The sequence below is a fragment of the Microtus ochrogaster genome, unplaced genomic scaffold (assembly GCF_000317375.1).
Source record: "Microtus ochrogaster isolate Prairie Vole_2 unplaced genomic scaffold, MicOch1.0 UNK5, whole genome shotgun sequence".
Classification (NCBI taxonomy): Eukaryota; Metazoa; Chordata; class Mammalia; order Rodentia; family Cricetidae; genus Microtus; species Microtus ochrogaster.
Window position 1 is genome coordinate 5,466,704 of NW_004949103.1, and position 65,207 is coordinate 5,531,910.

General features: G+C 41.9%; 1 protein-coding gene across 2 annotated transcripts; it reads right to left on the bottom strand.

The window, feature by feature from the left end:
• Window positions 1-30,445: 30,445 nt before the first annotated feature.
• On the bottom strand, window positions 30,446-60,020 carry Hs3st1 (heparan sulfate-glucosamine 3-sulfotransferase 1). Of its 2 annotated transcripts, none has more exons than XM_005365970.2 (2): window positions 59,819-60,020; window positions 30,446-31,819 (listed from the first exon to the last, which is right to left on the bottom strand). In XM_005365970.2, the coding sequence occupies exon 2, from the start codon at window positions 31,711-31,713 to the stop codon at window positions 30,778-30,780; it is 936 nt and encodes a 311-aa protein (XP_005366027.1). In that variant the 5' UTR covers window positions 31,714-31,819; window positions 59,819-60,020; the 3' UTR covers window positions 30,446-30,777. The 2 variants fall into 2 exon arrangements, with proteins under 2 accessions (XP_005366027.1, XP_026644484.1); XM_026788683.1 differs by lacking the exon at window positions 59,819-60,020 and adding an exon at window positions 59,274-59,519.
• Between the last annotated feature and the right edge of the window lie 5,187 nt (window positions 60,021-65,207).

The following is a 65,207-nucleotide window of genomic DNA, read 5'->3' on the forward strand; positions in this document are numbered from 1 at the left end:
AAAGAAAACAGATAAGCCTGATTAAAAATGGGGTACAGATCTAAAGAAAATTCTCAAAGGAGGAAACTCGCCCATCTGAGAAAATAAGAAATGTTCAACATTCTTAGTCATCAGGGAAATGCAAATCAAAACAACTTTAAGATTTCATCTTCTACCCGTTGGAATATCTAAGATCAACAAAACAAGTGACAGGCATGTTGGCAAGGATGTGAAGCAATTTGAACACTCATCCATTACTGATGGAAGTGTAAACTAGTACAACCACTACTGAAAACAGTGTGGTGGTTTCTCAGGAATATGGGCAATGTTCTACTTCCCCATCTAGCTATACCACTCTTGGGCATATACCCAAAGGAGACTTCATCCTATCACAGAGACAATGGCTCACCCATGTTCATTGCTGCTGTATTCATAATAGTCAGTAATTCAAAACAACCTAGATGTCCATCAACAGAAGGTAAGGAAAATATGGTATATATGTATAATTGAATATTATTTAGCTATTAAAAATGAAATCATGAAAATTGTATGTAAATAGATGGAATAGAAAAAGTCATCCTAAGTGAAGACAAATATGTTATGTATTTGCTTATATGTGAATATTAATTTCTGTTAAGTCAATGATAACCAAGCTACAATGAGTAGGTCCATAAAGGTTAGGTGTAGATTAGGAAAGTGGGTGAAGTAAGAGGTGCAAAGAGATCTCCCTAAGAAACAGAAATAGACAGATGGGAGGCAATCACAGCAGGAGCATCAGTTGAAGAGGGAGGGAGCAAGGAGACAAGGGGGGGAAAATGAGGAGAGAAAGCTAGAATTAAGGGCCATTTCATTGGGAACCTAATACAGCAGAAGCTTCCTTGAATATACACATAGTATAAAGAAGATCTAAATAAAATCATCAAATGCTCGGAAGAAAAGAACCCCAACTGGCCATCTCTTAGCACCAATTGAAGCTTCCAATACCAAGAATAGGTTACATCTAATTGAGTTTTGGGCCAAAGAAGTCTATGAGGACTTTCAAACAACCCAGGCTGTTGCCAAGACTATAGGTTACACTTCACAAACAGAAAGACCATGTTTCTTAAGATAATTCATGTATAACTTATTTAACATGGAAAGCTGAGCTGGTATCTACTAGAGCCTTCACCCCTACATTATAGTGACTTTGCAAGGTACTCTGAATGTTACCAAAGGAGAAGAATAAACACCAACCCATTCATAAACTCTTTTGATTGATCTATAATGATGTCCTACCTACAAGATATGTTAGGACAAAGTTTGTCCTACCATCCAACCAATATCTGATTTGTAGTAGATTTGGCCCACTCCATGAGATGGAACCCATACACTACATGCTTGGGTAACCAAGAGTCTGAGATTAGATAACCCAGTGACCTATGGTAAAACCAAATACCACTGTATTCTACTTTAGTATTCTAAAAGACCATAGAATTAAAATGACTTCTTGACATTCTACTATTCTCAGAGATATCAGTTCTTTTCTCGGCCATCATGAGAGAAGTTTTATCCTACAGCAAAGGGTAACAAATACGGAGAACCACACCAGACCTTATGCAGAGAGTGAGAGACTTTTGAATACCAAGTCCTAAATAGGATGTCTTTATCAAATCTCTCCCCTTTCAGTTCAGTGAACCTAATGGAAGAGGAGTCAGAAAGAGAGTAAAAGCTGGATAGGATGGAGGACACCAAAAAACTCAGACCCTCTAAATCAACATAATTGATTCATTCACATGTGAACTCACAGAGACTGAGGCAGCATGCATAAGGCTATACCAGTTGGGGTTGTAGAGCTGAAAGGGGTAAGTAACCACATTCTGCCTACCCCTAACCTATAAGTAATCTCCAACAGATAACCACTTGTAGATGAAAATTCAGTTTTCCTCAAGTTAGTCTCACTGGGGATACAAACTACTGCTGGATGCATGTCCCACAGTAGATGGCCAATAGTAGATGAACTTAAAGTCATCTTTTGAGGTTGCCTCATAATTTTGTGTTGGATCTCCTCCCCTTTAAATTTTATATTATTAGTTCTTACTTTATTTAAATATTTTTCTCTACTTCTAACTTATAGGTTCTTTGTGTATATATTATGGCTTCTAGCTTAGTGTTTTTATGGGATTCCTGAGTGAGTGTGTTAATAAATGTGTCTTGGTTTCTTCTGCCTTCTCATGGCTTCTTTCCTTCTGTTTTTTTTTCAACTATGGTGTTTTAGTTTTTGTTTTATATTATCATATGTATTATTATGTTATATTTATTGTAAATATCCCACAAAAGCTGGCTTGCTTTCTAATGCCAGACAGAAGGCGAGATGCTATAGCAAAAGGGGACACAGGGAGGATCTGGGAGGAACAGAGTAAGGGGAAAGTGAATTCAGGATATATTATGTGAGGAAAAAAATTTGTTTTCCATAAAAGAGGAAAATGCTATCAGCTGTATTCTTTCCACAGTCAGGGTTGCCACATTAATAGTATTCAGTGAGAAAAGATCAGTCTAATAGGCCATGCAGCCAAGAATTCATTTCCAAGGGAGCGAGAGATGATTAATTCGTTAATGGTTGAGTGTGTTCACTGGTTAATGAATTTTATGACTCAGTTATATTCTGTACCTGTCCAATAAGGTTTTGTCTCATGCATATTCACTTAATACAGATTTCCATTTAGTAAATTGCAGTTGATGAATATTTACTTAGCAGGGCTTCACTTTTCCACCTGAAATATATTTAGTGTCCTTAAATGAATTTTTACTTTCAGTAGAAAGCAGCAAGAACTGAATTTGCAGTGTGCCATAAGCCTCTTTAAAGAGCTACTGCTCCTTTCAAAAAAAAGAAGGGCTAGAGAGAAGACTATGCAGTTAAGATAACTGCTTTTTCCCCCAGAGTTCAAAACCAGCACCCAAAAGGGGCCTATCACAACTGCCTATAACTTTAGCTTCAAGGGACCAGAGACTCTCTTCTGGCCTCCAAGAATATCACATACACATACTGATGAACAGTTGTAATTGGGATGTCTCCATCAAGTCCATCCCCTCAAAGCTCAGGGAACCTAGTGGGACAGAAGGCAAAAAGATTGTAAAAGCCCAAGGGGATGGAGGACACCAAGAAAATGAGACCTAAAATCAGCAGGACTGAAACACATATGAACTCACAGAGACTGTGGTGGCAGTAGAAGTGGGGAGGTCTGTGCCAAAAGGGGTCCCAGCACTGAAGGAAGCAACACGTGTCCCCATCCCTAACCCAGAAGCTGTGTCTAATTGATAACCACATGCAAATTAAAAATTAACGCTCCCCAACATAATCTCACAAGTGTGAAATACAAATCACACTTAAGGGCAGGCCCCAAGCCCAGCAGCAGATAACCAATACAAAACCAACTCACTGGCATCTCTGGACATTTTTTTTTTATTTTATAATGTTTTGTCAGGTCAGTTTCGTTGGTGTTATTGTTTTGTTTTGTTTTTGACATTACTTACTTATTTGATATTATTGCTTGTATTGTCATTTCTGGCGTTGTGTTTTTATGAGATTCCTGCGTGTATGAACTTTTGTTTGTCTCTTTGGTTATACGTGTTTCTCATGCTTTGCTTTTCCTTTGATTCTTCTTTTCTCTGTTTATTTTTGCTTCATCCTATTATCTTTTGTTTGTTTTATTATCAGTCTTTTTATGACTGTTTGCTTTCTAATGAAAGAAAGAAAAGTTGTGGATTTGGATGAGAGGGGAGGGAGGGTAAGGTCTTGGCGAAGCTGGGGAACAAGAAACTGTAATCAGAATATATTGCATGAAAAATCTATTTTTCAATAAAGGAAAATAGAAAAAATTAAGATATTTTAATTATGTTTAAAAGGGGAAAGGCTCAGCTTCTGAAAGCAACGGCCTGTAAAAGGTAAAACTAAAACCAAAAGCAGTGCTAATGAATGAATTAGACAGCTTGGGGCTGTTTGAGAATTCATATCAGTTTTTCGAGGCACTGATAGGGGACCATTACATGAGCAGGCCCAACACCCTGCTGTTTTAGAACCTTTAGACATATTTGCCAAGCTTTTCATGTACTTTGAAAAGTTTGGACTTTGTATTATACTTAGTAGTAGTTAGTTTGTGTCATTCTTTTTTTTAATTTATTTATTTATTAAAGATTTCTGTCTCTTCCCCGCCACCGCCTCCCATTTCCCTCCCCCTCCCGCAATTAAGTCCCCTCCCCTCAGCCCGAAAGCAATCAGGGTTCCCTGTCCTGTGGGAAGTCCAAGGAACCCCCACCTCCATCCAGGTCTAGCCAGTTGAGCATCCAAACTGCCTAGGCTCCCACAAAGCCAATGTGTGCAGTAGGATCAGAGACAGAGACTCACATTGAGCACCGGACAGAAATCCTAAGGTCCAAATCAGGAGCAGAAGGAGAGAGAGCACGAGCAAGGAACTCAGGACCTCGAGGGGTACACCCACACACTGAGACAGTGGGGATGTTCTACTGGGAACTCACCAAGGCCAGCTGGCCTGGGTCTGGAAAAGCCTGGGATAAAACTGGACTCTCTGAACATAGCGGACAATGAGGACTATTGTGTCATTCTTGAAACAGCCCTGGAGGTGGATTTCCCTCAAGTTGACCCAGGAACTCGGTGTAAAAACTGGAGCAATTGTGAGGAACCCTGATTGCTCTTTGGGCTGACAAGGGAGGGGGACTTGATCGGGGGAGGGGGAGGGAAATGGGAGGTGGTGGCGGGGAGGAAGCAGAAATCTTTAATAAATAAAAAAAAAGTGAAAAAAAAGATGCTGAGAAGTAAAAATAAAGTTTTTTTGAAAACAAAAAGAAGAAGTGGGTTTACCGTCAGGAGTCAAAATGGTGATCAGTAGAGTTAGTAAAGCTGTTGTATGCCAAGCACTTTAAACATGCTGCCTCTCCATGAGCAGCTACACCTTGACGAGGAAGCTGAAGTGGACAAGGTAGTTTTATATATCTGGGCTTCTAAAGTAACATTTTATACCAAAGACTAAATGCATAGAACAACAATAAAAACCTTATGTGCAGTTCTGGAAGACGAGAAGTTCAAGTCATCAGCATATTTCCTGTCTTTTTATTTTTCTAATTTACATAGCCATCATCTTCTTAGTGTGTCCTCCCACATCCCAAAGGATAAGGCACTGTGTGGAAGCCTTTCTTCTACGAACACTAATATGTGATAATTACTTTCTAATGGGAGCCCTTTCAGTCCCGTCACATTGAAGATTAGATTGTAATGCGAGTTTGTGGAAAGCATGGCTTATACCAGAGTCAAGTAAAAATGACTGACTTCTAATGCCTACCACGTGATTGAATCAGTATCTATTACTGCTGCACAAGCCATCCTTTATGGTCAGGCTGAGACTTCTGGCCTGTTCCCTGTCCTGAACAGAAACAGCCACAGCTCTGATGCAAGATGCAAGAACCTGTCTCATTCTAAAAGGGATGTTCTTAGGTCAAATCTGGAGTCAAAATGTCAGAAAGACAAGAGAGAGCTTTTCCCCTGTGTCTTGGTTTTTATTTGTTTGTTTTGTTTTTTTGCTTTTGAGGTGGGAAAGAGGTATGTCGTAAAAAGAAACTGAAGTGTCATACTATGTCATGCAGGCAAGCTACTACCTTAAGGAATCCCATCATTGGTAATAACAACACATCACTCCATCACAGCCTGGCTACCACCTCACCATGTGACATAATTATCTAGTCCAGGGACTCCGAAGCCCCATAAAGCTTAATATTGACATGAAATAATGGCATGGTCTTATTTTAGGGGAAAGAAGTGAAAATATTAATCTATATCTGACAAGGCCATGTCAACAGAACAAAGCAACATCCTGCCAAAGCACAGTTAGGTGAACCAAACCAGTGAATGTATTTGTTTTACTTACAGAAGCATGGGTAAAGGCATTGCTTGTAGAAGCATCTAGACTCTGGCAAATGTGCCATCCTATAACTCATTCCTCTATGAGTAATGACTCATCAAAGCTGTATCCGTCAATTTTCCTGTAGAACATGAAAGCGTCATCAAAACTTCTTGAATCCTGTCTCCCACAAACTGCTTGTTTATACCACCTTCATAAAGGTCATGGTGAATCTTGTATGTTTCGTGAGCTATCTGAGTCTTGCAGCACCCTAAGAAGGAAAATAATTCTATTTAGAGGGAATAACTGCACAGAGGTGTCTTATATCCCTCCACTCATCACCATCAAGACCTGTTATGTCTAGAGATACATTAAGAAATAATCTAGAGAATGAAAACAAGGCATGGAGACTTTTAGAAATATCTAAGGATTTAAAAAGATCACTTTCATGAAAATAATTCAATGAAATGTATTGTTCTTAATAAAATGGAATAATTCTCCAGAACCGAACAGCAACAAGAAGGGTACCCAGTGAATGCATTTTTAATTGCTAACAATTGCAAGGGACAATTAATTGGATTTTCCATTTGTTTAATGTTGTTCAAAGGATCTGTTCATATACCAGATTGATATAAAAATAAATACATCCTAAGGAGTATTATTTGTGGACTAAAATTTGATTTGTATATGAAACCTACATTTATGGTAAGAAATAAAAACCCTTCAGCTAAATGAAGGCCAAAGACAAAAAACAAAATACACTTGCCATACTATCTTCAAACCACACAGGTTCATCATGTGCAGGGCTGCCAAGTTTCCACAGGCCATACTACACTTTCTTGGAAGTGAATAGTGAAAATTACTATGAGGAGATACTTAAAACACGTAAGAGCTTTTAAGATCTATAATTTGGAACAAAGAAAAGGTGTGGGTAGTAAGACAGTGAAGACGGCAGCCCGACATACACAATATCAATAGCTATGGTTTTGATATTAGTGGGTGCCAGCAAGATAAAACTCCATGATTTCATTTAATCCTCTCAAAAAATTCCAAAAATGAGTCAACTGTAATTATCTAATTGTAGAGATCTAACTTAGATCTCTTTCTTGAGAAAGTCAGACATACACAACATGGCACAGCTCTTCAGATTCAGAGACAGGCAGCCAAGCACTTATCTATCTTACTCTAAATGTCAGTACACATAGGGAATGTGTATAACACTTGTGTATAGTCTTCATTTTAAGAAAGATTAACATAGCCAAATACAGCTACATTTTTCTTCTAGCTTTCCAAGTAAGAATAAAAGCACTGGAAATACTTTAACATAGTTCATATGGCACATAGACCAAATTGTACCGAGCAAGGATGAACACGAAGGCCTGGAGAGATTAACTAAATAGTTAAGAGAACTGGCTGCTCTTTCAGAGAACCAAGGTCAGGTTCCCAACAGCCGCATGACAGCTAACAGACATTTGTAACTCCAGTTCCAGGGAATCCAATGTCCTCTTCTGATCTCGATAAGCACTGTATGTAAATGTTGTAGACATGCATGCAAGCAAAATACTCAGATACATAAAATACAATAAACAAATGTTTAAAAACTAAGACTTTGTTTAAGAGTTGTCTTAACTATTTTATTCTTCTTTTTGAGAAGGAGCTTCTGGCAAAAACTACCACAACAGATTTTGCTATCAGGGACCCAAGGGTCAAGTTCAAGAGCAATTCTGAGAGTGAGATCAAAGAAGTTGACAAAACAATTTTTTTCTTGGTCCACAGGAACATATGAAGAAATACTAACTTAAGTCAAAGTTTCTGGATGGAGTTCCAAAATCTGCCCATTGGATATCTTAGACAGGGTAAAAAGGTCATCATCATGAGGATATCGTGTTCACTTCTGGATGACAACTTAATGGGCAGGAGGGTGAAATGACTCAAAGGATTCTTCCAAACACTGGTGGTATGCATTGCTACAGAGCTCATGTACTGGCTGTTCTCCTCAGGCTGGCAATATTAACTCTATGCTCTGACTCACGAGTCAAAATTGGTCTTTCTTACTTCTTACTTTGACTCCATTTGATGACGGCTTGTGGCAGGTGATCTGAATAATCACAGTTGGCCAGTGCTGGAACCCATTTGCACTCCCATCTGACCAACCTGCCTGTCCAGGAGAGTAACAGAAAGAAAACACCTAGCATTGAGGCACTGAGCCCTTAGGAAGAATTTAAAAAAAAAAAATGGATCAGAGTATTTTCTTTTGATAGGAAGGTTTCACACCCAACAGTGCAGGAACCTCAAGTCAGTCAAAATGTAAATGTATCAAGTTTTGTTTTTAGTAGGATAGAAATTGTTAGGTATTTCAAAGACTGCTTCTAGGCAGACTAAGCTGCTCTATGACTCAAAAGCCATGCGTCCCACTGAGCCTGCACTCAACTATTTGGTGTATACCTCCACCTGATCACTCTCCAGGGCTGTGATCTCAGGCAGACACATGGAACTTCTGATGGCACAGCACGTGCAAGAGCCTAGGCGTCCACTGAGAGTCAGTGGCAAAGTGGAGTAAGACATTTATCGAGAGGGTGATAGTACATGAAGGCTGCCTTAATAAAACACCATGACAGAGTGGTTTGGAAATCTCTGTCTCTGTCTCTCTGTCTCTCTGTTTCTCTCTCTCTCTCTCTCTCTCTCTCTCCCTCTCCCCCCCCCCATGGACATATTAGTATAGAATTAGTATCCTATCTTTATGGTCGACTTTAAACTTAATTACCTCCTTGTTTTACTGTATTTTTGTTGCTATAACAAAACTGGTGAGATCTGTAACTTAACAAAGAACGGAATGGTGAATCAGCTTGTGCTTCTGAAGAATACCACCATGGTAAGAAAGTCAGTAGTCGGCTTATGACTTCATGTGTGTCCCCATCTTATTCTAACCACACCAAATTCTAGTACACTTAGCATATAAACTTAGGAATTAAGTCCCAGCTACAAACCTTGGTAGACATTTGTACTCTAGCACCGTACTACAGAGTAGCAGTTAGGAGTACCAACATGAGGTAATGGGATGTAATTTAATACATAACATAGAGGGAAGAGAAACTAAAGTGAGATGGAGAGGCAGGGAGGATTTGAGCAGGAAGGATCTTTGGGGTACGGATGGGTACTGTTGAACGGGTCATCCATTCAGAGGACTCTCACTTCCCTGGGATGGGAGTGGAGTGCCCTGCCGGACTCAGCCATCAAGCTTAAGCAGGAAGCAAAGTTTCAGTAAACATGATAATAGATTCTGGGGTTCAGTGGCTAGGGTCAGAAGCAAGTCGCTAGTCTGCAGCGGAGATCCATCAGAAGAAAATCAGTTTACAGCAGAGATTCGAGTAGCGTATGTCTCTGGCTGTTCTGTATTGAAAAGGACATGAAAACCAAAGGGCATAGTTCAAAGTGCTCTAGGCAAGTGCCTGTGAGTTAAATTACATTATAGGCTCAGTGCCCGACACACCTGGAGCACTTCATATATTAGCACTTATTAAATGTGCTCCCCATACATTCTGATCTTTGGTGACATGGGAGCAGAACTCTCATTCCATATTCACCCCAGGTTTTGTCATTCATTGTCAACACTCATACTTCAATTAAATATACCATTGGTTTTACTGCTTCATAAAAGTCTTCCAAAGATAATCAGTGTGAGTGCTAGGAAAGGTTATTGCTCCATAAAAGGGATAAAAAGCTCAATTCTCCTCACTTGAAGTTGCTGACCATCATGTGAAACTATAGTTTTCAAGTTATTTATTTGTGTCTAACAGAGGAGATGGGCCTCAGATGAACAAAGACTCCGAGCCAGACTGAGAGGTTTAAGACCTCAGTTCCAATGCCATGCTCTGCTTATCGTCACCAGTGCCCCTCAGCCAGTCCCTGTCTTATGAGGTTGGTCCTAGAGAGGGTTGCTGTGCTCTAGTTCCATGTTTTTACCACTCTGGCATGTGGTTGACACACTGGGGCTCTCTTCTTGGTTCTTATTCTTTGTAGCTAGTGGGTTTCCCCATCAGTGAGTGTGCTTAGACATGAGGAGGGAAAGTCCTGAGGCTGCTTATTTTCCTCCGCACCACCCAGGGTCATGATCAACAGCACCACACCCACTAAGCCAGAGGCTGCTGAAACAGCACCTGCACCACTGCTTTAATTAACCCCAATTTTCACATTATCTTCTGTAGCTCTGCTGTAGCCCACCCATATCTTCGGAGTTCACTTCACTGATAAGCTCACTTTAAATGATCCTAATTGGAGTTTGCTGTTTTTCTTCTCGCCGTTCGCACTAGCACAGTGTTTTAAGTTAATAGAAGGAGAGGTGTTGATCGATCCCTGTGAGTCACACATGAAGAATCTCTGTCCTCTTTCCAAATGATAGCCCTTCAAGCTTGACCTCAGAGTTGAATATCTCAATTTCATCACCATCAGTGTGGAGCTTCTGTAACAAAGATTTTGAAAGTTATATTACGAATGCATTCCAAAAAGAATTCCCTCTGAAAAGGGTTTACTCCCAATATCCTACCCAAATTTTATATATACCTTCCATTCTGACTTTTTCGGTCTTCTAACAATCTTAAATGGCTTTCTGAGTATCTTTTAGGAAAGCACCCACCCTCTGCACATTCTTTTGGCATGACTGGGGTTCCCTAGGAGTTTCCTGAATAACACACCAACGAAGCATTGATAGCCTTTAGCTTGTTCTCGGTTAACCCTGCTTGTCTCATGTGGCGATGTAATGATATCCTTAATATTATTTTAGTTTCATCTTAAATGGCTTTTTAAAAGTAAGAAAACAAAAGAAAAAGATGGTGTTAATAGTTGGGAGAGAGAAAAGAAGGCAAAAGGAGAAAGGAGAGGAAGAGATGTGTTGGCTGAGGCTGTTTGTTCCTTTCCCGGCCAGCTAGACCGAAAATAATAACATAGAAACTGTATTATGACAACACCACTTGGCCTATTAGCTCACACTTCTTATTGGCTATCTCTTATATCTTAACCAATTTCTATTAATCTGTGTATCGCCACGTGGTTGTGGCCCACCACTATTCCAACAGGCATTTGGCGTCTGTCTCCTGTGTCGGTTACTTGACTTCTCTCTGACTCTGCCTACTATCTACATGTATCAGATTTCCCACCTGGCTATATTGTGTCCTGCTATAAATCCAAAGCAGCTTCTTTATTAGTCAATGGTAATAAAACATATTCCCAGCATAGAGAGGGGAATCCTACATCAGAGATGCTGTGGAATAATCCTTCTATACACTGTGAAGATGTGGAAGATGTGTTGCTTTCATTGTTAATAAAAAACTGACTGGCCAATGGGTAGGCAGGATTTTAGGGGAAGAGAGAATTCTGGGGAGAAGGACAGAGGGAGATGAGACAGAGCAAGCAGGATGAGAAGTTCGTATATGGGATAAATGAGCCTTAGGACAGCAATAGATGAATAGAAACGGGTTAATTTAGGTTATAAGAGCAAGCTAAAAGCAAACCTAAGCTATCAACCAAGCATTTATAATTAATAATAAATCTCTTTGTGGTTATTTGGGAGCAGCTGCTAGGACACAGCGAAACTCTACCTACAGATAAACAAAGAGAGAGCAAGTGAGCTAGTAAGATCAAGAAAGAACAGGCAAGCAGGGCTTGGTAATACGGGCCTCTAAGCACTCTTCGACCTACTTGGGAGGTTGAAGCATGAGAATTACAGATTCAAGCCAACTTGGGAAGCTAAGTGACACCCAGACTCTCTATTTATGTATTATCTATATAACTATGTATGTATATGTATGTGTGTATGTATGTATGTATGTATGTATGTATGTATCTATCTATCTATCTATCTATCTATCTATCTATCTATCTATCATCTATCTGTGTGCTTGTGTAAATCAAGGACAAAATGCTTGATTAGCATGTATGAAGCATGAGTCCCTGGGTTCCACCCTTACTGCCTCCAAAATAAATGAATAAATAAATTAATCAATAATAAAATAGACAAGGAATCTAGAGCCGCCACACCAATCCACTTAAACATGCCCAGTTAATCATTTTCTGAATATTTTGTCTTTTTCATGTGTAGAATATTTTCACATAATATATTCCTATGTTCATATTTATCATTTATTTTCAACTACTGTTATAAACACGTTCTTCCTGTTGCGTTTGAAGCAATAGGCCCTAAAGTCCACAGAACATACCATATTGTTTCTGTGGTACAAGCTGCTTAACCTCTTCTGATCATTTGACATATGTTGTTATTTGATTATTGCTTTAATTATTAAACCTGAACTATTACGCATGTTGGAATGGACATCTTTGAAGCAAGAGTTTCTGTTGTTCTTTGTTTGTATTTTCTCCCTTACCTTTCACTCTCTGAATTACCTCGGCAGACTAAAGCAACAAAGTTATCATCATTCTCCCCTGCCAAGCAATGCATAAGAATTTCTATGTAACCACATTTTGGCCAGCAAGATATAGTCATTAGTGCAGACTTCATTAATGTCATGCTTCTAGTACTGCTGGCATTGTTTGACTGACGCCATATCAGTTACACCAAAGATCTTTGAGATTTTAACACAGAAACACAAAATACTAGCTGTTATGGTGTAGTTTCTTCTACAGACAAGATTTGCTCTTGATGTTATGCCAAGGGAACATGGTGCTTGTAAATTTTTCACCTTGTGTGTGCGTGTGAGGACATACATATGTTTTTAAAAAATATTTATTTGTTTTATGCTTATGAGTGTTTAGCCTGGGTGTATAGAAGCATCCCACATGCACGAAGGGTACACAGATGTGGCAGGAAGTCATTTTCCCTGGAACTGCAGTTATAGATGATTGTAAGCTGCTGTGTGAGTGCTGAGAATCAAGCCCTGGTCCTCCGCAAGAACAGCAAGTTCTCTTAACTCCTGAGCCATCTCCCCGGGTCAACATACATTTTCAATACATATTTCAGTAGCTTTCCATATCACTTTTATATTATCACTGCAGCAGTAACTTGTACAATCTTCACTCCAAAGTCTTTGCTGAGTTATGAGTTCCTTATCAGAGTTTTTCTGGAAATGGAGTTTGTTTTAACAGAAAAATGTTCCTATCCTTGGGGATCTTGATCATGATTCTCAGTGGTTTCCTGGAGTATTTTTGACATTTAAATTTAAGATTGCTATAGGAGGATAGCCCAATTAACAGATTCTTGCCAGTGTTAAATATTTCGTATTTTTAAATTTCCTGTGTATTTGACAAGTTGATGGGTAGAAGTCATTTAATTTTGTTATGATTACCTTTGAAATATTTCTGGAGCAACTGAACAGTTATCTCTATTTTTGCTCACCTTGCACAGAGTGTCTACATGTTTCCCTCCTTCCTATAGCTCAGAGTCTCCCCCATTGTCTTCATGGATCTCCTACAGTGTCTCCACAGCTCTTCACTTTTCCACTCTTCAAATCCAAGTAGAGAGACAATACAGGAAGAAATGGCAGGGGCAGGTAGTGTTCAAAGTGTGTTACATCCAATGTCTCAACATTGCCTTGTTTAGAAACATGACTAGTGACTTGGAGGCTTGCAATGGCTGAGAAGTGTAATCCATATGTTGGTTACCTTTAGGGCACTTAAAAGATACCAGTCAAATCTACCATGAATCTATGAAAGTCCCCAAAAGTGCTTTGTAGAAATTGACCTGTATATTTTGAAAAACATACATCTTGAGACAATATAAGTCACATAGTAGAGAGAACTTTTCTCTAGAACATCTCTATAAAAACGTAATCAAGCTTTTAAACTTCATTTTCTTGTCACTAACATATAGGCCTATAGAGAAAGGGCATAATCTATAAGAAAAAGTTTTATATTGTTCGGCATATGCTTGCTATTCAAGAAAGCTTTGTACGTGTTTTTAATCTCATACATGACCACTGGATAGCTGTGTGACACCAAATTCAGCAGCCTCTCTAATAATTAGTTGTCTAACCTATTAAGTTAGTACTGGAAATGAAATGAACCATTCTCTAGTCAGATTTTTGCTATTACAATGAAATACTTACTATAAACTCACATAATAATAATGAAAAAGTAAAGAAAATAACTAATGGAAAATGAGATGGGTTTCTTTAGCTCATAATTTATGATATTGAAAGGATTAGTGAGACTATAAGCTTAGGACTGATGATGACCTTCTTCCTGGCAGAGTTCAATGATGTTATCTACTATCATTTGGCAAGTCTGGAGTGTGTGTGTGTGTGTGTGTGTGTGTGTACACATGTGTGCACTGGTGTCTTGGTGTAGGAAGTCCTTCTCTCTATGTGTTGCTTTTATTGGTTAATGAATAAAGAAACTGGCTTGGCCTATAACAAGGTAAAACTTAGTTAGCTGAGGAAAACTATATTGAATGCTGGGAGAAGGAAGGTAGAAAAAAAGAGATGCTGGAACTTTAGCCTGTAAGTCACAGCCACGTGGCGATACACAAATTAATAGAAATGGGTTAAATTATTATGTAAGAGTTAGCCAATAAGAAGCCAGAACTAATGGGCCAAGCAGTGATTTAATTAATACAGTTCAGTGTGGTTATTTTGGTTCTGGGTAGATGGGACAAACAAGCAGCCTCCTACAACAGTGTCTGTCTTTTGTCTAAAGTCACCAGGACTTAATCATGGGTGCTCTTACCCAAGCATACCTAATTTTATTTGTTTTCCAAAGGCCACACCACTCACAGATTTATTTCCTACGCTCTGAAAGCCATTAGCTATGGTTTTGGTTTTAATCCCCATGATTTCAGAAAACTTGCAACACTCATGCTACTTATGATAATTATGACCAAAAGAACCATCTTCAGTCTGAGTGAAACCCAGTCAGTGAACACAGGGAGTTCCCTCTCTTGCACCTACTCTCTACATAGAGGTTCTTATATCTTTATAACTGCTGTGTTTCTGAACCTCAGATATTCACTGATGCTTGTTAATGACTATTTATAGCATAGCTTAAATGTGACATTTAAACAAATAAAGTTTTTGAAATAGAGGTTCATCAGCCATGGAAACACGACCCCTTCCACATCAAAACTCTTGTCATCCTATCTGTTCCTACACTCCCACATCCGCAGAGAAATAACTCACAGGTTAAGGTGCAAATAGTCTTCATAGGCAGAGCAATCAATTTCAGAGTATTTTAATCAGTCATTGCTGCTGTTTCAGCTATGATTGTGTCAATGTCTTCCATATGAAAAGCCTATTGTTTCCATTGTAGTAAAAACTCATAGCTTGACATGATTACATGTGCATTAAATTGATGCAAGCCCAGGGAGTAGAGCACATAGAAAAGAGAATCAGTGTTGTAGACTGGGTGAACATTGACTTTTGTTCAAGACAGTCGAGCCTATGCCACTGTCTGGTTCCCTTCCTTCTAAGGAAACACTGTTCAAATTTAAGAAGATGCAGCACTTAAAGATGTAAGCTCTGTTCCCAGGAAAATTCACGCCCATAGTCCACTCCAAGTCCTTGTGCTGTTGAGTGCTCTGTGCTCAGGTTCAGAATCTCAGTTCCCTGTCCATGTCTTTGTATACTTTCCCCCCACATCAATGGAAACTTTTGTGCTCAGTATTGGTCAAGGCATTATCTCTGTTTTGTGGGTTCTTCAGTCTGGATATGGTATAAATGCTTTATGAGAGAAGCATCTCCAGATATCACAGGCTTTATGCACAAAAGTGCTTTGAGCTACTGCCATTGGATCCACCCACAGTTCAGGTGGCATTAGTGCTAGTGACCCTTATATGCACTAGTCATCATTTCTACATGGCTGGGGAACACAGGGCTTCTATTGCTGTGAATAGATACCATGACCACAGCAAGTCTTACAAAGAAAACCATTGAACTGGGTGGATTACAGTTCAGAGGTTTCATTCATTATCATCGTGGTGGGAAATGGCAGCATGTAGGCAGACATGGTGCTGGGACATAGCTGAGAGTTTTCCATCTTCCTCGGGCAATAGGAAGTGAACTGAACTGAGAAACTGGCCTGTATCTGAGACTAAGCATAAGAGACCTCAAAGTCCACCCCCACAGTTGACACACTTCTTCCTAAAAAGGCCATATCCATTTCAACAAGACCCCACTTCCTAATAGTGCCACTCCCTTTGGGTGCCATTTTCTTTCAAACCACCACAATTTGTGTATGTGTATGTGTGTTGTCTGTGTGTGTGTAGGGATGATATATGTACATGCGTGTAGACTCTCAGGGAGACCTGTGGCATCAGATCCCCTTAGGCAGGAGTTCCACGTAGATGTAGGTGCTGGGAATCAAACTCATTTCCTCTTCAAGAGCGTCATGCTCCCTTAGGCACTAAGCCTTTCCTTTAACCTCTTTCCTCTTCTTATCACCTAGGAAAGTCTGTAACATATTTGAAATTGCACAGACCTTGCAAATCATTCACTCTTATGACAGCTTTTTTAGAAGATTTGAGGCTTAGGGAGATTCTTTCCCCAAAAATCCAAGAGCCAGTACATAAACTGAGACCAGATATACCATTCCCATGTTCTGCTGTCTAGATACATAGATAAAACAAGAGATCAAAGAGAAGAAGGCTACTCTTTGTGATTCTCTTTTCTATGCCTGTCTAAGGGACACAGTCTGATACTGTGTGTACAAAGGTGATTCTCCCCATACTGAGAGTGCATTCACTGCTCTTTGAGTCCCTGACTGTTTTCAGTGAAGGGCAGCCTGAGACTTAGCTGAGCTAGTCTGAGGTTAGTGAAAGGAGGCCCCAGCAAGGAGGGCCCTCTGGACTTTCCTTTGGCAAGTGCAAAGGATACCTTCCCAAGAAACTAAGGAGAAATACCTTTAGGAAGGTAAACAACTTCAAGTGCATAACCTCTGGCCAAGGATGAACTATTAATATGAAGATTTGAATAAAAAAACCAATGAAATGCTCTATTAGGTCATACCCTTATTCTCTTCTGTGACTCCCTGTCCTGATCCCCTCCATTCTTTTTTCTTCATTCCCTACACAAAATGGGGATTTCTATTTTTAGATATCTCAAACATGGATGTTTGAAAACCTGCAGCATTTGTTTGAGACAGTGTGTTGTGGTAATATATAATACGTAAGGATGGCCTCATGTTGCTTTGGTCTTTGTTGACAGTTTACAGTTTTGTCTAAGGTTTAAGGAGGGCCTCATGCTACTGTGGTTTTTGTGGACAGTTTATAGATCCATCTAAGGTGTAAGGATGGCCTCATGTTACTATCGTCGTAGGGAACCCTTTACAGCTCCATGTCCCTAACCAACTGCTCTGTGCTGTTCATATGCAGCGAGTAGCAGCAGAAGATGATAAAATAGGCCTGGCTTAGAATTCCAGTGCAGTTCCTGTCTATGTGTTTTTGATGTTCAAGTCTCACTTTTCATATTGAGAGAAGGCATAAACCACACAGACCCATGAGAGGTCCTCACAAAGCTCTCCCTCTGTAGATCTTCAACATGTTCTTTATTTCCTAGAGACAATTAGTGAGGCAGCTGAAAAGACCATTTATTCACTCACTCACTACATTCATTCATTCATTCATTCATTCACTTGCAACTGTTCAACTTTATAGGCTTCAGGCTCTTCTAGGAAATACAAAATCTCTATTCTTACAAAAACAAGCTCCTGTCAGGAAAGTCAAAATAGCATCCAATCTTAAGAAATACACAGTTAATACCTTTAGAATTGAGTGCTATTTATAAAAGAAATACAAGAAAGAATAAATATACCATATATATGCTATATAGAATGTATATATAGTTAGCTCTATATACATACTATATACAGTACATATATATATATTTAAAATCTGAACTTCATTTTCTATAATTAGAATTGATGTGTGTATGTATTACAAATGTGTGTTACACACACACATACACACACACACACACACACACACACACACACATATGTACTTTTATTACAAGGAGAGGTTGCATTTCCCAGACCTTTGCTGAGTAGGTGTTATCTGAGGAGCACACAGGTGCACACAGATGCATTAGCAATCTCAAGGACTTGTCACTGATTATGGAAGCAGTTTCTTGAATTTTTCAGTATGTTAAGTCTACTTAGCTCTGACATAACTAACTTCATGATGTTGCATCATTAGAATATGTCTGTTGCAATCATCAGAGCCATTAGGATAGACAGGTCCTAAAGACACTTGTAAGTTACTTACAAATCCACTCCATTTCCTTTACTCTCTCACCCATGCCTATGGCCTCAACCTTCTGATCAGTTGGTAGAATGGAAAACTTGGGCCTAGGTAACAGACAGTCATGCACAGTATGTGTCTAAATACTGAAACCCACTTCTAGAGCATTTCTCAAATACAGTAAAACCGGACTATGCCCCTTGGGAGCAGGCAGTCCATTTTCCACTTTGAGGGGAGTTGTCCAGATCATGGTTATAACCAATATATCAGCAACAGCAAAGGCTTTACTGGGTGGTCAGAAGAGAGCACAGTCTCTGTTTACATCTCTGCCCCCTTCACTGGGCCACAGGCACCTCCAGAATAGAGGGAGCATCTGAGACACTAGCCCTTAACTTGGATTTTGGAATGCAGACAGAAAGGCGCCAAATGTGATTTGAGATCAGAAGAACCAGAGACAAGACAAGCCTCCTATATTGACTCTACTTCTCAGTATGAACCTGGCCTAGAATCAGAAATCAGCCTTGGGCTATGGGAGTTAGCTAAAACTATCAACCCAAATCTCCCCTCTATTTCTTAAATAAATAGTTGTGCTCTCTTGGAGAACTGGGCTCCTTAGATGAGCAGAGGGTCTTCCGTGTAGGAAGTCTGCTCTTCTTCCTCTTGTCTTGTATCTCCAACCTGAGGCTGCTCACCTTGAGTCTATATCTTTAGGCAGATCCGAACTCTGTCCTGGAGATTGCCAAGAGGCAGGATGAATACCTTGGAGATATCCATGACCTAAGCCATGACATTCTGTGAATAAGCTACTTTATATGGGAAGGGAATTTGTGCCTGGGGTTTAGAATTTTGAGGTGAGAGCCTGTTCTGAGTTGTCTGCAGAGCTCTATGAAAGCAGATCAAGAGGCAGACTCTAGGTGAAGGTAATCTGACATAGGTTAGACAGCTTTCTTTATATAACTGGGTTAATATGGATATTTGTCTGTAGCTGTCCATGTATATACTATATAAATATACATATATACACTGCATTTTCTTTGTTCATTCCTTTGTTGTTGAACACTAAATTGGGGTTGTAGTTTAGCTATTGTAAATAGGTAAGATGAAAATATATCTGTGATACACTGACTTGGGATTCCAAGGAAAGAAAGTTCCCCAGGAGCCACCAGGAAAAGTAGGTACCTGATAACAGTGTGATTCTAGTGCATAGATATTTGATTAAATGTCACAGTAATAATAAGTATCACATGGCTACATTGTATTTTATCTATCCAGTACTGAGAACACTTGGTGTTATAATTTGAAAGAGATGTCCCTCATAAGAATACAGAATTGGAATACTTTGTCCCCAGTTGGTGACTGACTGGGGAAGTGTAGGAGGTGTGGTCTTGTTGGAAGATGTATGTCACTGGGGGTGGGATTTCGAAGTATGAAAAGGCTTCCAACATTTTGAGTGCGCTGTCTCTGCTTCGTATTTGTGGTTGGAGTTGTGAGCTCTCAAATGTTCCCTCTACTCCACTATAATGGACTCTAACACTGTGTAACTGTAAGCCCCCAATGAACCCTTCCTTCTATGAGTTGCCTTGGCCGTGGTGTTTTAACACAGCAATAGAAAAGTAACTGATCCAATTGTCTATTTCTGCCTTTCAACTGTAAATAAAATTACCCTTGAATCTATGTGGACATGGTGAGGCTACAACACCTGCGACACTTAAAACTCCTGCCAGGCTGCTTTCCACATTGTCACCCTCTCTCCCAAGGGAAGGAAAAGAAAATTAAATTGGTCGCTGCACATTTATAGAGGCGAAAAGCTTTATTTTCAAGGAATAACTGTGGCAAGATTAAAAAATAAACTGCTAAAATAAAAAAGAAGCCACTTTATGTTTGTGAAATAGTTAAAAACCTCTACTTCCCAAAGGGATAAAGATTAATTTCCACATGGCTTACTTCAAGCACTTTTTAAAAATGATGTCCTTATCTGCATCACTTAGAGAAGAAACAGGGAGCATCCTGCCTTTACTTTTTCACTATTTGAATATTACATGGAAACAAAATGACCTTTACTTTTCAGATAGTTGGCTCAAAAAATTGCATTTGTTGATAGCACAATAAATACAAATGTCTTTGTCTATATTTTGAATCACTCACCCACTGTTCTGTTTCTGTTAGTCATTAAATATATTAAGTGGTTTTTTTTTTTCTTTCCTCACAACAAACACTTTTCCAGTTCTTGACAGACAGCACCCCAGAGTCCTGGTATTTATTTTAATTCTGACAATATTCTGAGATACCCTCTGATTTCATAGGTAAAAGTCTGAGCTCCATAAATTTTAGGTGACAATGAACATCCATATAACCTATAGCATTCCTGATTCATTTGCTACAAATGTAATGTTCCTAAATCCTTTCTTCGGGTTCTATCATTTTCTAGAATGCCTAATGGAATTTAATAGCTGTGGTGATATCGTGTTTGTACTCTAACAAATAAAGCTTTCCTGAAAACCAGAGGGAAGAGCTAGCCATAGCTAACCATAGATATTTGGAAATCTGTAGAGACAGACAGGAAGTGATAAAGCTGGGTGAAGAGAGGAATATCACGTAGGAGGAGACAGTAGCTCAGCCCTCTTTCAGTTGAGGAGTTAGCATGGCAAGAGTTGGCTGTGGCTTGCTCCTTTCTCTCTCTGATCATTTGGCATTTGCCCCAGTATCTGGCTCTGGGTTTTTATTATTAAGAACAATTAGAACTCGTGCAACACATAGTGTCCTCATTTGATTAACAGTTTATTACCAATGATACAGTTTGGGAACAGGCAAAGAAAGAAATGGCATAGGGTCAAGAAGCTTCCATGTAGTTGTTGCAAGTCCCATCCAAGGCTTTCATATCTCCATGAGCTCAGGGCCTCTCGAGATTCTATCTGCTTGGGTCAATTTTTTTTATGACTGTTGCAGAAGTTTTGCTCAGGAGAGTCCAGTTAATTAAATTGTTGAACATATAATTCAACCTTTATTGCCTGCTGTCTGTAACCTAGAAGGCCAAAGTAGTGGTAGTGGGGGGAAACTCAAAATTTCTAGTGACATGGCTGGCCCCTCTGGTAACTATATTCCATCCTAGCATTGTCCAATGCAAAGACTTTTCATTGACACACACTAAAGAATGAACCTTTTATGATTAACCAAAAGTTTTTCATTTATTTTTCTTAATACTTAAGAAATCCAAAAGTTTGGAAACTCCTAGTCAAGAAAGAGATGAGACCAAAATATAGTACGCATTTTCTGACTATATCACAACTGCCCAGAACCTTAATTCAATCTTTGTGACTATTCATATTAAAAATAAAATTCATTTTATTTTTATTTTAAAAATAAAATTTAGATGTATTGTTGTTGGTGTTCATTTTAAAAATAAAATTTAGATGTATTGTTGTTGGTGTTTAGGGTGTTTCAGTTATGGCTGAAGGAATGCTATATTGCCAGTTGTAAATTGCTACTTAAGGACCATTTAGATAGAAAGTATGTTAAAATACTGTTAAATATATAAATGCTGGATGTACCTGTGTTCCTGGATATGCTTGTAGGCTTTAAGAGCTAGAGCCATTTCTAATTTTTGTTCAATATGCCGGCAAACTGACCCTCTGAGATGCTTAGTCCGTATTTTCTAGTACCACTCAGTTTCTAAGTTCTTTTGCCAACATTTAAAACCTGGAATTTTCTTTTTTGTGCGTGTGTGTGGCTGTTTGTTTCTGAGGGGATTAACAGATAAATAAAAAATGTAAATTACAGATGAATTGTATACTTGAAGAGCAAATCAGAATTAGGTAGTCTTTAATTGTGTGGAAAATGTAAATTGCTGCTAAAGATAGAACTTCCAAATTGGGAAGCTGGAAATAGAACCTGCCATGCATTTGCGGTTGAATGCCATACATAGCTTTTAATATCCAGTGTTAAAAGTCTCAGCAATACTTTTTAGTGTTTGACAAATTGTCTAAGAAGTGTGGTAGGTCTGCCAGGCTGTGTTCTTCCATATAGCACAGTTTCCCGAGGAGCTTTCAACCTGCAATTTGTTTTAAATGTGTCTGTTCTTTAAATGGCTCTATGGAATCACACAGCAAAATTGCAGAAGAAGCAACATAGCAACAAGCCTGCATTCTATCCGTGTTGTGGATGGATTGATGTAAAATCACTTAATCACCATCAATATCATTAAAGGATTGGGTTGAAAAGAATCAAATGACTGAGGTCAAAATAGCTGAAATTACATAGGAGGCACAAGGACTTATAATAACATGCATTAGTGTAATGGACTTTGATATCATGAAAGCTTAAACCTATATTAATCCCCCCTTAATGTATGACCAATGATCCATTAAGCAGGTGTGCTGTCCATTTTATTGTTAAAGAATGTGTAGTAGGTAAATAAGCAGGTAGCCTCTCTAAATGGACCCCCATGAACAACACCTCCTATTATTTAGCCCCTTGTATGGTCCTTTCCCTTACGGAATCCCAGCTGATAGTTTTGGAACAGCAGAATGTCATGACATGTTTGCTTTATTATCTGATAACTTTCTCTTTTGGAGCTCTGTAGAACAAGCCAACAAGCCTTTTATCCTAGTTCTGTCATGCTATGGACACACCCAAGTTGGCAAAATGGAAAGAGGAGGAAAGGGAGGGAGAGAGAGCTGGGGGAGAGGAGGGTGCTACATTCATCCCTGCTTAGGATTCAGACATGGGATTGCATACATAACACTGGATATTTGTCCAGTTCTGACCTCCGGTGTTTTCTTTCATTGCCAACATCTGATTACATGAGAGGCTCTGTGAGGTCAGATTTGCCCAGTTGCTCTCCTCTAACTTCCCGGGTCTATGAGATTGGGCATTTGCCACTGAGTCGGTGTGTCTTGCTACAGAGAGGTGAATAGAAAGTAAACCAGGTCAGTCTGATACTACCTTCACTTCCAAAACACTACTAATAAAGAAGCACAGCTTTAACTGGAAACTTCTATCTGGACTTCTGATTTAACTGGAAACTTCTATCTGGACTTCTGCTTTAACTGGAAACTTCTATCTGGACTTCTGCTCTATATCAAGACATGGATGAGATACTAGCTTCTATAGGCAGTGTATGGAGCCACATGCCCGTATTAGGCAGGGAGTGATAAGATCAAGGATATAAAAATACAGCGCAAGGTGGTGTGGGTCTCAGGTTGAAAAAAATCAGAAGGATATAAGCATGAATGCTGTCAATAATTTGTGTTAGTACTCATAAATGAAGACTTTGGTTATTATATGATGTACATATATTTATTTGGTAACAACAGCAAAAACATGGATTTTGTTTGTTTTCAAGGATGATATAGAGAGCATAAGCCATTTGAATGGACTAGAAAAATTGACTTAAGGCTCTGTATTGACATAAAAGCAAGAATGTTACTAGATACTAGCAGGTTAAAACAAGACACATCTATTAGCTCAGTGTGACTCAGGAATCCAAGCCTACCCTGGGGTGGTCTCCCCAGAAGCAAACAAGGTTATAGCCAGAACATTTTCTAATAAATGTCTTTTTCCCTGCCATTGTTGGAAAAATGAGAGTTTTGCAAACACCCCTGCTGGATGTTTCTAGAAATATTCTTAGAGACTACTATTTACAACAGTCCTTTATTATATCATTTCTCAGAGTCTAGTTATGCATTGAAGGCAAAGCCAGTGATATTGATTTCTCTGTCCTTTATCTCCTACTCCCTCTCTTTCTGAACTGGTCTACTTAATCACATCCCATTACTTTTGCCACATAGAGTTAAGATAATAAATTGCACATCTTTTCAAATGTTACTGAGATGTGAGGGGAGGTTGCTAAACAAGAAATATACACCAAAGGGGTGGGTGTCTTGGGGCCATTCTAAAATTCTTTCTAAAAGAGACTTTCGAGTGGTATTGGTCTTGAGCTCTTCAAGCTCTTTGACTTCTTTGCACTTACTTTTGTCACTGGCAAAGGATCTCTCTTCTTCTTCTTTGGAGTGAAGCCTGGAGATCAAGCGTGTGCTAGAGACCACCTAGGGGAGAGTTCTGGAGATCAAGTGTGCTAGGGACCACCCAGGGGAGAGTTCGGAAGATCAAGTGTACTAGAGACCACCAGGGGAGAGTTCTGGAAGTCAAGTGTGCTATAGACGACCCAGGGGAGAGTTCTGAAGATCAAGTATCCTAGAGACCACGCAGGGGAGAGTTCTGGAGATTAAGTGTCCTAGAGACTATCCAAGGGAAAGTTCTGGAGGCCAAGAGACTACCTAGGCGTGAGCTATAGTTCTTTCTTACTAGACAGGAGTCTAGTCAAATGCCATCACTGTCCTCTGGTTTCCTCATGCATAAACAAGGTTAATGGCAACAAAGGCCTGTCAGTTGATACAAAGACTGAAATATGATTTACCTAATGCTTATGGAATTATGACTTCAAAAGTGTTCAATTATCCATTATTCATGTATTACTCAGAGACATTGTGGGAAAGGCATTTTTTTCTCCTACTGGAAATTCAGAGAAATAAAGGAATTTGTCCAAATTCATTTAACAATAAACAAGTCTACTATAAAGCTCTAAATTTTGACTGATGAAATGGCTTAATGTTTAAGGATGCTTGCCCCCAAGTATGAAGATTAGAGTTCATTCCCCAGAAACCACATGGTAGAAAGAGAGAGCTGACTCCCACAAATTGTCTTCTGACCTCCAAATAGGAACTGTGACATTGCATACTCACCCACACAGTAAATGGATAAGAAAATGAACAAATAAATAAATATTAAAACTTCTAAACCCAGCTATTTGGGATTTAAGAAATATTCATTAGTGGATCTATAGGCAAAAGCTAGAGAATACAAGTTTAGAAAGTATGAATGTCCATTGTCGGTTTGAAAACATAATGGGTTGCCTAGGAGAATACTGAATTATCAGTTAGTTCAATATTTAAGAGGCAGAAGGGTATAGTAGGGTAGAAGGAGGCTGGGCAGCAGGAGGATTTGTTTAGTTTTTAAACATTTGCAACTCCAACATCAAGTATTGTACTATTTGCTGGCGATATGTTAATAAGCAAACACATAGGACTCAGCTTGGTTATTTCCCCTGGGGTTTTCGAGGACTGAATAAAACACCATATTGTTAAATGCCTAGCAGTTCCTGGACCAAATAAAGGACTCCCAGGGGGAGGCCACACTGTGAGACTGGGATGTGATGGAGAGAATTTTCACATTAGATTGACAACTAGACCAGATTTATCATCCAAGCTGCAAACCAATACTTCCTGTCTACCTCCTACCTTGGCAAGCACAATGCAAAGTACCACAAGGTTGGACTTAAGAGGAAGACTCACCCCTGTACTGACCCTGAAATGAACATTGCAAATGAATAGAAGTACTGTACAGTGGGGCAGAAATAAATCAGAGCAATGCAATTTTCTTTATAGGACCCGGAAATATTTTGTGAACTGGAACCCGAAGTTTTACAATGATGTAATGATGCTTTATTTCTTTCCTGAGATGGGGTCTCCCTATGTAGCTCCTGCTGGCTTTGAACTAGTGATCCCCTTGCCTCAAACTGACACATGCTGGGATTGTAGGCATGTTCCAACATTCCAAACTGCACTGATGGGGTTTTGATGGTAGTCTAAAAATCAAAAAAAAAAAGAGTTACTTGATAATAATTTCATCTGTTATAATAATTAATCCTTCTATATGATAACCAATAAGATAGACTTGTTTTCTACTCTGTATTTCTGTATTTAACTAGAAAAATGATGTCTATAGGCTGGTCATACTAAATATTATATACATAGAATAAGACATGAATGCACATCTAACCATCTGAGTGTCCTAGAAGCAAAAGTTGAGCTGGGATTCATTTACTGATGATGTGGTGGCAAAAGCAATGACCACAATGACAGGAGGAGAAAAGTATGAGGAGAAACATACAGGCACTTTTTTTAGGAGTTTGGATCTAGGCTAATTTCAGGAGGAGTCATGATCAGACATTGTGCTGTGAAGTCACCTATGCAGAGGCAAGGAAACTGAGCCATTCCCCATCACCCCCCAGCTCACTCTTCTCCACAACACACCAGTCAAACATTAGTGACTTGCTCCCAGCAAGAGGGGGTATAGCCATCTCTAGGTAACATGACTTTGGCTAAAACTTCAAGAACACATTCCTGTATAGTTGTTAATAGTCAGCCTTTGTGGGAGATGGAAGATGGAGACGGATTGGAAAACAGGAATTGCCTGGGCCACTAACAGCAATGCCTATAGTCATGTAGTTAGGAGGTGGATGAATGAACAAAGATAGTGAGGTTCTGCTGACGGCTTTAAATCAGTGCCTGTCTGTCTCTTAAACCCCTTAGCCTTGTTCCCCTTTAAGCCATATGTGTGCACCAGCTTGATGGGCTTGGCAATTCATCTCATTGATTTTTCTCCCAAACTGAATGAAGCATCAGCCCATTTTCACCAAAAAAGAAATTAAGGCTCTGAGAATTTGAGCTGAAGGTCACATGGCCCAAAATGAATCTACATCCAGGTCTCCTGACTATAATTGCTTCCTCTTTCTTTTTACCTAACTGTAGAATTTGAGGAAAATGGAGCTCTTTTGGCCCCAGTGTGACCTGAAGATTCAAGGCTACTTCTGCCCTTTATCTCATGCTCAGTGATTTATTTTTTCCTTTTACTTTCTGTTGGTTGCAACACACCTTAAGACATCCTTCACGTGAGGTTCTATGCAAGGTGACTTTCCAGTGTCCTCCTGTGTCCAACCTCATACCCTATAACTTCTGTGTCAGATGTCGTCATCTTGACATGTGTCTGTGTATTACTTCTTCCCTTTACTCACCACGAGTTGGATGGAAATTGATTAGATTTAGGACACTATAAAAAACATGCAAATGAAATAAAACTTTCTCTTTCATCACAGGAAAGCCCTTTAATCTCTGATCTTGAATTTCTTCTTTATGAAACTAGGGCACTATTTCCTATCTCTCAGAGTTTGCATGTAGGTTAGAAGCAATTTATTTAAGATACCAAGCACATAGTAGGTATGATGGTTATTCTTATGTAATCAATAAACCTATACAGGAGTCAAAGGTATATGGGGGGGGCTGTGAGGTGTTCAGCACCTCCATCTTGGAAACTAGCTTCAGTGGCTATAAGTGGCTGATATGTCTTGGTTGTTTAATGTGTTTAATCCAAGCTACCCACTTGTTAGACAGGACTTTTCCTGTGCTTTTCCCACCTCCTTTCCCTTCCCCATCACTACTTTCTGATTCAAGAGATGTCCTTATGTGGGATTTTTCCCTTTGGTAACATCAATGGCTTTCATTTTCTGGCTCCAGGGCAATTCCTCCACAAAGCCTTCCTACAAAAGGGCAGGGTCTTTGTGATCCTTGAATTAAGTGGTTTTGCCACAGCTCTAATGCAAACTTTAGGTAATATTTTTTCTTCCTTCTAAAAAAGAATAAAGGAAAGGATTGAAAATCTCATATCTCATTCCTCATTCATTCTTTTCATGTGGGCTAGCAGATTACTTCTACGGATGTGGCTGAGTTGATGCCAAACTTATGGTCCTGTCCCATCTGTACACAACTCAAGACCCTTTCTCTTGCCTTCTTAACACTTTGGTTCTTATTAAAACCCCATACAGTCAATGACTATTATTTCCTCTGGATTTTCTTTTTATACTTTTAAAGAATTAACACCACACTTGCTATATAATAGAACTAAGAAAAAGGTCATTCTAATAAATATAATGACCTTTGTCCTCACATCTCTAAGCAACAGACAGGATGGACACTGGCCTCTTCTACCCTCCATGCCTCTTCTGAGAAGAGAAAGAACAAGGGAACCTGAGCTCAGAGGCCTATCATAGTTTTTCCCAAACTAACCAATTTCCAGGCTACTAACTGAAAGTCACATATCAACAGGATTTTAACACTGCGTGATTCCTGAAGGAAGGAATATGGATGCTATTCTTACTCTGGAATAACAAGGAAGGTGTGAATCCAACCCCATAGGTAATGCTTGACTCCACAGATCTCAGCTGCCTCTCTGGAACTCTCAGGTGACTGTGACCTGGCTGGAGCAGGAACCTACAACTCCCATCAGGATACTGTCTTTGTTAATAGGATAGGCATGCAATACAGTTAAGAGGAACCAAATACCATTTGACTCCTGCCTCACTGCATTTCGCGCTGACAGGAATGGCCATGGGTCCATTGCATCATCCTCTGAAGGCTTGAATGAGCAAAGTAGGAAGTGATGTTCCCTTGCTCCTTAGAATGTACTGATAACCCACTGGGGCCCTGTTATCTTCCCTGGTGGTATGCAGGAATATGATTCCCAAAGTCAATATTTTGTGCCCCAGCAAAACAATTAAAATAATTTACATTTACTAATATTTACAGTGTGTTACCCCACGTCATCAGCTATGCTAGTTCTAACAGCTGAAACTTAGCCCTGGTACCAGTTCTAACTTTCTGCATTCCTAACCAGCACCCCTGTGTGTAGCAGACCAGGCTCCAATCATAGCATCTCCACCCAGGCATCTTCTTGGGCACTAGGGATTCCCACTGGAGTCTCCTTTCATTCACAACATTGCCGGGCAGCTTTGGAAACTTAATTTAACCCTTGTGGGTGCTCTCATTCTTCAGGTTAAATGGCATAAAATCCCAAGGATACGCTGCAGAGGGAAGCACCCTGTATATCACAAAGTCTACAGAGATCGGCTATAAATACTCTTTCTGAGGAGGCAATGGTTGAATGACAACCCTAATGGGTCCCGAAGAGGAGAGCATCCTCTGTGCTGATAGAGCCTAGTCAGGAATGGGGTGTGGGCCAGATAACGGTCGGGTCAGGTTGGGACCACTAGCACACCCAACGTGACTCATTTCCCTCAGAAGACTGCTGAGAAATATTTTGTTTCCCCCTTTCTCTTCCTCTAGCTCAAACACTGCTCTTAGGGCGGAAGACTTTTGGCACCAGGAAAGACATGTCAGGTCAAGTCAGAAAAACATTTCCTCTGAGTTTGAGCTATGTCTTTAGAGTTCAGAAAGAGCCGGGTAAAAGTAAATAAATGAGAACCAGGTTGCTCCTGCATTGGCTACAACTGGGCTCAGAACCTGACAGTGTGACCTTCAGCAAGTCCCCCGGGCTTGTGGGCTTATTCTCAAGTCTTTGAACTTGCCAGAATAACCCCTTCATCTTGAGTTTGCTTGGAGGAAGTTTCAGAGAGCATTAGATAGAAAATACAATCAATAGTGCCTATTTGTGTTTCGTTCCTTCCAAACAGACTGTCAGGAAATGGTTTCATAATGCTGGTGAGTATGCCCTCCTACTGTAATGACCACATGCTACTTTCTTATGGAAAGGGTCTAATTTGTTTAATTTAAAGGCTGATTGACAGGTATGCACAAGAAATGCACGGCAATCCAGAGGCTTAGATCCGGTTGTTGTGAGCAGCTTCTGCTAAAAGGCTGTTCTGGGGAGAAGTGCAACTCTTACTGAAGTGTGCAGGTGCACCTGCTTTCTGCTGTGACTTTTCCATGTCTTAACTTTAGCCCTTGGGAGTTTCAATTTTCTTTCCTACCCAGGACTTTAAAGTTGGAACTGAATTTGAAGCATAAATGTTTATAATGTCTTTAAGTATAAAATAGAAGATCATAGGTGCATATTGATCTTCCAGGAAACAAATGCCAGGCAGAGTGAGCAGAGGCTACCCCTTACTCTGCTTCTCCTGCAAGCTACAGAATGGACAGATGCACACCAAGAGACTTTGCCTGTTTCCTTCTCTCTATTAAGTAGATTTTCAGAAACCAATGGCTCCAAAAGGCAAAGTTTATAGCCCCAAGATCATCCTGAAATCCAAGATGTTATCTTGCTTATTAGGGGTTTTACCCATTGCTGAGATCAGAGGTATACATAGATATTTTCCGAGACGAAATTGGATTTTAGGGAATTTCTTTGCAGTTATCAACTGTGTTTCTGTCCTCAGTACCATCTTATGCACTTGAAACTCATATGAGCTAAATCTACATGCAAGCTGCAGAGGTTAGATCCATATAAAGGCTGCAGGGGTTAGACCCATATGCAGGCTACAGAGGCTAGGCCCACACGCAGGCTACAGGGGTTAGACCAACATGAGGGGCGCAGGTGTTAGACCCATATGCAGACTGACCTGAGAATGGATATAACTGTCACTTCCAAAAATAAGAGACTCTCTGTGAAGAGGAAATTTAAAATGCAGGTAGAAACTTGATCTGATGACCACAGTGAGACATTAAAAATTAAAAGAACAAATTCAGAACGCAGAGAAATCTATACTACAAATAAAAAAATTTAAACAGAAAAAGAATATAGATTTGACAAGAAGGGTGCAAACAGACAGCTATTTGGATTGGAGGCAAGTTAATTATATTTAAAAAAAAAAAAGACGTCTCCAGAAATGTTTTTCAGTGCAATAGTTAAGTTCCTTCATATTATAGAGACATATACACAATGTTAACAACCATGTAAAACAATACAAAACGCCCTCCATTTAACAAGTAGAAAAATATAACTACTATATATGGCAACTGTGAATCTAATACTGTACAGAAGTCCTTTGTGGGTTTTACAAATAAATTATAGCTTAAACGCCTTTTTAAAATTCTTTCCCCACCCCGCCCTCAGATGTACACCAGAAGTTACAACAGGGAAAGTCCGAGCCTAACTGATGGCAAATCAATGCCAGTCGAATGTCCTTCCCACGAGCTCGAAGAATTTCTTATTTGGCTCATGAAAATATTCGTGCAGTTTATCGAGCAATTTGGGATCCACTTGGGGGTGCGCCCGACCTTTGGACTCGTGTAAGCAGCGGTCCTTGCCGCTGTCCCTCAGGCAGTAGAAGCCCTTGGTTTTGTTAAAGTAGAAGTTCGAGGCGTTGATCTGCGGCGACAGCTTCAGGAACCTTTCGACCTTCTGGATCTCAGGGAAAGGGTCTCTGATGAGGCGGTCGCCATCCACAATGTGGATGTGGCCCAGTGGGAAGAATCGCAGCCAGTTCAGCATGTGTGCATGGTACAGGCTGCGGTTGAGAGCCTTGTAGTCCAAGTTGAGCCGGCCGTCCCTCACCAGGAGGTCTTCGATGGGCGGGTAGGGCTTGCGCTTCTGAAGGTGGTTGTACAACACCTGGGTGTAGTCAGACAGCACGCGCTCCGAAGGGTCCCTCAGGATGAGCAGCAGGCGGATGGCGGGGTTCATGCTATGGATTCTCTCAGGCACTTTGGGCGAAGTGAAGTAGGCGGGTGTCTTCTCCACGGTGAGCTGGTTCGGAGAGGAGAAGGGCATCTGGGTTAGGTACCAGCCCAGGCCTTGACTGTAATGCTCCTCCCAGTCAAAGAAATGGACCTCATTCTCAGCCGCCGCCACATCTGGATGCAGGCTGAGCATCTCCAACAGTGCTCGGGTGCCACCCTTGCGCACCCCAATGATGATGGTCTGTGGTAGCTGCTGTGTGGAACCATTGGTCGCTGCACCTTCTTGGATGTCCTCCTGGAGGGTACCCACCTTCCGCAGAAGCTCCTGCTGTCTGGGCCCAGGACCGGGAACTGCCGGATGGGAAGGCACAAGCTGGGGCTGGGCCACCAGCAGCACCGCGCCCAGGAGCAGCAAGGTCATGCTGTACACCTTGGGAACTTCACTGAGCCACAGACCCCTGGATCATGAAGTGGCGATAGGGATGCTTCCTGATTACTGAAACATGAGTGTCTCCAGGTGCCAGTTACTAGGGAGGAAAGGAAGAAGCTATTAACTCCAAGCAAACATGGAAATAATCCAACGAACATCTATAGTCGTGAGCCCTGCCCTCATCTCTCCCAAACTCTGCCTTTATTCTATAAAGTAGGAGTGGCAGACATCTTCTGTAAAGGGCTAGAGAGTAAATATTTTAAGATTTGTGGGACACACGGTTTCCATGGCAACTCCAATTCCAACTGCTTTTATATATCTGAAGAAGCCAGAGACAATAGACAGAGCGGGGGTGTGGCTGTGTTTCAATAAAACTTTGTTTATGGACACAAAAGTTTGAGTGCCAAATAATTCTCAAGTGGTATTAAATAATACTGTTCAATTTAAAATTTATATCAGTTTTAAGCATGCGTGTTTGTGTGTTTACAGGCCTTTGCACATGAGTGTAGGTGGCAGCAGAGGCAAAAGGCCTACAATTCCCTCCAGGTTGGAGTTATAGGCAATTGTGAGCAGTTGTGTCAGGAAGTGAACTTGGGTCCTTTGCAAGAGCTTTTATGTGCTCTCAGCCGCAGGGCTGTCTTTCTAAATCTCTTCAATATTAATTGTTATTCTTGAAAATAATCCTTATGTTTAGCGGGACAGTTGTACAAAAAGGGGATTTCCCTATTAGCCACAGTTTATAAATTCCTGGTACAAAGAAAAGGACTAGGAGCATCCTTTAGACTCTAGAAAGTATCTAAGAAATGTCTTCTTCGTGTCAGCCTCTGGCAGAGATGCAGGTGCTAGAGACACAGGTGGGCTTCTGCACCCCATGTCTCCCACCAGGGGTTTCTATTTCAGTGGGGTAGATATGTCTTTGTGAAGGAGGAAATGAATATTCTAATGCTTTACCCAGCATCAGATTTTGGCTGCTACCTCATCCTGGGTACTATGCTACAAGAGCTTTGGGTTTAACCAAAGGTGTCCAGACAGATATGACAATATGCTGAGCCCATATCTGAAGCTACATCCTTGCAATAAGAACAGGTATGGTCAACTACAGGTCTGAGTGGGAGGAAGAACATCCTCCTTGGTTCACGAGCAAGAACCAATGGCTATGGTTCGGTCCAGGGGTTTGGGGTGGTTCATTGAATTTGGCCGAGGTGGTTGTGTGTACACTAATTGCAGGCAGTAGGCAGTCAGGTGACTGGAACAGGTTGAGTGATATGTTAGCACCAAATTATATGGAGAGAATTTTACTCATTTGCTAGACAACTGGAAAGTCTCCATAACAGAAGACACTGAGGTGTGCCTAATGGGATTAAAAAGGTGACATCACTACAAGAGAACACAGATTTCTTGGGCATGCAGTGTTATACATATAAAATGGCTCATAGCTGGCAGAGTTCGTGGTCACCACAACCACACAGTATGGTGTAGGAGATCAGGGCTACTATCATGAGTTTATTGTTGACGGTCTTATGTAAGGACATAAAAAGTCATAATTCACTTCAAAACTCAGGACCCAAATTAAAAGGTCTAAATGAAGACCATTATGCTTACAGACTTTCTTCCTCCTCTTATCTGAACTGTGTCACCTGTTGGGATAAAGTCCTTCCAGGGCATTAACTGCTAGCTTAGATGCGGGGACTCACACAGAGGACAAGCATGGGTACTGTTCTGAAGAGCAGACTCACAGGACCTGTCTTTTCCATTCTCCCTTAAAAAAAGTAGTGGCCCTGGTTTTGATTTGCTTTGGTCATCCCCAAAGGGTTGGAAAAGTCCAAACATGGAGACTGTAGGGCTTTTTACACTCAGTGAAATGTTTCTTCTTTTAATCAAGCTTATCATTTAATTGCTAGAGTACGTGGACAAAGGGCAAATCCAAGACTCCCAATTTTGTGGCCACACTAAGTTCTCCTGTTTACCCCAGACACGAGGTTATGTAGGCTGAAAAGTATATGTCCAAAACATAAGCCCAGAACTGGAAGATGGCTCAGCAATGAAAAGAACTTGCTGTTCCTCCAGAGGATCCAGTTTCCTTCCCAGCACCCACACAGTGTCTCACTACTGTGACTCCACTTCCAGGAGATGTGATCCCTTCTGACCTCCACAGTCACTAGACACAGATGAGGTGTACATATATAACTGAAGATAAAATATTCATACACATGAAATAAAACTATAATAATAATTAATAGTAAGTAAAAAACAAAAAGCAAAGCAAAAATCTTGAGCCCTGAATCAGACAGAAGCCTTTAGAGAGAGCCAAACACGCAGAAAAATGGACTTATGGACCATATAAGATTACGAGGAGGAACTTGAGATTGGAAAGGAAGCCCTTGGGGGAAAGGTGCTCACGGGGCTGTGACTACACCATGTGGAATGGGTTGGGTTTGCAAAGGGAGTGACCTCAGTGATTGAACTTCTTTGCTCAATGAAAGGATTCAGATTTCACTTCCTTCTCCACTGTTTAAATAGGTGAAGGCAATGAGCCCTTTGCACCTGCCTTTTACGCCTTTAAGGGTGGAGTGCACAGAAGGTCATGCTGAAAGAATGAAGCACAGGTGAAACATGGGTGGCACTAACTCTGCCAGGCTGGAGTGCCTCTCCGTGTAGTGGCACTATTGTCTTGTTCTTGGAGTTCTCTGCCTTTGGACTCAGGACTCAGGAACAACCAATCACTCACAGCATTCAACACTCATGTGACAAACATCGAGCCTACAACTAACAGCTGTATTATCTGTCTGTCTGTGCTTTCTCCGCTTTAACTTGAAGCAATTGGGTCAGTACGGAATACACCTGAGACTTCATCCTAACTGGGAATTACGAGCAGACAGCAGAGAAGATACTAAATATAGTTTGTCTGGAATGCTATGAGTGAGAAAAAATAGTCCAATTGGTTATCCAGTACCAGATGGTCAGCCCCGAAAACAAACATACAAGTAACATTACAGACACTGAGCAGGATATATGCATTCTGTTTGGGTATATCTACATGTAAACATGTGAATGCAACAACAATTAATGAAAACAAGTCATTAATTTGAAAGAGAGCATGAAGGGGTATACAGAAGGTTTTGGAGGAAGAAAATGGAAAGGAGAAACGATGTAATTGTATTACAATATAAGAAATAAAAGAAAAATTTTAAACTGGACAGTTAGTAATTTAAAAGCTCACTGTTTGTTTCTCTTCCATACTTTCTAAAATGCCTTGTATTGTGCCTATGCCTTTTTTATTCTAAAAATATTGGCAGTATATTGGTAAAACTGACTACCCCCCACATTATATGTAATACATATGTATACACACATATGTACAAATATATAGAGTACATATATTTATAGCTACCTATGTGCTATACAAATGCCATGGATGTATCTAAGATGTGTACATACGTATTTATACATGATGTACATGTAAATGTATAGAATATACACATTACTATATTAACACATTTCTGTATATAATATATATGCATACAGCAGACTTATGTTTCTTGTGTTTTGATAATTCACGCTCCTGGTGATACAACCAGAATTACTTGGTCTTTTACTCAAAGGAAGGAAAACATCTCCAAGCTCTCATGAACCTGAGAATAGTCTCTGGGGCATCCTGACCTTGACAATGGGCTTTCAAACAATAAAGAAAACAGCCCTTTAGTTTACCTCATTTCACATACTAGAGATCCCTAGATAACTTGACGATAGCCACATGGAAACTCTGGGACTGGAACTTTTGGCCCCTGAATTCCAGTCTAGTGGCTTGGGTGCTATCATAACTGTCTCCCAAACAGGTGATCTTGATATATAACAATGATAGTGTTGGGGGCATTATAAAAGAAAGACCCAATGTAATACACTCAGCTATGACAATCTCTCAGCTCCCAGTTCTAGAAGTCAAATGCACAGAGTACATTTGGCATGGCATTAAATGCATATATTGCTCTAGGAAGTAGATGGGACACAATATCTGTAGCCTGTGGAGCCAGAAGTCCTTTCTCTAGCTTTTAGTTAAGTCAAAGTGACTTAGTCTCTCTGCCTCGGTCTGATCAACTGTGAAATAAGAGTGTTTCAGTCAACCCCAAATGATTGCTTTGAAACGTGAATGAAGACGTGTGTACCAGAATTACCTAACAGAAATGGACCTCGTTTGTACTTTAAATTTTCCTAGAAACCAAATGAGAGATAAGCATTTTATAAAACTCAGTGTATTAACAATGTCATTGTTCCAGAATAAAATCACTTTCTAAAATTAATGAGCAATTTTTCACTGGGTCTTGATGATCCAACGTGTGTCTCTGACAACAGTAGTCCACTCCAGGGCACTGAGACCGATAAGGACAGAAAGCTGGGAAAGCCCTAGTTCTTCACCTGACACTTTCATAGAGAGGCCCCCTCCCAACTCACAGGGAAGAAGTTCCTATGCAGGAAAAGGACAAGGAAGGCAAGCCTGAATTTGCAGGTGACATAAATACATTCATATTTTATCTGTTCATAATTTCATTATTCTCCCACAGGAAATAAACCTGGCGACCTTGGACACAGAAGCTATCTGAAAGCTTGGGCACAGACAGAGACTACTCCACACCACTGGACCTGAGGCCAGGCACCCCTGCCAGAACAATGACAGCAGCTCCAGCTTCCCTTGGCAATAGGCTTTGGGCTGGCAGCTTTACACATAGGTCTGCAGGCCTGACAATGAGCCCCCAAACAACTAGTGTTGGTATTGGAAAACTGGACACAAAGGAATGAGGGGTCTGTCAGGAAAGGGTGAGCCGAGATAGCCTCCAAAGGGAATCTGGGAAAAGCCGACCCAGGGTCTTGCTGTGCCTCTCACTCCTTCACAGTGCCTGGGATTACTGTGGGTGCTGGGAATCAAAGCTGGGTCCTTCAGGAAGAGCAGGAAGCGCCCTTAACCACCAAGACATCATCTCTCCAGCTTTTTTGTTGGATTCTTAACCAAAACTTATGTATCTAATAAGTCTTTGGTTTTAAGGCCCATTTTTATATCTCAAATGGAGGACAATATTTCTGTGAAGACTTGTACTGGCTAGACTGACAAAATGAATCCTCATCTTTTATAGATGGGTTCTAAGACTAAGAGGGAAGTCATCCATCTTCCTGCTTCTTCAACCAAAGAGACTGTTTCCTATGTGCTAGGGTGACACATTAAGAACTAGAAGGCTGCAGATGTCCTAGGTCCCTGCTTGACAATGTCAAAAACCAGGAATGGAAAACAAAGTGCCCATAGACTCTCCCACAGGGTAGCCTTCAATGTGTTTTGAATTCAGTCCATACTGTGCAGGCTGGGAGGTTCTTAGTGTGGGGCCTGCAAACCTCTCTTTCTTTAGCCAAGAGCTGGCCACTCTGGCTTCTCTATTCTTCATAGTCCAGCAAGTGCATCCCTGCTTTGGACTTGGCATTCTCAGCTCTCCGTTTTCAGAATGCTGTGCCCCAGGCTTTGTGAAACTGTCTCTTTCTTGCCATTCAGGTTTTATTTCAAATGTCAGCTTTCCATCAACTGTTTTCACATCATCCCATTTTAAAGTCCCCGTCCATTGTTCCAAATCACCTTTGCATCCACCTCTCCTCCCAGCCATGCAGAACACTGAGTCTCCTGGCAGTGTCTTATCTTCCTGAGATGCCCATTCCAGGGTATGTCATGATTCCTGGAACACTGTAGGGGCAGAGATCTATTTCCTCCAAACTTGTCAAACGCAGGGGCCAGTAAGGCCAATGGCTATGTTACTGAGAACAGATTTTAATTCAGCAAACAGGGAACATAGCAGTCTATGTGCTGAAAAGACTGTCAAAATGCAACATCTATTCTGTTCCAAGAGAGTCAAGAAGCCAGATGTTGAAAGGGGGCTTCCTATTGCTCGGTGATTGGACAAGATCACCCAGGAGTCTAGAAAACATCTTAATTAAAAAGGAGGGGCAGCTATGAAATAACCCTTCAAAAATATTTCAATTTTCTCCATAAGTCTCCTTATTACATAATTCACATTATGACTCAGACTCCAAATGTAATTAACTTTAATATACCCTCACAGTCCCCCTAGTCTGATTGTGAACGTATTCATATGAGAGGAAATAAAGCAGGCTAGCTCATGAGAAAAACAGTGGTGTCCATGTACCTCTGTCTTCAAGATACTATCGCAGTCTCTCCACCTGACAGGAGAACGCACAGCTGGCCCAAGAAAAGAAGTTCTCTAGAGGAAAGGACTTTGAAATTTAGCAAAAGAGATGGAAAGGAAGAGGTTGGTTGTTTGCTGAGCCACCACTGTGTGCCAGACAGTAAGCACCCAAGCAAAGATTTTCCCTGAGGCCTGCGACACCGCCAGCAACATTATTCACATTTTATTTCATATGTTTAAGCCATGAAAAGGTAGTACAGAATAGTGAAAATGCAAGGAAGCTCTGGCAATCGGACATTTAGCTATAAGAACCCAAATGGGAATTCCTACAGCTCAATGATACCACGTAAGTACATCACCTAGTAAGGACTCAGTGTGCCGCCCCTCTCTGCTTCTACATATATGTGGAAACTATATGAAACCACAGCTGTTGGGGGGTGCTGTGTCGGGAGAGTGGGCCTGGAGACAGGAGCATCGAGATGAACATGTGAGAGAAGCCAGTTTGCCGGGAAGGGCTGGGAATGCTTCCTGACCTGGCAGAGATGAAATAAACAGAACATATCTGAGATTAGCGGAGATTCATGGGCAGGACTGAGGCAGGTACTACTGAACAGACTGATAAGCAGTCGTGCGCCTCATGTCCCACATCCGATTCTTTGTCCTTGGACACAGGACCTGGAAAGCTTCAGTAAGCCACCCTGAGACTTGGATCTATGCCTATATAGATCTACGAAATGGGTCTAAGCCTACGGCACATGTGGGCAATCCAGTATAAAACATTACTCATACTCAACATGCACCGCAGTGAGGGGCTAGCACACTCAACAAACAGCAGTGTTTTGCTTTTCTCCCCATGGCATTTATGGAAGCACACTAATGTTCAATAGCCTCATCAAGGCCACAAAACCATGGAGCTTCAAACGTCAATGCCAGGGTCCTTCTCCAGGACCCTCACTTTGCCGTCCCTCACACTGGACAGGAAACTTCTCTGTGGACGCAACAAGTGCAATCCAGGCAGAGGTGAAAAAAGCGAGAGACGATGGCAGGAGGCCCCGGTTCTAATAAACTGCTGTGCAAAAACTGCTTCGTTCCAGTCTCCCATGGTGATGAGCGATTTAATTTTCTGGAATGTACTGAAACCTGAGTAGGGACAGTTTGAGCAACAGAACTGTCATTTTGTTTTTTATGCAACTAAACTGGGCAATCGAAAGCATCAGGTTATTTGTTCATCCTGAAGAGTCAAAAAACGTCTTCACTTTCATCTCTGCGCAGTGATTTAAGAGTCTGCTGCCGTGGTGTCGCATTTCCATCCTTGGCAGGGCATCGCGGAAGGCAAGGCATAGGAAACAGATTCAGTCTGTGCCTGTCAGTCTGCGAAAGGACATGGGTATTTCAAGACCTCCATAAATATTTATTTTCTTGAAATTGCCTATACATGACACTCGTCAGCCAACGTTGACGTTCGGCTTTGTTTGGAGTTATGATAATTGCTGTGCAGTAGGATGGACAGGGAAGGGTGCAGGGTAGGAAGACCAAAGGGCAGTTCACATAATGTTAATAAGTGTTCTCAGAGCGCATTTGCTGTCTGAAGAAAACAAGTAAAAGTGGGCCCAAGTTCCCTTCAAAGTGATTCATATTCTTGGGATGCTGTCCCTCCAAGCTTTCCGAGTTCCCTGGAGTCCTCCACAATGCTGATAGGTTCTAAATCCACAAAAGGTTACCTGTATAATGAACACTGCCGGACAGGATTAAGTTGCGGGGGAGGAGAGGCGCTGTATCTTGGCAAGGACAGGAAAACAGCATGTACCCTTGCAGGATCGTGGAATCCTATCTCCCCTACAGGGTAACTGGAAGTCAAGCACACAACAGTGTCCTCCCCTCCAAATACAAAATTCAACCTAATGATCCTGAGGAAGGGTTGGAAGTGACTCCAGCTTCTGTACCCAGCAGACCAGGCTATATCACAATCTGAAGAATTACAGCTATCCAAGCAGGAGTCTACTTCCAAACCATTTGTTTAGAGAAGAAAATGGCACTCCAAAGGTTGGGGGAGAGGTGTGATTCTTTGCATCCCTCAGTTTTCAGGGGCTCTGGCCTCCTGACCAGCCCATGGAATGGGCCTGCAACCTCCGTGCCTACGACCACTCTCAGTGTTTTAGCCCAGGGAAGAGCTGTGCTTTGTTTCCCATTTGTTTTTCTCTGGTGGACATAGCTTGCTCTAAACCCAGGATTAAGAACAATCCTGGTAGACAACAAAGAAAAAGACCAGTCTGGCCACAGAGGCGGAGCTATTCAAGGAAGACGATAACAAGAATTTGGAATTAACAGAGGATTTCCAAGCAAAGCCCAGGTTTCTGTCTCAGCTCTGTAATTTAAAACCTGCAGGACAGCCCTGAAACTCCTAAGAGTTTTGACCCTGTATTTTTCTTGTAAGGATTAAATAAAATAGTACATATGGAGCACTTAGGACACTGTTTTATGACGTAGTTCATATGGCAACGCTTCAAGCCATGGCGGCTAATTTTATCCCTAAAAATGCTGCACGGTATAAATAGGATCTAGGGAGGATAATTAGTCAAATGCATTTGTTCATGAGCCAAACTGCTGCAGTGACTCAACCAGACAGAAGCTAAAGGGAGAAAGGACAGTGGCACACAGACAGCATCAGGCTCTCTGTCTGAGGACAGCACAGAGTAGGGCCTTTGTAAGAGCCCTACCTTCCCAGACAAAGCGGAACAGCAGGTGCAAGTAACTGCAGCCCCAGAGAAGGGAAGGAGGCAGTGCTCCTTCTCAATGTGCTTCGTGTGCTGTTGTTGGGCACAGAAGGCAGCAATGACCTAAATAAATCCTTCATTACACACAGAAACACAGTGGCATAGGCAGCACACGGTGGAGCTCTGTGTAGGAGGGAGGACAGGGCCTCTTGTATTACTCTATGGCTGAGTGGGAATAGAGAGCTGCCAGTAGACTGTGTGCTGGAGCCGGGTGTTGTAGACTCTTCTGCGCATGGCTGTAGTCCTGCTCTAGCTGAGACTCAACCTCTGACACGTGCACTCTTAGCTGCAGGAGCCTTCCTGGGTAGGACAGAGTCATCCATCATGCCACAAGTGGCAAGCACTCACCAGTTCTTTTTTCCATTTTTCCAGAAATGCAAAGATAAAAGAGATAGAAGAGGCACAAAGGCCATGTACCAATATCTTTAGCTGTCATATTTGGGGACCATTTCACAGAAAGATAAACTTACATAAGCAAAGAGCAAGAACCACAAAGACATGCACAAGGCTGCTACACAGAGGAGGGTGGCATGGAATCCTGACTCCATACCTATGTACACAAACTCCTCTTTGGATCTGAGCTTTAGGCAGGGGAGACCAGAACAATTTGCAGTTGTAAACAAATGTATGTAAATCAAAGCAAAGCAAAGCAAATTCTTCCTTTTATACAAAACTCAGGAGAGGATTTGCTCATTTCTTAGGTCACTTTAAAGAAACCAACAACCAGGTCTTTTCGACATCTACACTTGAAACACTGATGCCCAATACGATTGTATTTGCAAGTCACTTCTTTGAGAAGGGATTTAGATGAGGTCATGCAGCTGAGGTCTTGATTTGAAAGGACAGGTATCCTTCTAAGAAAAGAAAATGAAATGAGTTCTTTACATGTCCAATACATGTGAAAACATGGAAGAAGGAAGCTGTCTGTAAAGCAGGAAGAAAAGCACATAAAGAAATGAGTTTCTCCACACCTTGCTCTTGAGATCTCATTCTTTAGGACTGTGAGCAATGAATGCCTGTCTTTTGAGCACCTATCCCTAGCATCTGTGTAGAATAGCTTCAGTAGCACAAAGTCCTCAGGGACAGAACAGCAGAACTAGGCTTTTTTCTGGAAGCCTTTCTGCTGTGTAAGCCCAGGACTGCCTGCTGGACCTAGGCAGGTGACATCATGTAGCAAGTCAGTTGTCTGTTAGGGGTTGTGGCAAGCAAGCTGGGCACATGATTGACAGCTGAGTAGCTACTGTCCACTCTGGCAGATGCCATTTGGTCTAATAGTCCAGTTTTTCTAGACTCGACTACAGATGGTAATGTGAGAAATATTGGTTTTTATTAATGTAATACATGAATAATTGTTGCTAAATAAGGAGAAGGTAAGAAAACAAAGATGGAGAGAAAACCAAACCTGTGATTTCTGCTTGGCTAAGATCTCCAGTTCTCCTGCAGGTGAGCACTCACGGTTCCCCAGTGGCTTCTGCAAGGTTTCTGTTCTTGCATAGAATTCTAGAGATACATAAACAATCTACGCTTTGTCTTTGAAGAGCTCTTTTGTGGAAGACACACAAAAAGGAAACTAGTTGCAAAGTTTCTGAGTGAACATGAAGAGAGACTCATGTAATTAAGAGGCTTAGATGGTAGAGAATTGGAGAGAAGCAGGCTGTACCTAAAAAGAGGCCACAGGGGAGGCGATACCTGGGCACAATCATGTAGGAGACCGGGTTCCTTAAAAGGGCATTCGTTTTAGGTTTTTTTTTGGAAGCAGGAAACAAGGGTATGTGTGTGCACCCTCTAACCTAGCATTTGCTGTGGGGCTCACATGCTGTTGGTGACTGTTGACAGAGATGAAATTTCAGGAGCCTGGGGACTCCATGGTGTAGAAGCCCAACAGAAGATGGAACACAACATTCTGAGTTTGACTTCCTGCAAGACTACTTCATTGGATAGATTCTATCTTGAAGGAAATTGCTGGAAATTCTTGGAAATTTCCATTCAGATATTTTTCTTTTATTGTGTGTTTGGATTATCAAGGACATGGAAAAACAAACATTTAGGCCAAGCATGGTGACATAAACCTGGAATCCTAATGCTTAGGAAGCCAAGGCAGAACGATTCCTCTCACAATGAGATCCTCTCTCAAAAACAAAGTAAAATGAAAGCCTAGCAATTTGTACACAGGCCCCTGCACGGACAAGGGAGCTAGTTGCCCTGACACAGCCCTGCAACATTTATGTTGAATAATACAGCCTATGGGACATCCCACCGGAGCAGCAAGGTGCGCCACAGAGTGTTTGTCGTTTCCGTGGTGATCTCACACCTGACTTGCAGGTGCAGCAGAGAGCTGCCCAACATCCAAAGAGAGGATGGTACCAAACATTGCTGGCTCAGGCACAACTCCAAACTTAAAATGAAAATACAATTTCTACGGAATGTATATCACTTTAACACCAGAGTAAAGTTGAAAAGTCCTATGTTAATATCACATCTTATCTGTACTGCCGAGCCCAATGAATGCATCAGAGAGAGAACAATGCCACAGATACAACCGCAGGCTGGGGAGATTCTCTGTGTATGCAAGTAGACCTGAGTCTGAATCCCTGGAACCCATGTAAAGCTCCTTGTGTATACCAGTGTTGCAACAGTGAGATGGGAGGTGGAAATAGGAGAATCCTGAGAAGCTCAAAGGCCAGCTGATCTGGCATGAACAACTATGAGCAAAAAAAGAGAAAGTCTGTCTTGAATAAGGCGAAAGGTGGACCTACACCTTAGGTGGTCCTCTGCATGTGTGGGTATGTGTACAACCACACACACACACACACACACACACACACACACACACACACACACACACACACACAGATATAAACCCATCATAGACATAGATGCATGAACACAGCACAGAAACACAAATCATAGTCATAGATGCACACAGAGACATCATATGCAGGCATGTCATAGACATAGGTGCACACACATACACTGATTTTTAAAGACAAAACTATGCCCATGAAGAACTCAGGAGGGAGGTTTGAATGGAAATAATCAAAGTCTGGCACCCAGTAGGTAGTGATTTCATAGTGAACATATCTTTTTCTGAATATAATGGAACTTCGCCCTCCCCTGCTACAAACACACACACCCATATAAACACACACACACACACTATGGTAAATTTTACTTTACGAGAGCAACAACATTTAAATGCTACTTGAGTGCAACACACCTTTGTTACATTTAGCCTTGGTGCTACAAAATTAATTATGCCTCAATCTTTCTAACTCAAACTTCAATTTATCCATAATGAAATTACTGTAAACAAGGGACACCTGTTTTGTTATCTTGCTCATATAAAAGCCATGCCATTTATCCATATGTAGTGTTGCCCTTGACATAACTCTGTTGGGTTTCTCTTATTATTTCTTACTATAACTTCAATATCTTCAAATCTAATATGATGACATTTGTCAACAGTGATCATTATGAGCCTCATCTTTCATTATTCCAGAATATGAATACTAAATGATTGATTTACACTTTGTACCTTTAAAGGATTACTTATTTTTACCCAGATAAAGCATTTGAAAAATGTTGTCATCAACAGGAAAATTTCTAGAGTCAGCTAGACGAATCCTGGCACTCACAATGGGAAGGTTTGGGGAGTTAACAGTTTGGCTTTGAATCCCAGCTGCACAGATATTCCCCTGTGTAACCCAGATCAAATCCTGTGATCTGTGCGCCTCGTTTTGTATCTGAGATGTGAAGATTGCAACATTACCAACTTTGTACGATTGTCATGAGAACCAAAGGAAGTGTTAACACAGAAAAGGCTAAAGAGAGGACCTGGCATAGAGAAAAACCTCATGAAATGTCAGCCATTGTCACTCTCTGACTTCTGTCTTCCACTGTAGTTGATAAAGGCTCTATCTATTCAGGTAGTCTAAGTAACTAACCTAGATAATCTCAGCCACACACAACAGGTCTCCACAAAAGCTCCCTTGCTTGAAAGGGCCATTGCATGGGAATGAATTTCTGTTATACTACTGTCAGGAGCTAGGATCCAGTCCAGCAGTGTGCTCTGACTTCTTTGTGACCTTGTTCAAGATTTGGGGATATTCTAGAGCTCGTTTGAACAGGGAAATAATTAGGATACAGGTTCTAACTATTTAACACACACCTTAAAAGGGAAATATTCAGAAATTAAGACATATTTATGTGCCTTAGTAATTACTCTAGATTCCAAACAGAATGATTCCTGCTCAGTTAGCCATAAAGCCTTATCACTTACCCAACCATCAGTCTGACAGGCACAGGTTAAAGGTAGCAACACATACCAAATTTCCATGCTGCTAAGGTGTTCTTGATGAGAAGTAGGGGAATAACATTGTTTTTAATAAGTAAATCTATTGTCTTCAGATCCTGGCTAACACTTACTCAATTAATTTTTATTGACCCAAAGATCTGGTTTAGAGTAGACCAAACAGACTAAACAACAGTCTATGAAAGATGCCTAATTATTACAAGAACAAAGTAAGACATGATGGCAGTAGATTGATACTTTCATGGATATGCTGAGGTTTGACTGTCCCTCCCTAAGAGCCCATTGTATCAGGAAACTATGAACAGTGAAACAATTACTTTCACAAGGAGGGGTAAAAGAATGGAGTTGGTGAGAATTCAGCAACTGAAAGAAGTTTGCAGTATACTTTTTGGAGATGACACTGAAGACCACTTGGGGGGGGGGGGTCTAATGAGAATAAGAACAAAGGTCAATGCATTTGAGTGATATCCAGACTCCAACACGGGGATAGGGAAATGTAAACATACAGTGATGTGCTTGAGTGACATAAAATTTAAGTCCTGGTTCAGGTCTGTCTCCCTGAAGGCTCCACTTCTCCTTCAGAGCCTCAGTTTTTCTGTCCAAAAAGTGAGAAAGGGCACCCGGCTGACCTACTTGGGTGGATTTAAGAATTAAATGAACTATTATAAAAAAATCATGCTAACTTTCTTGAAACAAGGTATATTTTCAGTAAACAGGAACTCTGTGATATGTGACCTTTTATAAGATGGTGATACTTGAAGAGAGAAAAAAATTAAAAGATAATAATGACAAGAATTTGGGGACAAAGGTCTAATCTCCAAAATATATAAAGAACTCAAGAAACTAGACCGCAAAAGGCTAATCAACTGAATTATAAAATAGGGCACTGAGCTGAACAGAGAATTTTCAACAGAAGAAGTTCAAATGGCCAAAAGACACCTAAGGTCATGCTCAACTTCCTTAGCGATCAGGGAAATGCAAATCAAGACAACTTTAAGATACCATCTTACACCTGTCAGAATGGCTAAAATAAAAAACACCAATAATAGCCTTTGCTGGAGAGGTTGTGGAGAAAGGGGTACACTCATCCATTGCTGGTGGGAATGAGAACTTGTGCAACCACTTTGGAAAGCAGTGTGGTGGTTTCTCAGGAAATTCGGAATCAATCTACCCCTTGACCTAGCAATACCACTCTTGGGAATATACCCAAGAGATGCCCTATCATACAACAAAAGTATATGCTCAACTATGTTCATAGCAGCATTGTTTATAATAGCCAGAACCTGGAAACAACCTAGATGCCCTTCAATGGAAGAATGGATGAAGAAAGTATGGAATGTATACATATTAGAGTACTACTCAGCAGTAAAAGACAATGACTTCTTGAATTTTGCATGCAAATGGATGGAAATAGAAAACACTATCCTGAGTGAGGTAAGCCAGACCCAAAAAGAGAAACATGGGATGTACTCACTCATATTTGGTTTCTAGCCATAAATAAAGGACATTGAGCCTATAATTCGTGATCCTAGAGAAGCTAAATAAGAAGGAGAACCCAAAGAAAAACATATAGGCATCCTCCTGAATATTAACCTTCATCAGGTGATGAAAGGAGACAGAGACCCACATTGGAACACACACAGGACAGAAATCTCAAGGTCCAAATCAAGAGCAGAAGGAGAGGGAGCACGAGCAAGGAACTCAGGACCGCAAGGGGTGCACCCACACACTGAGACAATGGGGATGTTCTATCGGGAACTCACCAAGGCCAGCTGGCCTGGGTCTGAAAAAGCCTGGGATAAAACCGGACTAGCTGAACATAGTGGACAATGAGGACTACTGAGAACTCAAGAACAATGGCAATGGGTTTTTGATCCTACTGCACGTACTGGCTTTGGGGGAGCCTAGGCAGTTTGGATGCTCACCTTACTAGACCTAGATGGAGGTGGGTGGTCCTTGGACTTCCCACAGGTCAGGGAACCCTGATTGCTCTTTGAGCTGATGAGGGAGGGGGACGTGATTGGGGGAGGGAAATGGGAGGCGGTGGCGGAGAGGAGGAAGAAATCTTTAATAAATAAATAAATTAATTAAAAAAAAGAATTTGGGTTTTTAAAGAGCTAGTTTTCTATCTCCTTAAATAATTTTCCTAAGTATAGGAGGGAATTGAAACATTTCAAACACACTTTTGAAAAAAAAGAGTTCTTTTTTTTCCTCAAAATACAAAAATGTTGCATACTGTTAGCTACAAAAGAAACAATAACAGAAAAAAAAAAGGGAGACTTTAGAACACAACTGTTCCTTGCCTAGTGTTCATGAAGGACACCTATTAGGAGACAATTAGTCATTACTGGAGACCTTTATAAAAACTACCCAGGTAAGGAAAGAAAGTAAGTGATGATAATCCACACACAGATCTGCTTGAGTCAACCAAGCCCAGCCCTAGTGGACATGCAACCAGGTTCCCACATGTGGCCTGATGCCAACCTAAGGACCCTTCTGCAGATTCCTTTGGAATACGTGTGATGAAGTTGAGACTGAGGACTGGGATCAGTACAAGCAGGCTCAACCTGCAAGGTTAACAAAGTAATGGTGTCCTGGGAGTAGAAGCCTTTGAGCCCTGGGAGAGCTGCTTCACAGACAGGCACTGGGAAGTGAGCCCAGCCAAAGAGAGAGCACTGGGAGCAATGGCCTTGACCACACAATGGACATCTGCACAGGCTGTGTTAAGGTGGATAGGAGACAAAGGGCAGCTGTGCATCTAAACTCAGGAAGTCTAAACTAGCACATGTGATTGCCCTCAATGTTGGTGTTTCTATTTATAACAAATGAGCTTTAAATTTGTAATACCAGTACTTTCACTTCCCAACTTCAGGGACCACGTCCCTCTGTTGAACCTTGCTCAACAGATCCGTCTACATACATTTCCTTCTCAAGGGCATTGTTGCACCTGGACTCAGTGCAAGGCATCAAGAAGCATGCGGTGTTGTTTGTCCTGTTGTCTGGGACCCAGGTCCTCAGGGATATCGCCAAGTCAACAGTGGTCATAACCATGTCACCTAAAAAAGTAGTGCTCTCTCAGCACAGGAGAGGTATCCATACTTATTCAAGGTGCTTAAGCTTGAGATGAGTGCCTACTTCTCAGCATTTCCTCCATGAATTGCTTGTCTTGTGCAGGCTGGCGACAGGCCTCTGCACACTCAAACCTTTCAGGGATCCTGAAGAGAGCAGCCACTGTTTCAAGCAAAGCCCATCATCAGCTTAAAGGGAAAGCAAACACACACCAACGCAGCAAACACAAAATGGCTCCTAAATTTGCAGGCCAGGTGACATATCCATTGGTGTTCTGTCACTCGAGAAGTTAAGTATAGAACCACCATATACCTAGAAAAGAGATCTGTGCTTTTCTCCACAAAGGAAGTAATTTGCCATGCATTAGAAGATCACCCAGAGAGACCATAAAGAAGGACCCGGTGTGAACTCGGTAAGAAGAAGACACGGTCTCCAGACAGGAAGCAGTGTGCACCAAATGTGGGGATACTCATATCACTGAAATCCAGAGCCCCCGCCATCACATTCCAGACAGGAAAGTGGTGAAGGATTTTACAGTGTCCAACTTGGAAGCTCATTAATACTTTCACTTTTTAAAAGCAAAACAGATTGAGAAGGGAGAGGTTTTACACACCTACTGTATGCATTAAATGCTCCGACTAATTAAATGGACTGTCATTAAAATCACCATTAAATGCATCATTGCACTTAATCTTGAGGACTTAAAAAGAAGGTGGCAGGGTCCCTTGTGTTTTCATTCAACAGTTATTATGTGTCAATAACAATCTGCTGGGCTTTGGGAGCTGTAGACAAATGCCCCAAATTCTATAACTTCATCTCTTGAAATAGACTTAATATTAAATAAATGGGCAAAGAGAACTGTGCAATTGAAATTATGAGTGAATACCTAAGGAAGAGAGAGATAATTTACTTTTCAAGGTGGCCTCTGCACTGAAACCTTATGTTGTGGGATGAGATCGCTTCTACGTCCAAGAGTCCAACCCAACAGTTCCTGTGATTCCCCTTTGCATGTGGGGACAGGGAGGTTTCTGCTTATCTCTGAGTTTTGTGAATATGACTCAGGATGTCAGGAGAGACTAACAGGGAGAAATGTTGCAGGCTGCAAACGATTGCAGATGTTATGGAGCCAGAGGAGAAAAAGAGAGGAAAGCAGAAGAATAAAAGATCTGTATTTCAGCTGAACATAGCAATAAAAAAGAAGTTATGAGCCTCAGCCTGATCAATCACTGACTGCCGTGTACAAACACAGCTGTAATAGTTGCTCAAAGTAAGTGGGATCGATTCAGGGTTGTCATAGTCAATTAATTTTCTGCTTTCATCGTTGCAAATGCCTCTGTGCCTCAGTTTCCTATTATACACACACACACACACACACACACACACACACACACACACACCTATTTACCTTTGGGCTAATTTCTGGCTGCTAGGAACTATTGGGAAAATCTAGAGATTTTTTTTAAGGTTTCTCTTTCTGTTTAAAGGAAAAGGGTGGTTCCCCCAACTTAATCTCTTCTTGTTTTAGAGCCAAGTGATGAGATCACCTGTGTGAGGGAAACTATTCCCTTTCACCACCGTGGAGTGGGGCACCAGCACACAGAAGGGGCAATCATCTATTCTCAAGATGGCACTCTTCATCTGATTTTCAGCAAAATCTGTCTCTCCGGCAAGAGAAACTAATAATAAGCATTAGATGCCACCATGTTGATACCGGCTATGTGCCAGGCTTCCTAGTGGATGCTTTACATACATTACAAATAAGATTCCTCGTCAAATAGAAAGACATTTTACAGATAAGACAATGAAGGTTTTTAAATGCAAAGTCACTTCCCAAATGTGAAATACAATGAAAAACACTTCTTAGGAAATATCCTCAGGGATATTCTCTTGTGCCCAGAGTCACTATGAACGTCAGACTGCTCTGGGGACAGAGCTCTAGCTAGCTCTGTGTGGTCTTACTCTTCAGTGAGTTGATAAAGGATGGCTCTATTGGCCCCATGAAGCGATCATTCACACAGTGTGTGCAGGAGTTGAGAGTAGCACGGGGAGAGAGCATTCTCCCTGAAGACCCATTCCCACAGAGCACAGAGCAGACAGAATGCCACTCTGACATGCTCTCCAAAAGTTAATTTAAACAATGCAAATGTAAAGCCCAGGCAAAGAGAAGCCTCACCTCCCCAGAGGTCCATGGGGGCACAGTGGCCAGTCCCTCCACAAGGTGGCACTAGGCACTCTTGTCTTTTCATCTGCAATTTCACACTGCACAAGGATCCCGGCTTCTCCCCAGCTTGACAGTTAAAGCTTTCTATTCCTTTCTCTCCGTGTCAACAGCATTACCTTGGGAACCTGTGCTGTGGGACACTGAACGGAGGTGGCGTTAACCTAAGTGCCTGAATGAAGATGTAAGCAGAGCCTGCTGAGGACAGTCTGGTCACATATTACTGGATTCCCTGTCCCTAAGTTCAGGTTGTTTGCTGCTCATGGGCTTTCTGTTGTCTCACCTCCTCCTTTCTCCCTCTATCCTCTGCTTCTTTCTCTCTCCATGTTTTCCTCAGTACCCGGTGCAGATATGAGCCCCTCGCATTCAGGGCTGTTCACCCCAAAGAGGGGATACATTTATGTGTATAAACACGACTATTTAGAAGGAATCTTGGTACTGTCAATTTAAGCAACAGTATTCAGTTCCCACTAGGACCCATTATCACTCCTGCCATGTTCTTTGGTTTTGTTCTCTTTTGTTTTTAAAATCAGGTTTACAGTATCAGGCATGGGTTCTCTCTGGTGGGGCAGGTCTCAAATCCAACCAGAGAACACATGATTACACACATCACAGGAGCACCACTGTCACACAAGCTACACCTTGCCTGGCAGCTGGTTTCACAGATTCACAACTGTGTAGGACCATTGATTGACATCTCCTCCCAAGTCCCCAGCAGTCTGTAAGGCACCTTCTGGGACTATGAACACTAGCCCGCAGATGGGGTGTTTCCACTGCCATTCCGGTTTGCTTCTTCAGTGGTATGCATCCAAGGCAATGTAGTATCTTTAGCGACACTGTCTTATCATCTAGTTCTGGCCGACAACCAAGAAAATGATAAGAGTTTGTACTTTTTGAGAAATCCCTGACCAACAACTCATAAGGAAGTATCTCATCTCTGGCATGAGTTTTTATTTTAATAACCCATGGCTTCTAGGGGCAACGTTTCCCAGCCAGTCTGGGCATTTCCCTTCAAATAGCTTATTAAAAAATAAAGTATATATTTTAATTTGGTTACAAGATAGTAGGTTTCCATACAGTTTTTTTTTTTTAATATCCTTTCATTTGCTTAACCCTCTTCCCTCCTGCCTTGTGTCTCCTATCCTCCCACCCATTTGGGTTTAATCTTCCCTATATCCCCTCACCCTCGCTCTATCTTCACAGTGTTTGTGTTTTACTATTCTTTCCTCCTTGTCCCATAACCCTCCCCATGGCCTCTTTCTAGTTTCCTGGATTCTACAGGTTCTGCAAGCAAAACACATAAATTAGGGATTCTAATACTAGGTCTATAGAGATGGCCTTGCAGCCATGTTTACATTCAATAAGAGCCCGACTTAGTGGACCAGTACTCCTCTGGTTGACGTTCCTTCTTTACAGAGACTGCTGAGAAAGATACGGCTCATGATACCATGGCCATAAAGAGAGAATGTGTGTCTGAGTTACTAAATACATACCAGGTTCTGGTTCCCTCTTTTTAGAAGGTAAATAAGGTCACCTAGGCTAGGTTGTTCCTTGCTTAACTCACCAGGGAAAACATTTCTCTTTCATCTTGGACTGTTCCCCTAGGCTAAACCATTTCACCTTTGAGATTGCAGTGTAACCCTTTTTTTAGCTTCATATGATGCAGAGTTTTCAAAAAATAATTTTTGTAAGACTCAGGAACCTAGTAAGACTTCGTAATATATAGGATCGAAGACACACTTGACCACAGTTAGACCCCAGGACTCAGGGATACTAAGCACACACCCTACTGCTGATATATACTCTCAGAGCACGGTAAATGAATCCTTAAGTGTCTGGGCTATACCTCAACTGTTCTTTATTATTTATCTAAAATTCAAATTTATTTGGCAGTCTTACATTTCCATCTGCAAAGTCTACCAGCTTTATACAAGGCGACTTTCTGAGCATGGCACCAGGCACTTTGATGTCCTTATGTCTTCGGGATAATGTTGAGAAAACTAAGGTCCTGAAAAGTTGCCCATTACTGAAAGCCAACACAAGAGCATATTGCCAGCAAAACCAAAGTAGTTCCAAAATAAAGCCTCAGTCCCAATCTTCCCTGACAGCCAGTCCCTCCCTCCTCCCTAGTCTGGAGAGGGTCTGTTGAGAAGCCGCGAGAGTCAAGGGCAAACCCGTTTTCTATAGGAGACTCCCAGCTTATTCTGCTTCTTGCCTCTGAAGTCGTTATTTTTTCTGAGCACAGCAAGGCGAGCGTGCCTTTTCATTTCAGCTTCATCTGCAATCACCTTTCTCTCACTGTATTCTAACTGCTGATATAGGAGTTTGATTGACTCTCCTAAATGAAAGAATGAAGACATTTACATAAAACAACCTACTGCAGGGCTTACATGCACTGAATCTGCAGGAATTCCAGGGGAAAGGCGACAGGACGCAAAGTGCTGAAGTGGAACTTCTCGATGGATGAAAGGAGAAGTGAACAGTTTTCAGGCTAAGTGCCTTCCTTCTTTTACAGCGTGTGGGTTACTCATTCGGTCCTCCGGGGGATGAATAATCTCCAGCTATCTGCTCTGCACAGGTAGAGGATTCTGGAGGCGGGTCCACCGGGTCAGCTTCAGGCAGGGAATGGGGGAAAAGTGACGCATTTCAAGGCCTCAATTTCCTTAAATGTAAATCAAGGAAGCTGAGCTCTTCCCTCCACTTTTGCAGGGCCGAGAGGGGAAAGAAAGGAGACAGCTGGTATTATCACCAGCTGCCAAAGCAAGGGCTTATCATCACTACATTCTTTAGGAGTCAGGGGGTTTGCATGACTATGGTGTTCTCAGCAATGGGCTCCTGCTGAAGGGTCAGTTACTCAGCTGAATTTCTACATTGGAGACCTTAAAACAATTTGTTGGGTTCTCAATAATTAGATCTGTACCAATTTTGACATGTTTGATTATTTTTTCTTTCCTTCTTATTTTGGTTTTTCAAGACAGGGTTTCTCTGTAGCTTTGGTGCCTGTCCTGGAACTAGCTCTTGTATACCAGGCTGGCCTCAAACTCACACTGCCTGTGTTCGCCTCCCGAGTTCTGGGATTAAAGACGTGCGCCACCACTGCCCAGCTTATTTCTATTCTTTTCTCTCTAATATTGTACTTTTTTTTTCTTAAATATTCCTTCCTCATGAAACCCTCTGTCATTTCCCCAAATGAAGACTCTTGGGGTTCTCTTTTGAGCCAGTACTTGAGAGCAGACGCGGTGGCATTCTAGAAACTGAAACAAACACACACCTCCAGGTCTCTGCTCTCATGGAGCGTATCTCCTTGTGGGGGAGTGTGACATAGTAAGCAAGTGAGTCAGTCAAGTAGCAGGATAGCTATAGCTGAGCACGTTCAAGAGCTACACAATGGTCTTAAGACAGTACTGGTGTGAACAAAGGGGGTGGTGACAATAGAGGCTTATCTGAGAAGAGGCCACTGAAGAAGGCTCACATTCCACACCTTTTATGCACGACCTTGCTAAGTCCTGTGACTGTTCACTAAGCTCTAAGTTCATCAGGAACCTAAACCAGCCCTTCATTTCCTGGACAACTGCCTATCAGCCAAGGTCAGGCAGATTTGGAAGGTGGAACATCAGAGTCTCCAAGGGCGCAATCACACTTCATACTCAGATAAAAAAAAAAAAGTGAAGACTTGGTTTCTGAAAGACAAAGAGAATTTCTCTAGTAATATTGTTTCTATAAAGTCAGTACTGAACAAGGAAATCAATGCTCCAAAGAAATCTTCACTAATAATGGAATCCAGGCATGGAAAGCACACATGTAAACTATTTCTGGCACATATGCAAATTCACTGTTCGACTCAAAAGGTGCTGAGCACCAGTGACCCGAGCACCGACTGTCCACAAGCACATTTTCTCCCCTCCCCTCCATAGCTCCAGTGACCTAACCCCAGTGATTCTGGACTGATGTCTTCCCTGTCAGTCTGTTGCTTGATTTGGTGATTCAGCATCCCATTTAACACCGTGGTACCAGAAGGATGCTCAAAGAACATGACCACTCATCGCTTTAAAAACACTAGATATTAGAGGAATACCAGAGATGAATTTGAAAAATTGCAAAATGCAATCAAGTCTCCATATTCCCATACTGAAAACTGTTTTGTGTCAGATAGTGAAACTTGCTAGTGACTATAGTGAACTAGAACCTACGGAAGGCCTCCCAATTTAACAGGTACCTGGCATTTTGTATCTCACTTCCCTTAGTGTATCCCAATGTAAGTAGGAGAGAGTTTCATTAATTCTCTCCCTTCGCCTCCTCCACTAGGAGAGGTGTGCAGGGGTGAAGGTTTCCATCTGTTTTATTCCCTGCTGTGTTAATGGTAGGAAGAACAGTGAGTGTTGCCTGGCTGGAACTCAGCAAATGACTTGAAGGTGTAAATGGGATTTTGAAACTGCTTACTGAGACAGGGACCACAGGCATCCCCAAAGGACTGAAGCAGATGCTCCATCCTCCACGTGGAAGGAAGTGATTACAGCCATCTATCCCCCTTCCCCCACACTCCTGTTTTTATTGTACAGGTAAGATCTTGAGTGTCACATTCCAACCCAAATTCCAGTCTATCCCAGGCACCGGAAAAGCCATATACTGCAGGCTGGTGGGAAAGCTCCGAGAAGAAAAAAAAAAAAAAAGCTCTGTTGGGCCTACAGGTACTAGAACTTGATGTTAGTAAATTTTATGTAGAACTACGAACCTGCAATTTATCTTAAACAGTAAAAAAAAAAAAAAAAAAAAAATACCTGGTACCTGGCAAAGTTAGGCCACAGGTTTCACTGGCCACCAAGTTGGATTTGAGCTCTGGGCCTATGCTTCCTTCTACCCAGGCTGCTCCTTATCTAGCAGCTAAAGGCACTGCCATTTGCGACCCCTGCTGGAAAGTTACCAAAAAGCAGGCGGCATGCTGGAGAAAAAAAATCAGAAAAAAAAAAAAAAACAAAACGTCCTTTGGGATCTATTTCTGTTATGTTTAAGGCATTCCTGGGAAGAATAATGTATTCATTTTTCCTAGTCCTCTCCTGGTAGCACATAACTATTGACAAACTATGGCCCAGTAAATATTATTCTAACGGCCTGCGAAAGCTATGGACTTAATTCCCCGTGGGTGGAGGGAGCTGAGAAGGCTTCAAGCCAGAGGCAGTCCTGAAGATGGATCGTGGAGGCTGCGTGCATCAGCTGCTTACAATGCGGCTTGACTCAGACACAAAAAGGAATTTGCTTGAAGACTATGTGTTGCCTCTAGGAACTAATGAGATGCTGAAAAATCCAGGATTGGAAAATGAGAAGGAATGAAGGGAAGGGAACCAGACTCCAGGGATCATGTCAAGATGGTGCCCCAGGAATGGTTCCGTTGGGAGCACATCTTGAGATGTGGATGCTGCTGCTGCTGACGCCAGCCACTCGATCCATGACCCAAGTGGGTGATAAACACTCAGCAGTTCCTGTGTCCTTAAACTGCTCCCTCCAGACTCCAATCCCCTGGTGGGATCATTTAACTGAACGTGCATTCAGGGTTGCAAGGTGCAAACTAGGGAAAGAAACCCCACCTTCCACTAGGAGCATCTCTTTGAAGCAAGACGTGTTTAGAGAATATGATATCTGGTTGCTGGGTACCTTCCAGTCATGTAGCAGGACTTGGAGTGGTGATAGAGGGAGAGGCCCCCAAAGCAGTACTGAAGATTGTAATGAGAACACATAGATCTGCACTCCAATCTGGAATCCTCTGTACCTTTAGAGAACTGACAACATTTCCTAATCTGCAGATTCTCAATTGTTAAAATAGAAGTGATGCCATCTGCTCTCCCGAATAGCTGCGCAGATTCCGCTCAATCATTCATTCACTTTCACAAACACATTTAGGGACTGCCTATTAAGTGCTTGATACTGAACTAGGCTCTGGGGACATATTTTGGGAAGAAAAGAGAAGAAAAAAGAAAAGCAAGCACTCTGTGCAGATGACCAAGTTAGACAAGGGAGCCCCACAAAATTGGTCATGCTTTGCTCTGCCCGAACTGAGTCGTTGCTCTTTAACTTTTCTGGTTTTGATTAAATGATTTTAAGTTACTCCCTCTAAATATATCTCCTAAAGATCCATATACATATTGAACTTAAAAGCAAAACTTCAGTAAAAGGGCAAGGGATGTAGGTCAGTTAGTACAGTACTTGCATAGCACACTGGTTTGAATTATAGCACCACCATAATTGGGTGCTATACTTCATATCAATAACCCCAGTACTTGGAGTTGGGTACAGGAGGACCAGATGATGTCCAAGGTCATCTTTAGCTACACAGCAAATTTGAGGTCAGTCTAGGATATGACTTTCACGAAAAAAGGAGAAAAATAATTCTAAAACTGAACATTGATCCTGAAAATTAATATTATAATTCTTAGTAACAGTGGCATTCAGTGCTGATGTAATTCGTGTAGAGCACACATAAGCCAACACTTATTAAATCTGCCCTTGTTTAATGTTTAGTGAGTGTGATGAGCTCAGATATACCCCAATCACAATTAACATGAACATTAACTAGATATGAAATAAAAATGCCAGCATCGTAAATTAGATAAACAAAATTTCACAAGTGTTATAGTCGGTGAAGTGTCTTTTATGTGTATTTTATTACTTCCTCTTCATCATTTTCCAGTCACTAATCTGCAGGAAGGGCTTTGAGGCTTAGAGAGAGAACACTGTAGGCCTAAGGTCGTGGGCCTTACCCCAGCCTGCTTTCTCTTTCCAGAAAGGCAGTATAGACAGAAAGCAGAAGGCCTTGTGCCCAGGTTCGGGACTACAGAACAGCAGTGTTGCTCTTTTCTAGCCGCAGCTGCAAAGTCCCAACCTTCTGCCATACCTAGGAAGCTAGAACACTTGTCCCAGAGCAGCCGGAAAGTGCCACACTTGCCAGCTGAGATCCTGGAGATGCTGTCTAGATTCTTGTGACACGCACAGGTTAAAACCCATCAAAGCATCCACATGTTTGACTGTCCCTGCCTCTAAATCTAATGACTTGGGGGAGAACCTGTCTCAGTCCTGCTAATTGCTGTGTGCCACCAAGGGCGTATGCTTAGTCTCAGAAAGGCCGAGCGCGAAGTTAAGCAGCACCTACCCATTCTCGGGTGCTTTCAAATCGCTCCTGAATTTTAACTTAAGACAGGAAAAGTTCCCAGGACGCTTTTTCCTTCAGAGAGTCCCTGGGATTTTTCAAGGCAGAGAATTTCTTATAAGGATGAAAACACAAGTCTCAGCTATATAAAGGAGTTTGAGAAAGGCAAAGCTCATTGTGTTTAACAAGGTGTAGAAAGACGATAATCTGCTGCAGGGATAAAGCCTCTGCTCCCACGCCAGCAGCAAGGGCCTTCAATGGGTCCAAAATCCCCTTTGCAAGACCAAGGCATCACTTTCTCACCAGCTTCTCTGCTCAAAACTTCTCATCTTAAAGATGTGCTGCATTGCAATGCGCAGCAGCTTGGCATAGGATGTGAAGCCCAGAAGCAGAGCCCAGCCCCGCTCACTAAGACATCTCTGGCTGCTGGCTAATTAACTGCAGAGACTTAAGAGTGCTTAGTCAGGAAGCTGTCCATCCCTGTCGAACAAGAGTTAGATGGGTAACTGACACCAAGGAAGCTCTTTGAAAAGTTCCCCTCATACCTGGCTGTGGAGGAGGGAGGTGCTGGGCAGAGGGTTACCTTACATAACACAGTGGTCCATTTCAACCTTATTTTTCCAGTTCTGTGAGTGGAAAAATCTAAGCACACTGGAAATAAAGAACAGCACAGTGATTTGGAGCTTAAGCACTCATCTGGAATTTTGGAAGGCCCGGCTAATTCGACCTGTACTCACTTTGGCTGGGGAAGTAGAAGGCAAGACTAATTCCCAGCGTCAAAAGGAATTCATGCTTTAAAAATGCAGGGCTTGGGGGTGTGGAAGTTGAGCTATCTCTATCTTCTTTTATTAAAAACTAAAGTTAAATATAGAATACCTGCAATTAACTCCTGGGTGGAAGCCGGTAATTGAATTTCAACAAATACAATGAGATTTGAGAGCAAAACTGAGACCACAGGATTTTGTTCTCACTCCAGCCCCTGATGAAATAGCCAAGGCTGGGGAACATGGGGACGGGGTGGAGACCTGCTCCCCAGGGGTGGGAGTGGGGTTCTAGGGGCTGGGTCAGCCTTGGGTGTCGGTGGAGCTTTCCTGAGAAAGGTGAGCGCAGACTGAAGCAGCCACACACTCCCCTTCTCCCTCGTCAACTCTCTCCTCTCCTCACCCCAGTTCCTGGCTAGCAAGAGACTGCTTCTGGGAGAGCAGCTTCCAGAAGGTGGATCCAGAGTTGTCTCCTTGGGATCCCCCTCAGAGCATCTTAGCATAGTTATGGATAAAAATAGCCCAGGATAACATAACGCGGAGGGAAGAGGAGGAGTAAGTCTCGCGCAAAGCAAGGCAAGGCAAGGCAAGGCGAAGCGAGGATACCACAGCTTCTGCATAGTGGGGGTTAGAGAGAAAGGGTGCTACTCCTTTTCCGGAGGAGAGCCCTGCGTGTGCAAACAAGATCGGGTGGCCCCTTAGCTTAGGTTGTGTCATTCTTGATTTGAAGCACCCACAAATAATTGCTGAGTCTGGCACAACCCACCAATCCCTGGCCTGCATCTGGCTTCGGCAGTGGTTCTGAGAGCTGGTCGTCCAGTTCCAGGAAAGGCAGGTTCCAGAAGCGGAAGCAGCGAAGTCCACTGCTGCAAATGCGGGGTGTTTGGGGGGGGGGAGGCGCACCTGAAGAGGTCGGGTTATGAGTAAGCCCTGCTAATTCTAAATACAGGCTCCCCTGGTTTGTGTCCCGACATCCCTTAACATGCATGCCCCAATCCACCTCTTCTATCGGAGATACCCGGAATAGAAACCAGGTGGGAAAAGAGTAAAAAGTAATATGAAAATTCAAGAGCCGTTTAACTGGCTTTCTTAATACTTACGGTCCTGCCTGCCGCCTGCCTCTTGGAGTACCCAGGAAGGTGCTCTGTCTCCCCATTACAGCTAACGAACGCAAAGGCACAGCAGACCAAGGCTTTCTCATCCCAGATGCCCCATCCCGGAGTGACTGGAGTCAGCTGTCCCCACTGCCCAGTTCTCCACCCCAAGTGGTACCCTGGCTCGCCAAGCGCAGCGCTCCAGCTGCACTTGCACAGGGTCCTAGAGAGAATCCACGGCGCCAAGCAGCGGGCAGCGACGACCCTCCTGTGTCAGGTAGGGACACAAGTGAAGTCTTTTAAGAGTCAGAAACTCCGGTCCCTTATAATCCTTCTCGTGAATTCTAGAGATGAGGTTCTAGGACAGGAGTCAGAAGGATTGGAAAACCCCGAGTCTTCCTTCCGTGTACTCTCCACTCTGTTTGAGCCTCTGCTCGCTCACCTTAGGCTTTGGACTTGCCCTAAGTCGGGACACCAGAAGAAGGTGCCTAGGCAACCCTCACCAGCCACTCCCCAGTCTGACACCTTTACCCCTGGAGCGCAGCGCTCACCTGAGTCGGGTACCCGTCCAGCCGGTCAGGCGCCCTCAATCGTCTCTCCGGTCGGGCCATGAGCAGCACCGCCTCCGAACACCTGAGCTCCTCGGAGCAAATCCCCAGTCACCTCGGGGCAGGCGAGCGGGGAAGGGACACAGTCACTCACCGAGCGAGACCCGGCGGTGGCGGCAGCTCCTGGCTGCAGCGCGCAGAGGACCTTGCAGATAGGCGTTTTGGTGCCGGATCCGAGAATGGGAGGAGCAGGAGGAGGAGCAGAAGCCGGAGGAGGGGACAGTGGAGGCCGACTCTCCGGGAGAAGGCAGAGGGCAGAAGAGGATCACGAGCGCCCACTGCTGCCGCGCTGGCTCCGGTGCTGCCCTGAGTACCGCCTCCCAGTGCGTCCGTGAGAGCCTACTTTCAGCGACCTAGCTTAACACCCGGTTTCTGACCTTCTAGGTCCCGAAGGAGTAGTCTCCGCTGCTCACCCAGTTAGGAGACAGCTCCTAATTTCAGTCTAAAGGGAGAGACCAGCACAGCCTAGTGGGTGGGCGTGTGGCTTGGGTGACTTCATCAACCTTACAAACCCTGGACTCCCAGTGCGCTCTCTGTCCCCAGCTAGGTCTCAACGGGGGCCATACGTTCGTGTTAACCTTTCGCAAACTGCGCGTGGTCCCCAAGACTCTTGCAGTACCTACGTGTGTTTGCATGAGTGTTTCCTACCGGCAGGTGACCCGCCTTAGGCTCCTGTGCTCGGTACGCAGTCCCGGAGGCCTCCAGAGCCCTTTGCCCCATCTTGCTCTGCGGTGGGGACAAGAGCCGCTTGAAGATCTAGCTTCAGAGGGTACAGAGTCGCCATCAAATACCCTCTCTCTCCTTCGGTTTCTCCTCAAAGAGAATTGGAACTTAACTAGGATAGCGCGGAGGATTCAGCTCTCCTTTAGCAAAAGTAACTAGGTTGGCAAATTTCACCTCTGAAACTAATCAAGGACTTCCTGCGTTCCGAAGCTGCGAGGTTTTTGTGTGAAAGCCAACCTGCATATTGTGACTCAACTTAAGAACTGGAAAGCAGGGGAGCTAGAATCTCCTTGGAGACATGGAGCTGCTTCAGCATAAGCAAGGCACCTTACAAAGCAAGTTACCGAAAGAAAAGAGGGGCGGGGGAGAGTGGGGGGTGAAAGGAAGGAGAAAGAAGGAGCCAAATACAAATCAAAACGACTTCCTTTAGCTTTTAATATCTTCCATATCTTAAAAATTAGAATATAAATATTTATCATTTGCATTTCTAGAATCAATATTCTCTCATCCAAGGGGGAAAATTCCTTTGGGGAATTGACCACTTAACTTGTGCAAAGATTAGCCTAGGCCCTTTTAGAAGGCAAAGGAATGCCCAGTACAGCATATTGTGTCGGATAAAGCCAGAAGCATCTTGAAGACCTAGACCGCTTAATCTTTGAGTAAATGTAAAGTTGGCATGCCCATATAGGGTAGAAAAAAAAATGGATTTACAAAAGTCACTTTAAATCTGTATCTTGAAAAACCTTAGCATGCAAAATTTACATTAGATTTAGAGACAGCCTTTTCCCCCATTTTACAAACTTGTAGGAAAATCCTTTAAATGGCTGAATTATGGTCTACTTAAGCTTCTACCAGACACCAAGTACAGTGAAGATCAGGAGTCCTTCAACATAGGGAAGGGTGTTGATGCCCTAAGTTGGCTAAGGTTATTTTTCCTCTGAGACCAGTGGGTTTCAGTGCTTGGCACAGGGTTTTGAATTTCTCAAGTCATCCGTGAGACACAGACAATTCTTCTGTTCACACCCTGGAAATCAGAGGACAATCAACCAGCTTTCTTAATTACCTATCACAAAACCTCAAAAGAACCTAAAATCCCAGCCCTGGGCTCAAAGTCTCTATTAGTCACCTGTGGTGATATTTTGTTTGTGTTATAACTGATAAAGCTTGCCTGAGGATCAGAGTGTAGAGCAAGCCACTAGTTAACCATAGAGACCAGGCAGTGGTGGCACACGTCTTTAATCCCTGCACTCAGAAGGGAGAGGCAGGTAGGTCTCTGTGAGTTCAAGACTACCCAGGGCTACACTAGATTGATCCAGTTTCAAAGAGAAAGACAGCCAGGTAGTGGTGGCTCACACCTTTAATCCCAGTATTTGGGAGTCACATGCCTTTAATCCCAACATTAGGAAAGTGGAGAAAGGAAGAGATGTGGCTGGGTGGAGAGAGGAATGTAAGTGGGAGGAGCTCAAGTCGTTCAGTCTGAAGACTTGTAGAGACAGGACCCTTTTCTGTCTGAGGATTGTGTAGAGGTAAGAACTCCAGTGGCCAGATGCTCTGCTTCTCAGAGCTTTCACTTTCACGCCCTAATACCTGACTCCACGTTTTTATTCTTAAGATCAACTAGAATTCACACTAATTTGACATCCAACTTTAGGGAAGGAATTCATGAAGAAGTTACTTGCCTCTGACTTTGCAACCACCGGCAGAGTCCAGAGCTACACTTGACTTTCTTGGGCTGCTGCCAAGCTAGGTAGCTGCTTTGAAACCCCCTTGGGCTTCTACTGTTCTACTCAACAGCAGTCAGCTTCACACTTCACCATCATCTGAATCATCATTGTTGACAGATTTGCTGAGACAATTGTAAATGCTTAAAGGGAGAAATTAGTTAAAAGAAAGAGTTTTTTTTTTCTTTCCCATGTTAAAAAAATGGGAAACACTAACACAAAGGAAAGAGTTAGGTCTTTGTATGCTGAATGGTTTAAAATTTGAACAATTAAATGAAGGGATAATCAATTTAACTGGGATTGACATTGCTAATTATCATTTTGATAATTTTTATTGTTTGATAAGTGTTGGTTTATCCTTCTAAAAGTTAGTTGATAAGACTGTCAAAATACAGGCCATAGAAAAACTTATTAAAACAGATCATAGAAATATTCAGATCCAGACAAATGAATTTAAAGAAAAACCGATTTCAATGTTTTATTATAAGGTTAGAGAGGAACTAAGGTTTACAAACAGCCAACCTTAATATATCTAGTCACCTTACAAGAACTATCAAATGACGGATATCCCCAAGGCTGTTTAAGTGCTCACTGGAGTCCAGTGGAAATGTTAGATTTAAGGAGATTCAAGGAAGCAGTAATTTCATATGGCATATGCTCACCTTTTGTGAAGCAGATGTGAAACTCATGGTCAATTTGTAACAGAACTGTTCCTCAGGACTGGAGAGACATACAGAAGTCTTGGAGCCTGGTCCTCAATTACAGTAGAGGACCTGGTAGAAGGATGAGGCTAAGACCACTGAATAACAAAGTAGGGCTAGGTATGGAAATCTCCCAAGACCAACTTCCTAGAGAGGGAGATTGTACTAATGAACAAAGGCAAGCTCTATATGATGATCACACCTTGGTTTTATGCCATGCAGCAGCTTTGAAAGCTTGGGACAGAATTGTAGAAGTAGGAAAAAAAATTTGAGTCATTTACTGTGGTTATATAGGACCCAAAGGAAATCTTCACTTATTTCTTACAAAGATTGACTTAAGCAGTAAATAAAATGATACCAAATTCAGAATAATAGACAAATAATAATTCAGTTTCTGACTTTTGCAAACGTTATCTCACAATGTAAAAGGATAATTCGGCCATTAGAGGCAAGATGAGCATCCTTGGAAGAATGGATCTGAGACATAACCAATACTGAATCTCATGACCATGATGATGCTTGAATAGCAGAGGTGATTTCCAGGCATTTGAAGAAAAATTAAAAATGTAAATGTTCCAATTGCAGTAAACAAGACCACATAAAAAGAGAGTTTAAACAGGTTATTCCTAGAAACAATGTTTTTCTAAGCATAATCCAAACAGAAAGCCCCTCCTCTCTGAATTATGCAGAAGGTATGGCAAGGGCAGGCATTGGACTCACAGAGATCTGTCTGCCTCTATTTCTCAAGTGCTGGGATCAAATGTGCTGTGCATGCCACCATTGCCTGACATCTATAGCTAACTAGTAGCTCCTTCTGCACTCTGATCCTCAGAGAAGCTTTATTTGTTATAGCACTAACAAAGTATCACCACAGTCACCTCCCTTTGCAGAAATGACCTCAGGCATGTCCAGCAAGTGATAAGAATTGGAAAATAGGTTTTAACAGTTGTCCCCCCCACCTCAATTTCCTCAGACACTTATTGATCAATAATCAGTGTTCTTATATTTAGGCAAATAAAAATACCAATGGACTTTTTTGCTGTTCTTTGGTTGCATGGATATAGACATTGAGCCCTCTCCTCAATGTCCCCGGGTCTGGCTTCTGCTCACTCATTCAGATTTCAACTCTGCTCCATCACTTGTAATACTGTTCCTCACAGAACTGATTTTTCATCTGGCTTTTCCAGTAGATTAGAAGAGTATTGGGCATGAGTAACCATGATATAATTATCTTATACCAGCCTTTTGTAGGTTGCCTGACACATAACCTAAGGGGTAAAACAAAAAAACAAAACTAAAGACTTAACAAACATTACCCCAAATAGCTTTTAAAAATCCACAACAAACACACAAACAAAGCCATAAAAACAGTCTTTTGGGACTGGAGAGATGGCTTACTAGTTAAGAGTCAGCATTGCTCCAGCAGAAGATCAATGTTCTGTTCCTAGGATAGAGGGTTCACATCATCTGTACCTTCAGCTCCAGTGCATTCAGTACCCTCTTCCAGCCTAACAACAGGCCCTGCTCTCACATACAAGTGTGCACACACAGACATGCACATACACAAACACACACCTATAGTTAAAAATGAGAATAATTTTTTTAAGGTTACATATTTGTTATTTTAAGGATCATTTGCTTTGGTTCAGACAAATTTCCATATCAGTACATTGGGTGTGAGAATTGATGCTCATAAGAGACATGCTAATAATCAACCAGAAAACCAGCTGTCACTCACAGTTCTATGACCCAAGACAGTCCGACCAAGTAGAAAACAAGAGCGTGTTGTAGATAACTTCTACACCACTAGTAATAAGCTACTATAACAGTTTTTGGATACTAGATATGAGAGAGAAACAGAACATTAAAATGTCACTGCCTCAAGGAACAGTGAGGCTTTTATGCACAAGCCACTTTTGCAGAGACTCCTTCATCTTGGCTAAACTGTAAACTCTGACCACACATCAAAGCTAAAGCCATGAGAAGCAAATAAATGCTGGTGACCTATGACTTTGGTCAATAATCTGCAATAATAACATTTAAGATGGATTAAGACTTGTGTCAAGTGCTGGGCAGGTGTGTGTGTGTCTGTGTCTGTGTCTGTGTATGTATGTGTGAGTGTGTGTGTGTGTGAGTGTGTGTGTATGTGTGTGTGTGTGGAGAGAGAGAGAGAGAGAGAGAGAGAGA

Excerpts from the sequence above, each read along its gene's own strand:
- Hs3st1 (XM_005365970.2), bottom strand. The coding sequence starts at position 31,713 with ATGACCTTGCTGCTCCTGGGCGCGGTGCTGCTGGTGGCCCAGCCCCAG.